Below are 72,089 nucleotides of genomic sequence, written 5' to 3'. Positions count from 1 at the left end.
CATTCCTGTGACACTAGTTATAGATTCCGATGCTTCACTCCAGGTTTACTGTATCCCTTGGACCTTCTTATTGACGATGAAACACAGATATAGCATCGCAAATAAATAGAAAAGGCACAATACCGACTAAAGTACAAGAAGACTGACTCTTCTTACTGTTTATCATTTGAACAATTCCTGTGACACTAGTTATAGAATCCGATGCTTCACTTCAGGTTTATTGTATCCCTCTGACCTTCCTATTGACTATGAAACACAGAAATTGCATCCGAAATAAATACCAAAGGCAGAATGCCGACTTAAGTGCAAGAAGACTCACTCTTCCTACTGTCTTTGTTGTGAACCATTCCTGTGACACTAGTTATAGATTCCGATGCTTCACTTCAGATTTACTGTATCCCTCTGACCTTCTTATTGACGATGAAACATAGAAATTGCATCGGAATTAAACACAAAAGCCGCAATGCCGACTTAAGTACAAGAAGACTTACACTTCTTACTGACTATGTTTTGAACCATTCTTCTGGCACCAGTTATAGATTCCGATGCTTCACTTCAGGTTTACTGTATCCCTTAAACCTTCTTATTGACGATGAAACACAGATATTGCATCGGAATTAAATACAAAATGCACAATGCCGACTTAAGTACAAGAAGACTGACTCTTCTTACTGTCTATGCTTTGAACCATTCCTGTGATTCTAATAATAGATTCCGATGCTTCACTTCATGTTTACTGTATCTTTCTGACCTTTTTATTGACGATGAAACAAAGAAATTGCATCGGAATTAAATACAAAAGGCACAATGCCGACTTAAGTAAAAGAAGTCTGACTCTTCTTACTGTCTATGTTTTGAACCTTTCCTGTGACACTAGTTATAGATTCCGATGCTTCACTCCTGGTTTACTGTATCCCTTGGACCTTCTTATTGACGATGAAACACAGAAATTGCATCAGAATTAAAGAGAAAATGCACAATGATGACTTAAATACAAGAAGACTGACTCTTCTGACTGACTATGATTTGAACCATTCCTGTGACACTTGCTATAGATTCCGGTGCTTCACTTCAGGTTTACTGTATCCCTTGGACCTTCTTATTGACGATGAAACACAGAAATTGCATCGGAATTAAATAGAAAAGGCACAATGCCGACTTAAGTACAAGAATACTGACTCATCTTACTGTCTATGTTTTGAACCACTCTGTGACACTAGTTATAGATTCCGATGCTTCACTCCAGGTTTCCTGTATCCCTTGGACCTTCTTATTCACGATGAGACACAGAAATTGCATCGGAACTAAATAGAAAAGGCACAATGCCGACTTAAGCACAAGAAGACTGACTCTTCTTAATGTCTATGTTTTGAACCATCCCTGTGACACTAGTTATAGATTCCGATGCTTCACTCCAGGTTTACTGTATCCCTTGGTCCTTCTTATTGACGATGAAACACAGAAATTGCATCGGAATTAAGTACAAAGGGCACAATGGCGACTTAAGTACACGAAGACTGACTCTTCAAACTGACTATGTTTTGAACCATACCTGTGACACTAGTTATAAATACCGATGATTCACTTCAGGTTTACTGTATCCCTTGGACCTTCTTATTCACGATGAAACACAGAAATTGCATCGGAATTAAATACAAAAGGCACAATGCATAATAAGTACAAGAAGACTGACTCTTCTTACTGTCTATGATTTGAACCATTATTGTGTCACTTGTTATAGATTCCGATGATTCACTCCAGGTTTACTGTATCCCTTGGACCTTCTTATTGACGATGAAACACATAAATTGCATCGGAATGAAATACAAAAGGCACAATGTCGACTAAAGTACAAGAAGACTGACTCTTCTTACAGTCTATGTTTTGAACCATTCCTGTGACACTAGTTATAGATTCCGGTGCTTCACTCCAGGTTTACAGCATCACTTGTACTTTCTTATTGACGATGAAACACAGAAATTGAATCAGAATTAAATAGAAAAGGCACAATGCCGACTTAAGTAAAAGAAGACTGACGCTTCTTACTGACTATCTTTTGAACCATTCCTGTGACACTAGTAATAGATTCCGATGCTTCACTTCAGGTTTACTGTATCCCTCCGACCTTCTTATTGACGATGAAACACAGAAATTACATCGGAATTAAACACAAAAGGCGCAATGCCGACTTAAGTACAAGAAGACTGACTCTTCTTACTGACTATGTTTTGAACCATTCTTGTCACACTAGTTATAGATTCCGATGCTTCACTTCAGGTTTACTGTATCCCTTAAACCTTCTTATTGACGATGAAACACAGATATTGCATCGGAATTAAATACAAAATGCAGAATGCCGACTTAAGTACAAGAAGACTGACTCTTCTTACTGACTATGTTTTGAACCGTTCTTGTGAGACTAGTTATAGATTTCGATGCTTCACTTCAGGTTTACTGTATCCCTTAAACCTTCTTATTGACGATGAAACACAGAAATTGCATCGGAATTTAATACAAAATGCACAATGCCGACTTAAGTACAAGAAGACTGACTCTTCTTACTGTCTATGTTTTGAACCATTCCTGTGACTCTAGTAATAGATTCCGATGCTTCACTTCATGTTTACTGTATCCCTCTGACCTTCGTATTCACGATGAAACACAGAAATTGCATCGGAATTAAATACAAAAGGCACAATGCCGACTTCAGTAAAGGAAGTCTGAATCTTCTTACTGTCTATGTTTTGAACCATTCCTGTGCCACTAGTTATAGATTCTGATGCTTCACTCCTGGTTTACTGTATCCCTTGGACCTTCTTATTGACGATGAAACACAGAAATTGCATCAGAATTAAAGAGAAAATGCACTATGATGACTCAAGTACAAGAAGACTGACTCTTCTTACTGACTATGATTTGAACCATTCCTGTGACACTAGTTATAGATTCCGGTGCTTCACTTCAGGTTTACTGTATCCCTCTGACCTTCTTATTGACGATAAAACACAGAAATTGCATCGGAATTAAATAAAAAAGGCACAATGCCGACTTAAGTACAAGAATACTGACTCATCTTATTGTCTATGTTTTGAACCACCCTGTGACACTAGTTATACATTCCGATGCTTCACTCCAGGTTTACTGTATCCCTTGGACCTTCTTATTCACGATGAAACACAGAAATTGCATTGGAACTAAATAGAAAAGGCACAATGCCGACTTATGCACAAGAGGACTGACTCTTCTTAGTGTCTATGTTTTGATCCATTCCTGTGACACTAGTTACAGATTCCGGTGCTTCACTCCAGGTTTACAGTATCCCTTGGACCCTCTTATTGACGATGAAACACAGAAATTGCATCAGAATTAAATAGAAAAGGCACAATGGCGACTTAAGTACAAGAAGACTGACGCTTCTTACTGACTATGTTTTGATCTATTCCTGTGACACTAGTTATAGATTCCGATGCTTCACTTCTGGTTTACTCTATCCCTTGGACATTCATATTCACGATGAAACACAGAAATTGCATCGGAATTAAATACAAAAGGCACAATGCAGAAATAAGTACAAGAAGACTGACTTTTCTGACTGTCTATGATTTGAACCATTCCTGTGACACTAGTTATAGATTCCGATGCTTCACTCCAGGTTTACTGTATCCCTTGGACCTTCTTATTGACGATGAAACACAGAAATTGCATCGGAATAAAATACAAAATGCACAATGTCGACTAAAGTACAAGAAGACTGACTCTTCTTACAGTCTATGTTTTGAACCATTCCTGTGACACTAGTTATAGATTCCGGTGCTTCACTCCAGGTTTACAGTATCCCTTGGACCCTCTTATTGACGTTGAAACACAGAAATTGCATCAGAATTAAATAGAAAAGGCACAATGCCGACTTAAGTACAAGAAGACTGACGCTTCTTACTGACTATGTTTTGATCTATTCCTGTGACACTAGTTATAGATTCCGATGCTTCACTTCAGATTTACTGCATCCCTCTGACCTTCCTATTGACGATGAAACACAGAAATTGCATCGGAATTAAATAGAAAAGGCACAATGCCGACTTAATTACAAGAATACTGACTCATCTTACTGTCTATGTTTTGAAACACCCTGTGACACTAGTTATAGATTCCGATGCTTCACTTCAGGTTTACTGTATCCCTTAAACCTTCTTATTGACGATGAAACACAGATATTGCATCGGAATTAAATACAAAATGCACAATGCCGACTTAAGTACAAGAAGACTGACTCTTCTTACTATCTATGCTTTGAACCATTCCTGTGATTCTAATAATAGATTCCGATGCTTCACTTCATGTTTACGGTATCCTTCTGACCTTTTTATTGACGATGAAACACAGAAATTGCATCGGAATTAAATACAAAAGGCACAATGCCGACTTAAGTAAAAGAAGTCTGACTCTTCTTACTGTCTATGTTTTGAACCTTTCCTGTGACACTAGTTATAGATTCCGGTGCTTCACTCCAGGTTTACAGTATCCCTTGGACCCTCTTATTGACGATGAAACACAGAAATTGCATCAGAATTAAATAGAAAAGGCACAATGGCGACTTAAGTACAAGAAGACTGACGCTTCTTACTGACTATGTTTTGATCTATTCCTGTGACACTAGTTATAGATTCCGATGCTTCACTTCAGGTTTACTGTATCCCTTGGACATTCATATTCACGATGAAACACAGAAATTGCATCGGAATTAAATACAAAAGGCACAATGCAGAAATAAGTACAAGAAGACTGACTCTTCTAACTGTCTATGATTTGAACCATTCATGTGACACTAGTTATATATTCCGATGCTTCACTCCAGGTTTACTGTATCCCTTGGACCTTCTTATTGACGATGAAACACAGAAATTGCATCCGAATTAAATACAAAAGTCACAATGCCGACTTAAGTACAAGAAGACTGACTCTTCCTACTGTCTATGATTTGAACCATTCCTGTGACACTAGTTATAGATTCCGATGCTTCACTTCAGATTTACTGTATCCCTCTGACCTTCTTATTGACGATGAAACACAGAAATTGCATCGGAATTTAATATAAAAGGCGCAATGCCGACTTAAGTACAAGAAGACTGACTCTTCTTACTGACTATGTTTTGAACCGTCCCTGTGACACTAGTTATAGATTCCGATGCTTCACTTTAGGTTTACTGTATCCCTTAAACCTTCTTATTGACGATGAAACACAGAAATTGCATCGGAATTAAATACAAAATGCACAATGCCGACTTAACTACAAGAAGACTGACTCTTCTTACTGTGTATGTTTAAAAGCATTCCTGTGACACTAGTTATAGATTCCGATGCTTCACTCTAGGTTTACTGTATCCCTTGGACCTTCTTATTAACGATGAAACACAGAAATTGCATCGGAATTAAATACAAATGGCACAATGCCAACTTAAGTACGAGAAGACTGACTCTTCTTACTGACTATGTTTTGAACCATTCCTGTGACACTAGTTATAGATTCTGATGCTTCGCTTCAGGTTTACTGTATCCCTTGGACCTTCTTGTTGAGGATGAAACACAGAAATTGCATCGGATTGAATTACAAAAGGCACAGTGCCGACTTAAGTACAAGAAGACTGACTCTTCTTACTGTCTATGTTTGAACAATTCCTGTGACACTAGTTATAGATTCCGATGCTTCACTTCAGGTTTACTGTATCCCTTGGACCTTCTTATAAACGATGAAACACAGAAATTGCATCGGAATTAAATACAAAATCACAATACCGACTTAGGTACAAGAAGACTGACTCTTCTTACTGACTATGTTTTGAACCATTCCTGTGACACTAGTTATAGATTCCGATGCTTCACTTCAGGTTTACTGTATCCCTTGGACCTTCTTATTGACGATGAAACACAGAAATTGCATCGGAATTAAATACAAAAGGCACAATGCCGACTTAAGTACAAGAAGACTGACTCTTCATACTGACTATGTTTTGAACCATTCCTGTGACACTAGTCATAGATCCCGATGCTTCACTTCATGTTTACTGAATCCCTCTGACCTTCTTATTGTCGAGGAAACACAGCAATTGCTTCGGAATTAAACACAAAAGGCACAATGCCGACTTAGGTACAAGACGACTGACTTTTCTTACTCTCTATGCTTTGAACCATTCCTGTGACACTAGTTATAGATTCCGATGCTTCACTCTAGGTTTACTGTATCCCTCGGACCTACTTATTGACGATGAAACACAGAAATTGCATCGGAATTATATAGAAAATGCACAATGATGACTTAAGTATAAGAAGACTGACTCTTCTTACTGACTATGATTTGAACCATTCCTGTGACACAAGTTATAGATTCCGATGCTTCACTTCAGGTTTACTGTATCTCTTGGACCTTCTTATTGACGATGAAACACAGAAATTGCATCGGAATTACATAGAAAAGGCACAATGCCGACTTAAGCACAAGAATACTGACTCGTCTTACTGTCTATGTTTTGAACCGTCCCTGTGACACTAGTTATAGATTCCGATGCTTCACTCCAGGTTTACAGTATCCCTTGGACCTTCTTATTGACGATGAAACACAGAAATTGCATCGGAATTAAATACAAAAGGCCCAATGCCGACAAGTACAAGAAGACTGACTCTTCTTACTGACTATGTTTTGAACCATCCCTGTGACACTATTTATAGATTCCGATACTTCACTTAAGGGTTACTTTATCCCTCTGACCTTCTTATTGACGATCTAACACATAAATTGCATCGGGATTAAATACAAAAGGCACAATGCCGAATTAAGTACAAGAAGACTGACTCTTCTTTGTGTCTATGTTTTGAAACATTCCTGTGACGCTAGTTATAGACTCCGATGCTTCACTCCAGATCTACTGTATCCCTTGGACCTTTTTATTGACGATGAAACACAGAAATTGCATCGGAATTAAATACAAAAGGCACAATGCCGACTTAAGTGCAAGAAGACTGACTCTTCTTACTGACTATGTTTTGAACCATTCCTGTGACACTAGTTATAGATTCGGATGCTTCACTTCAGGTTTACTGTATCCCTCTGCCCTTCTTATTGACGATGAAAAACGGAAATTGCATCGGAATTAAATAGAAAAGGCACAATGCCGACATAAGTACAAGACGACTGACTTTTCTTACTGTCTATGTTTTGAACCATTCCTGTGACACTAGTTATAGATTACGCTGCTTCACTTCAGGATTACTGTATCTCTCTGACCTTCATATTGACGACGAAACACAGAAACTGCATCGGAATTAAATAGAAGCGCCACAATGCCAACTTAAGTACAAGAAGACTGACACTTTTTACTGGCTATGTTTAGAACCATCCTGTGACACTAGTTATAGATTCCGATGCTTGACTTCAGTTTTACTGTATCCCTTGGACCTTCTTATTGACGAAGAAACACAGAAATTGCATCGGAATTAAATACAAAAAGCACAATGCCGACTTATGTGCAAGAAGACTGACTCTTCTTACTGACTATGTTTTGAACCATTCCTGTGACACTTGTTATAGTTTTTCATGCTTCACTTCAGGTTTACTGTTTCCCTCTGACCTTCTTAGTGACGATGAAACACAGAAATTGCTTCGGAATTAAACACAAAAGGCACAATGCCGACTTAAGTAATAGAAGTCTGACTCTTCTTACTGTCTATGTTTTGAACCATTCCTGTGACACTAGTTGTAGATTCCGATGCTTCACTTCAGGTTTACTGTATCCCTTGGACCTTCTTATTGACGATGAAACCCAGAAATTGCATCGGAATTAAATAGAAAATGCTTAATGCCGACTTAAGTACAAGAATACTGACTCATCTTACTGTCTCTGTTTTGGGCCGTACCTGTGACACTAGTTATAGATTCCGATGCTTCACTCCAGGTTTACTGTATCCCTTGGACCTTCTTATTGACGATGAAACACAGATATTGCATCGGAATGAAATAGAAAAGGCACAATGCCGACTTAAGTACAAGAAGACTAACTCTTCTTACTGTTTACGTTTTGAACGATTCCTGTGACACTAGTTATAGATTCCGATGCTTCACTGCAGGTTTATTGTATCCCTCTGACCTTCCAATTGACGATGAAACACAGAAATTGCATCCGAATTAAATACAAAAGGCACAATGCCGACTTAAGTGCAATAAGACTGACTCTTCTTACTGTCTATGTTTTGAACCTTTCCTGTGACTCTAGTAATAGATTCCGATGCTTCACTTCATGTTTACTGTATCCCTCTGACCTTCTTATTGACGAAGAAACACAGAAATTGCATCGGAATTAAATACAAAAGGCACAATGCCGACTTAAGTACAAGAAGACTGACTCTTCTTACTGTCTATGTTTAAGAGCATTTCTGTGACACTAGTTATAGATTCCGATGCTTCACTCCAGGTTTACTGTATCCCCTGGACCTTCTTATTGACGATGAAGCACAGAAATTGCATCGGAATTAAATACATAAGGCACAAGGCCGACTTAAGTACGAGAAGACTGACTCATCTTACTGACTATGAGTTGAACCATTCCTGTGACACTAGTTATAGATTCCGATGCTTCACTTCAGGTTTACTGTATCCCTTGGACCTTTTTAATGACGATGAAACACAGAAATTGCATCGGAATTAAATACAAAAAGCACAGTGCCGACTTAAGTACAAGAAGACTGACTCTTCTCTTGTCTCTCTTTTGAACCATTCCTGTGACACTAGTTATAGATTCAGATGCTTCACTTCAGGTTTACTGTATTCCTTGGACCTTCTCATAGACGATGAAACACAGAAATTGCATCGGAATTTAATACAAAATCACAATTCCGAATTAAGTACAAGTAGACTGACTCTTCTTACTGTCTATGTTTTGAACCATTCCTGTGACACTAGTTGTAGATTCCGATGCTTCACTTCAGGTTTACTGTATCCCTTGGACCTTCTTATTGACGATGAAACACAGAAATTGCATAGAAATTAAACACAAAAGGCACAATGCCGATTTAAGTACAAAATCACTGACTCTTCTTACTGATTATGTTTTGAAACATTCCTGTGACACTAGTTATAGATTCCGATGCTTCACTTCAGGTTTCCTGTATCCCACTGACCTTCGTATTGACGATGAAACACAGAAATTGCATCGGAATTAAATACAAAAGGCACAATGCCGACATAAGTACAAGAAGACTGACTCTTTTTACTGACTATGCTTTGAACCATTCCTGTGACACTAGTTATAGATTCGGATGCTTCAATTCAGGTTTACTGTATCCCTCTGACCTTCTTATTGAAGATGAAACACAAAAATTGCATCGGAATTAAATAGAAAAGGCACAATGCCGACTTAAGTACAAGACGATTGACTTTTCTTACTGTCTATGTTTTGAAACGTCCCTGTGACACTAGTTATAGATTCCGATGCTTCACTCCAGGTTTACAGTATCCCTCGGACCTTCTTAATGACGATGAAACACAGAAATTGCATCGGAATTAAATACAAAAGGCCCAATGCCGACAAGTACAAGAAGACTGACTCTTCTTAATGACTATGTTTTGAACCATCCCTGTGACACTATTTATAGATTCCGATACTTCACTTAAGGGTTACTTTATCCCTCTGACCTTCTTATTGACGATCTAACACATAAATTGCATCGGGATTAAATACAAAAGGCACAATGCCGAATTAAGTACAAGAAGACTGACTCTTCTTTGTGTCTATGTTTTGAACCATTCCTGTGACGCTAGTTATAGACTCCAATGCTTCACTCCAGGTTTACTGTATCCCTTGGACCTTTTTATTGACGATGAAACACAGAAATTGCATCGGAATTAAATACAAAAGGCACAATGCCGACTTAAGTGCAAGAAGACTGACTCTTCTTACTGACTATGTTTTGAACCATTCCTGTGACACTAGTTATAGATTCGGATGCTTCACTTCAGGTTTACTGTATCCCTCTGCCCTTCTTATTGACGATGAAAAACGGAAATTGCATCGGAATTAAATAGAAAAGGCACAATGCCGACATAAGTACAAGACGACTGACTTTTCTTACTGTCTATGTTTTGAACCATTCCTGTGACACTAGTTATAGATTACGCTGCTTCACTTCAGGATTACTGTATCCCTTGGACCTTCTTATTGACGACGAAACACAGATATTGCATCGGAATTAAATACAAAAGCACAATGCCGACTTAAGTAAAAGAAGACTGTCTCTTCTTACTGACTATGTTTTGAACCATTCCTGTGACACTAGTTATAGATCCCGATGCTTCAATTCAGGATTACTGTATCTCTCTGACCTTCATATTGTCGAGGAAACACAGAAACTGCATCGGAATTAAATAGAAGCGCCACAATGCCAACTTAAGTACAAGAAGACTGACTCTTTTTACTGGCTATGTTTAGAACCATCCTGTGACACTAGTTATAGATTCCGATGCTTGACTTCAGTTTTACTGTATCCCTTGGACCTTCTTATTGACGAAGAAACACAGAAATTGCATCGGAATTAAATACAAAAAGCACAATGCCGACTTATGTGCAAGAAGACTGACTCTTCTTACTGACTATGTTTTGAACCATTCCTGTGACACTTGTTATAGTTTTTCATGCTTCACTTCAGGTTTACTGTTTCCCTCTGACCTTCTTAGTGACGATGAAACACAGAAATTGCTTCGGAATTAAACACAAAAGGCACAATGCCGACTTAAGTAATAGAAGTCTGACTCTTCTTACTGTCTATGTTTAAAAGCATTTCTGTGACACTAGTTATAGATTCCGATGCTTCACTCCAGGTTTACTGTATCCCCTGGACCTTCTTATTGACGATGAAGCACAGAAATTGCATCGGAATTAAATACATAAGGCACAAGGCCGACTTAAGTACGAGAAGACTGACTCATCTTACTGACTATGAGTTGAACCATTCCTGTGACACTAGTTATAGATTCCGATGCTTCACTTCAGGTTTACTGTATCCCTTGGACCTTTTTATTGACGATGAAACACAGAAATTGCATCGGAATTAAATACAAAAAGCACAGTGCCGACTTAAGTACAAGAAGACTGACTCTTCTCTTGTCTCTCTTTTGAACCATTCCTGTGACACTAGTTATAGATTCAGATGCTTCGCTTCAGGTTTACTGTATTCCTTGGACCTTCTCATAGACGATGAAACACAGAAATTGCATCGGAATTAAATACAAAATCACAATTCCGAATTAAGTACAAGTAGACTGACTCTTCTTACTGTCTATGTTTTGAACCATTCCTGTGACACTAGTTGTAGATTCCGATGCTTCACTTCAGGTTTACTGTATCCCTTGGACCTTCTTATTGACGATGAAACACAGAAATTGCATAGAAATTAAACACAAAAGGCACAATGCCGATTTAAGTACAAAATCACTGACTCTTCTTACTGATTATGTTTTGAAACATTCCTGTGACACTAGTTATAGATTCCGATGCTTCACTTCAGGTTTCCTGTATCCCACTGACCTTCGTATTGACGATGAAACACAGAAATTGCATCGGAATTAAATACAAAAGGCACAATGCCGACTTAAGTACAAGAAGACTGACTCTTTTTACTGACTATGCTTTGAACCATTCCTGTGACACTAGTTATAGATTCGGATGCTTCAATTCAGGTTTACTGTATCCCTCTGACCTTCTTATTGAAGATGAAACACAAAAATTGCATCGGAATTAAATAGAAAAGGCACAATGCCGACTTAAGTACAAGACGATTGACTTTTCTTACTGTCTATGTTTTGAAACGTCCCTGTGACACTAGTTATAGATTCCGATGCTTCACTCCAGGTTTACAGTATCCCTTGGACCTTCTTATTGACGATGAAACACAGAAATTGCATCGGAATTAAATACAAAAGGCCCAATGCCGACAAGTACAAGAAGACTGACTCTTCTTACTGACTATGTTTTGAACCATCCCTGTGACACTATTTATACATTCCGATACTTCACGTAAGGTTTACTTTGTCCCTCTGACCTTCTTATTGACGATGTAACACTTAATATGCATCGGGATTAAATACAAAAGGCACAATGCCGAATTAAGTACAAGAAGACTGACTCTTCTTTGTGTCTATGTTTTGAACCATTCCTGTGACGCTAGTTATAGACTCCGATGCTTCACTCCAGATCTACTGTATCCCTTGGACCTTTTTATTGACGATGAAACACAGAAATTGCATCGGAATTAAATACAAAAGGCACAATGCCGACTTAAGTGCAAGAAGACTGACTCTTCTTACTGACTGTGTTTTGAACCATTCCTGGGACACTAGTTATAGATTCGGATGCTTCACTTCAGGTTTACTGTATCCCTCTGCCCTTCTTATTGACGATGAAAAACGGAAATTGCATCGGAATTAAATAGAAAAGGCACAATGCCGACTTAAGTACAAGACGACTGACTTTTCTTACTGTCTATGTTTTGAACCATTCCTGTGACACTAGTTATAGATTACGCTGCTTCACTTCAGGTTTACTGTATCCCTTGGACCTTCTTATTGACGACGAAACACAGATATTGCATCGGAATTAAATACAAAAGCACAATGACGACTTAAGTAAAAGAAGACTGCCTCTTCTTACTGACTATGTTTTGAACCATTCCTGTGACACTAGTTATAGATCCCGATGCTTCACTTCAAGATTACTGTATCTCTCTGACCTTCATATTGTCGAGGAAACACAGAAATTGCATCGGAATTAAATGGAAGCACCACAATGCCAACTTAAGTACAAGAAGACTGACTCTTTTTACTTGCTATGTTTAGAACCATCCTGTGACACTAGTTATAGATTCCGATGCTTGACTTCAGTTTTACTGTATCCCTTGGACCTTCTTATTGACGAAGAAACACAGAAATTGCATCGGAATTAAATACAAAAAGCACAATGCCGACTTATGTGCAAGAAGACTGACTCTTCTTACTGACTATGTTTTGAACCATTCCTGTGACACTTGTTATAGTTTTTGATGCTTCACTTCAGGTTTACTGTTTCCCTCTGACCTTCTTAGTGACGATGAAACACAGAAATTGCTTCGGAATTAAACACAAAAGGCACAATGCCGACTTAAGTAATAGAAGTCTGACTCTTCTTACTGTCTATGTTTTGAACCATTCCTGTGACACTAGTTGTAGATTCCGATGCTTCACTTCAGGTTTACTGTATCCCTTGGAACTTCTTATTGACGATGAAACCCAGAAATTGCATCGGAATTAAATAGAAAATGCTTAATGCCGACTTAAGTACAAGAATACTGACTCATCTTACGGTCTCTGTTTTGGACCGTACCTGTGACACTAGTTATAGATTCCGATGCTTCACTCCAGGTTTACTGTATCCCTTGGACCTTCTTATTGACGATGAAACACATATATTGCATCGGAATGAAATAGAAAAGGCACAATGCCGACTTAAGTACAAGAAGACTGACTCTTCTTACTGTTTATGTTTTGAACGATTCGTGTGACACTAGTTATAGATTCCGATGCTTCACTGCAGGTTTATTGTATCCCTCTGACCTTCCAATTGACGATGAAACACAGAAATTGCATCCGAATTAAATACAAAAGGCACAATGCCGACTTAAGTACAATAAGACTGACTCTTCTTACTGTCTATGTTTTGAACCTTTCCTGTGACTCTAGTAATAGATTCCGATGCTCACTTCATGTTTACTGTATCCCTCTGACCTTCTTATTGACGAAGAAACACAGAAATTGCATCGGAATTAAATACAAAAGGCACAATGCCGACTTAAGTAGAAAAAGACTGACTCTTCTTACTGTCTATGTTTAAAAGCATTTCTGTGACACTAGTTATAGATTCCGATGCTTCACTCCAGGTTTACTGTATCCCCTGGACCTTCTTATTGACGATGAAACACAGAAATTGCATCGGAATTAAATACATAAGGCACAAGGCCGACTTAAGTACGAGAAGACTGACTCATCTTACTGACTATGAGTTGAACCATTCCTGTGACACTAGTTATAGATTCCGATGCTTCACTTCAATTTTACTGTATCCCTTGGACCTTTTTATTGACGATGAAACACAGAAATTGCATCGGAATTAAATACAAAAAGCACAGTGCCGACTTAAGTACAAGAAGACTGACTCTTCTCTTGTCTCTCTTTTGAACCATTCCTGTGACACTAGTTATAGATTACGCTGCTTCACTTCAGGGTTACTGTATCCCTTGGACCTTCTTATTGACGACGAAACACAGATATTGCATCGGAATTTAATACAAAAGCACAATGCCGACTTAAGTAAAAGAAGACTGTCTCTTCTTACTGACTATGTTTTGAACCATTCCTGTGACACTAGTTATAGATCCCGATGCTTCACTTCAGGATTACTATATCTCTCTGACCTTCATATTGTCGAGGAAACACAGAAATTGCATCGGAATTAAATAGAAGCGAAACAATGCCAACTTAAGTACAAGAAGACTGACTCTTTTTACTGGCTATGTTTAGAACCATCCTGTGACACTAGTTATAGATTCCATTGCTTGACTTCAGTTTTACTGTATCCCTTGGAGCTTCTTATTGACGAAGAAACACAGAAATTGCATCGGAATTAAATACAAAAAGCACAACGCCGACTTACGTGCAAGAAGACTGACTCTTCTTACTGACTATGTTTTGAACCATTCCTGTGACACTTGTTATAGTTTTTCATGCTTCACTTCAGGTTTACTGTTTCCCTCTGACCTTCTTAATGACGATGAAACACAGAAATTGCTTCGGAATTAAACACAAAAGGCACAATGCCGACTTAAGTAATAGAAGTCTGACTCTTCTTACTGTCTATGTTTTGAACCATTCCTGTGACACTAGTTATAGATTCCGATGCTTCACTTCAGGTTTACTGTCTCCCTTGGACCTTATTATTGACGATGAAACACAGAAATTGCATCGGAATTAAATACAAAAGGCACAATGCTGACCTAAGCACAAGAATACTGACTCATCTTACTGTCTATGTTTTGAACCGTCCCTGTGACACTAGTTATAGATTCCGATGCTTCACTCCAGGTTTACAGTATCCCTTGGACCTTCTTATTGACGATGAAACACAGAAATTGCATCGGAATTAAATACAAAAGGCCCAATGCCGACAAGTACAAGAAGACTGACTCTTCTTACTGACTATGTTTTGAACCATCCCTGTGACACTATTTATAGATTCCGATACTTCACTTAAGGTTTACTTTATCCCTCTGACCTTCTTATTGACGATGTAACACATAAATTGCATCGGGATTAAATACAAAAGGCACAATGCCGAATTAAGTACAAGAAGACTGACTCTTCTTTGTGTCTATGTTTTGAACCATTCCTGTGACGCTAGTTATAGACTCCGATGCTTCACTCCAGATCTACTGTATCCCTTGGACCTTTTTATTGACGATGAAACACAGAAATTGCATCGGAATTAAATACAAAAGGCACAATGCCGACTTAAGTGCAAGAAGACTGACTCTTCTTACTGACTATGTTTTGAACCATTCCTGTGACACTAGTTATAGATTCGGATGCTTCACTTCAGGTTTACTGTATCCCTCTGTCCTTCTTATTGACGATGAAAAACGGAAATTGCATCGGAATTAAATAGAAAAGGCACAATGCCGACTTAAGTACAAGACGACTGACTTTTCTTACTGTCTATGTTTTGAACCATTCCTGTGACACTAGTTATAGATTACGCTGCTTCACTTCAGGTTTACTGTATCCCTTGGACCTTCTTATTGACGACGAAACACAGATATTGCATCGGAATTAAATACAAAAGCACAATGCCGACTTAAGTAAAAGAAGACTGTCTCTTCTTACTGACTATGTTTTGATCCATTCCTGTGACACTAGTTATAGATCCCGATGCTTCACTTCAGGATTACTGTATCTCTCTGACCTTCATATTGTCGTGGAAACACAGAAATTGCATCGGAATTAAATAGAAGCGCCACAATGCCAACTTAAGTACAAGAAGACTGACTCTTTTTACTGGCTATGTTTAGAACCATCCTGTGACACTAGTTATAGATTCCGATGCTTGACTTCAGTTTTACTGTATCCCTTGGACCTTCTTATTGACGAAGAAACACAGAAATTGCATCGGAATTAAATACAAAAAGCACAATGCCGACTTATGTGCAAGAAGACTGACTCTTCTTACTGACTATGTTTTGAACCATTCCTGTGACACTTTTTATAGTTTTTGATGCTTCACTTCAGGTTTACTGTTTCCCTCTGACCTTCTTAGTGACGATGAAACACAGAAATTGCTTCGGAATTAAACACAAAAGGCACAATGCCGACTTAAGTAATAGAAGTCTGACTCTTCTTACTGTCTATGTTTTGAACCATTCCTGTGACACTAGTTGTAGATTCCGATGCTTCACTTCAGGTTTACTGTATCCCTTGGACCTTCTTATTGACGATGAAACCCAGAAATTGCATCGGAATTAAATAGAAAATGCTTAATGCCGACTTAAGTACAAGAATACTGACTCATCTTACTGTCTCTGTTTTGGACCGTACCTGTGACACTAGTTATAGATTCCGACGCTTCACTCCAGGTTTACTGTATCCCTTGGACCTTCTTATTGACGATGAAACACAGATATTGCATCGGAATGAAATAGAAAAGGCACAATGCCGACTTAAGTACAAGAAACCTGACTCTTCTTACTGTTTATGTTTTGAACGATTCCTGTGACACTAGTTATAGATTCCGATGCTTCACTGCAGGTTTATTGTATCCCTCTGACCTTCCAATTGACGATGAAACACAGAAATTGCATCCGAATTAAATACAAAAGGCACAATGCCGACTTAAGTACAATAAGACTGACTCTTCTTACTGTCTATGTTTTGAACCTTTCCTGTGACTCTAGTAATAGATTCCGATGCTTCACTTCATGTTTACTGTATCCCTCTGACCTTCGTATTGACGAAGAAACACAGAAATTGCATCGGAATTAAATACAAAAGGCACAATGCCTACTTAAGTACAAGAAGACTGACTCTTCTTACTTTCTATGTTTAAAAGCATTTCTGTGACACTAGTTATAGATTCCGATGCTTCACTCCAGGTTTACTGTATCCCCTGGACCTTCTTATTGACGATGAAACACAGAAATTGCATCGGAATTATATACATAAGGCACAAGGCCGACTTAAGTACGAGAAGACTGACTCATCTTAGTGACTATGAGTTGAACCATTCCTGTGACACTAGTTATAGATTCCGATGCTTCACTTCAGGTTTTACTGTATCCCTTGGACCTTTTTATTGACGATGAAACACAGAAATTGCATCGGAATTAAATACAAAAAGCACAGTGCCGACTTAAGTACAAGAAGACTGACTCTTCTCTTGTCTCTCTTTTGAACCATTCCTGTGACACTAGTTATAGATTCAGATGCTTCACTTCAGGTTTACTGTATTCCTTGGACCTTCTCATAGACGATGAAACACAGAAATTGCATCGGAATTAAATACAAAATCACAATTCCGAATTAAGTACAAGTAGACTGACTCTTCTTACTGTCTATGTTTTGAACCATTCCTGTGACACTAGTTGTAGATTCCGATGCTTCACTTCAGGTTTACTGTATCCCTTGGACCTTCTTATTGACGATGAAACACAGAAATTGCATAGAAATTAAACACAAAAGGCACAATGCCGATTTAAGTACAAAAACACTGACTCTTTTTACTGACTATGCTTTGAACCATTCCTGTGACACTAGTTATAGATTCGGATGCTTCAATTCAGGTTTACTGTATCCCTCTGACCTTCTTATTGAAGATGAAACACAAAAATTGCATCGGAATTAAATAGAAAAGGCACAATGCCGACTTAAGTACAAGACGATTGACTTTTCTTACTGTCTATGCTTTGAACCATTCCTGTGACACTAGTTATAGATTCCGATGCTTCACTTCAGGTTTACTGTATCCCTTGGACCTTATTATTGACGATGAAACACAGAAATTGCATCGGAATTAAATACAAAAGGCACAATGCCGACTTAAGTACAAGAAGACTGACTCTTCATACTGACTATGTTTTGAACCATTCCTGTGACACTGGTTATAGATCCCGATGCTTCACTTCAGGTTTACGGAATCCCTCTGACCTTCTTATTGTCGAGGAAACACAGAAATTCCATCGGAATTAAATAGAAACGCCAAAATGCCTACTTAAGTACAAGAAGACTGACGCTTCTTACTGGCTATGTTTTGAACCATCCTGTGACACTAGTTATAGATTCCGATGCTTGACTTCAGTTTTACTGTATCCCTTGGACCTTCTTATTGGCGATGAGACACAGAAATTGCATCGGAAATAAATACAAAAGGCACAATGCCGACATAAGTACAAGAAGACTGTCTCTTCTTACTCACTATGTTTTGAACCATTCCTGTGACACTAGTTATAGATTCCGATGCTTCACTCTAGGTTTTCTGTATCTGTTGGACCTTCTTATTGACGATGAAACACAGAAATTGCATCGGAATTAAATAGAAAATGCACAATGATGACTAAGTATAAGAAGACTGACTCTTCTTACTGACTATGATTTGAACCATTCCTGTGACACAAGTTATAGAATCCGATGCTTCACTTCAGGTTTACTGTATCCCTTGGACCTTCTTGTTTACGACGAAACACAGAAATTGCATCGGAATTAAATAGAAAAGGCACAATGCCGACTTAAGCACACGAATACTGACTCATCTTACTGTCTATAGTTTGAACCGTCCCTGTGACACTGGTTATAGATTCCGATGCTTCACTCCAGGTTAACAGTATCCCTTGGACCTTCTTATTGACGATGAAACACAGAAATTGCATCGGAATTAAATACAAAAGCCCATTGCTGACAAGTACAAGAAGACTGACTCTTCTTACTGACTATGTTTTGAACCTTCCCTGTGACACTATTTATAGATTCCGGTACTTCACTTCAGGTTTGCTGTATTTCTCTGACCTTCTTATTGACGATGTAACACATAAATTGCATCGGGATTAAATACAAAAGGCACAATGCCGAATTAAGTACAAGAAGACTGACTCTTCTTTGTGTCTATGTTTTGAACCATTCCTCTGACGCTAGTTATAGACTCCGATGCTTCACTCCAGGTTTACTGTATCCCTTGGACCTTTTTATTGACGGTGAAACACAGAAATTGCATCGGAATTAAATACAAAAGGCACAATTGTGACTTAAGTAAAAGAAGTGTGACTCTTCTCACTGTCTAATTTTTGAACCATTCCTGTGACACTAGTTATAGATTCCGATGCTTCACTCCTGGTTTACTATATCCCTTGGACCTTCTTATTGATGATGAAACACAGAAATTGCATCAGAATTAAATAGAAAATGCACAATAATGACTTAAGTACAAGAAGACTGACTCTTCTTACTGACTATGGTTTGAACCATTCCTGTGACACTAGTTTTGGATTCCGATGCTTCACTTCAGGTTTACTGTATCCCTTGGACCTTCTTATTGACGATGAAACACAGAAATTGCATCGGACTTAAATAGAAAAGGCACAATGCCGACTTAAGTACAAGAATACTGACTCATCTCACTGTCTATGTTTTGAACCATCCCTGTGACACTAGTTATAGATTCCGATGCTTCACTCCAGGTTTACTGTACCCCTTGGACCTTCTTATTGATGATGAAACACAGAAATTGCATCGCAATTAAATACAAAAGGCAAAATGCCGAATTAAGTACAAGAAGACTGACTCTTCTTACAGACTATGATTTGAACGATTCCTGTGACACTAGTTATAGATTCCGATACTTCACTTCAGGTTTACAGTATCCCTTGGAAGTTCTTATTGACCATGAAACACAGAAATTGCATCGGAATTAAATACAAAAGGCACAATGCCGAATTAAGTACAAGAGGACTGACTCTTCTTACTGTCTATGTTTTGAACCATTCCTGTGACACTAGTTATACACTCCGATGCTTCACTGCAGGATTACTGTATCCCTTGGACCTTCTTATTGACGTGGAAACACAGAAATTGCATCGGAATTAAATACAAAAGGCACAATGCCGACTAAAGTACAAGAAGACTGACTCTTCTTACAGTCTATGTTTTGAACCATTCCTGTGACACTAGTTATAGAATGCGGTGCTTCACTCCAGGTTTACAGTATCCCTTGGACGTTCTTATTGACGATGAAACACAGAAATTGCATCGGAATTAAATACAAAAAAAACAATGCCGACTTAAGTACATGAAGACTGACTCTTCTTACTGACTATGATTTGAACCATTCCTGTTACACTAGTTATAGATTCCGATACTTCACTTCAGGTTTACTGTATCCCTCTGACCTTCTTATTGACGATGAAACACAGAAATTGCATCGGAATTAAATACAAATATCACAATGCCGAATTAACTACAAGAAGACTGACACTTCTTACTGTCTATGTTTTGATCCATTTCTGTGACACTAGTTATAGACTCCGATGCTTCACTCCAGGTTTACTGTATCCCTTGGACCTTCTTATTGACGATGAAACACAGAAATTGCATCGGAACTAAATACAAGAGGCACAATGCCGACTTGAGTACAAGAAGACTGACTCTTCTTACTGTCTATGTTTCGAACCATTCCTGTGACACTAGTTATAGATTCCGCTGCTTCACTCCAGGTTTACTGTATCCCTTGGACCTTCTTATTGACGATGAAACACAGAAATTGCATTGGGTTTAAATACAAAAGGCACAATGCCGACTTAAGTACAAGAAGACTGACTCTTCCTACTGTCAATGCTTTGAACCATTCCTGTGACACTAGTAATAGATTCCGATGCTTCACTTCAGGTTTACTGTATCCCTCTGATCTTCTTATTGACGATGAAACACAGAAATTGCATTGGAAATAAATACAAAAGGCACAATGCCGACTTAAGTACAAAAAGACTGACTCTTCTTACTGACTATGTTTGAACCATTCCTGTGACACTAGTTATAGATTCCGATGCTTCACTCCAAGTTTACTGTATCCCTTGGACCTTCTTATTGACGATGAAACACAGAAATTGCAACGGAATTAAATACAAATGGCACAATGCCGACTAAAGTACAGAAGACTGACTCTTCTTACAGTTTATGTTTCGAACCAATCCTGTGACACTAGTTATAGATTCCGGTGCTTCACTCCAGGTTTACAGTATCCCTTGGACCTTCTTATTGACTATGAAACACAGCAATTGCATCATAATTAAATAGAAAAGGCACAATGCCGAATTAAGTACAAGAAGACTGACGCTGCTTACTGACTATGTTTTGAACCATTCCTGTGACACTAGTTATAGATTCCGATGCTTCACTTCAGGTTTACTGTATCCCTTGGACCTTCTTATTGACGATGAAACACAGATATTGCATCGGAATTAAATAGAAAAGGCCCAATACCGTCTTACGTACAAGAAGACTGACTCTTCTTACTGTTTATGTTTTGAACCATTCCTGTGACACTAGTTATAGATTCCGATGCTTCACTTCAGGTTTATTGTATCCCTCTGACCTTCCTATTGACGATGAAACACAGAAATTGCATACGAATTAAATACAAAAGGCACAATGCCGACTAAAATACAAGAAGACTGACTTTTCTCACTGTTTATGTTTTAAACCATTCCTGTGACACTAGTTATAGATTAGGATGCTTCACTTCAGGTTTATTGTATCCCTCTGGCGTTCCTATTTCCGATGAAACACAGAATTTGCATCCGAATTAAATACAAAAGGCACAATGCCGACTTAAGTACAAGAAGACTGACACTTCTTACTGACTGTATTTTGAACCATTCTTGTGACACTACTTATAGATTCCATTGCTTCACTTCAGGTTTACTGTATCCCTTAAACCTTCTTATTGACGATGAAACACAGAAATTGCATCGGAATTAAATACAAGAGGCACAATGCCGACTTACGACTAAGAAGACTGACTCTTTTTACTGTCTATTATTTGAACCATTCCTGTGACTCTAGTAATAGATTCCGATGCTTCACTTCAGGTTTACTGTATCCCTCTGACCTTCTTATTGACGATGAAACACAGAAATTGCATTGGAATTAAATACAAAAGGCACAATGCCGACTTAAGTACAAGAATACAGTTTCTTCTTACTGTCTATGTTTTGAACCATTCCTGTGACACTAGTGATAGATTCCGATGCTTCAATTCAGGTCTACTATATCCCTTGGACCTTCTTATTGACGCTGAAACACAGAAATTGCATCGGAATTAAATACAAAAGGCACAATGCCGACATAAGTACAAGAAGACTGACTCTTTTTACTGACTATGCTTTGAACCATTCCTGTGACACTAGTTATAGATTCGGATGCTTCACTTCAGGTTTACTGTATCCCTCTGACCTTCTTATTCAAGATGAAACACAAAAATTGCATCGGAATTAAATAGAAAAGGCACAATGCCGACTTAAGTACAAGACGATTGACTTTTCTTACTGTCTATGCTTTGAACCATTCCTGTGACACTAATTATAGATTCCGATGCTTCACTTCAGGTTTACTGTATCCCTTGGACCTTCTTATTGACGATGAAACACAGAAATTGCATCGCAATTAAATACAAAAGGCACAATGCCGACTTAAGTACAAGAAAACTGACTCTTCATACTGACTATGTTTTGAACCATTCCTGTGACACTGGTTATAGATCCCGATGCTTCACTTCAGGTTTACGGAATCCCTCTGACCTTCTTATTGTCGAGGAAACACAGAAATTGCATCGGAATTAAATAGAAACGCCAAAATGCCTACTTAAGTACAAGAAGACTGACGCTTCTTACTGGCTATGTTTTGAACCATCCTGTGACACTAGTTATAGATTCCGATGCTTGACTTCAGTTTTACTGTATCCCTTGGACCTTCTTATTGGCGATGAAACACAGAAATTGCATCGGAAATAAATACAAAAAGCACAATGCCGACATAAGTACAAGAAGACTGTCTCTTCTTACTCACTATGTTTTGAACCATTCCTGTGACACTAGTTATAGATTCCGATGCTTCACTCTAGGTTTACTGTATCCCTTGGACCTTCTTATTGACGATGAAACACAGAAATTGCATCGGAATTAAATAGAAAATGCACAATGATGACTAAGTATAAGAAGACTGACTCTTCTTACTGACTAAGTTTTGAACCATCCCTGTGACACTATTTATAGATTCCAGTACTTCACTTCAGGTTTGCTGTATTTCTCTGACCTTCTTATTGACGATGTAACACATAAATTGCATCGGGATTAAATACAAAAGGCTCAATGCCGAATTAAGTACAAGAAGACTGACTCTTCTTTGTGTCTATGTTTTGAACCATTCCTGTGACGCTAGTTATAGACTCCGATGCTTCACTCCAGGTTTACTGTATCCCATGGACCTTTTTATTGACGATGAAACACAGAAATTGCATCGGAATTAAATACAAAAAGCACAATGCCGAATTAAGTACAAGAATACTGACTCATCTTACTGTCTATGTTTTGAACCATCCCTGTGACACTAGTTATAGATTCCGATGCTTCACTCCAGGTTTACTGTACCCCTTGGACCTTCTTATTGAAGATGAAACACAGAAATTGCATCGCAATTAAATACAAAAGGCACAATGCCGAATTAAGTACAAGAAGACTGACTCTTCTTACTGACTATGATTTGAACGATTCCTGTGACACTAGTTATAGATTCCGATACTTCACTTCAGGTTTACTGTATTCCTCTGACCTTCTTATTGACGATGAAACACAGAAAATGCATCGGAATTAAATACAAATATCACAATGCCGAATTAACTACAAGAAGACTGACACTTCTTACTGTCTATGTTTTGATCCATTCCTGTGACACTAGTTATAGACTCCGATGCTTCACTCCAGGTTTACTGTATCCCTTGGACCTTCTTATTGACGATGAAACACAGAAATTGCATCGGAACTAAATACAAGAGGCACAATGCCGACTTAAGTACAAGAAGACTGACTCTTCTTACTGTCTATGTTTTGAACCATCCCTGTGACACTAGTTATAGATTCCGATGCTTCAGTCCAGGTTTACTGTATCCCTTGGTCCTTCTTATTGACGATGAAACACAGAAATTGCATCGGAATTAAATACAAAAGGCACAATGCCGACATAAGTACAAGAAGACTGACTCTTCTTGCTGACTATATTTTGAACCATTCCTGTTACACTAGTTATAAATACCGATGCCTCACTTCAGGTTTACTGTATCCCTTGAACCTTCTTATTGACGATGAAACACAGAAATTGCAACGGAATTAAATACAAAAGGCACAATGCAGAATTAAGAACAAGAAGACTGACTCTTCTTACTGTCTATGTTTCGAACCATTCCTGTGACACTAGTTATAGATTCCGATGCTTCACTCCAGGTTTACTGTATCCCTTGGACCTTCTTATTGACGATGAAACACAGAAATTGCATTGGGTTTAAATACAAAAGGCACAATGCCGACTTAAGTACAAGAAGACTGACTCTTCCTACTGTCAATGCTTTGAACCATTCCTGTGACACTAGTAATAGATTCCGATGCTTCACTTCAGGTTTACTGTATCCCTCTGATCTTCTTATTGACGATGAAACACAGAAATTGCATTGGAAATAAATACAAAAGGCACAATGCCGACTTAAGTAAAAAGACTGACTCTTCTTACTGACTATGTTTGAACCATTCCTGTGACACTAGTTACAGATTCCGATGCTTCACTCCAAGTTTACTGTATCCCTTGGACCTTCTTATTGACGATGAAACACAGAAATTGCAACGGAATTAAATACAAATGGCACAATGCCGACAAAAGTACAAGAAGACTGACTCTTCTTACAGTTTATGTTTCGAACCAATCCTGTGACACTAGTTATAGATTCCGGTGCTTCACTCCAGGTTTACAGTATCCCTTGGACCTTCTTATTGACTATGAAACACAGCAATTGCGTCATAATTAAATAGAAAAGGCACAATGCCGACTTAAGTACAAGAAGACTGACGCTGCTTACTGACTATGTTTGAACCATTCCTGAGACACTAGTTATAGATTCCGATGCTTCACTTCAGGTTTACTGTATCCCTTGGACCTTCTTATTGACGATGAAACACAGATATTGCATCGGAATTAAATAGAAAAGGCCCAATACCGTCTTACGTACAAGAAGACTGACTCTTCTTACTGTTTATGTTTTGAACCATTCCTGTGACACTAGTTATAGATTCCGATGCTTCACTTCAGGTTTATTGTATCCCTCTGACCTTCCTATTGACGATGAAACACAGAAATTGCATACGAATTAAATACAAAAGGCACAATGCCGACTAAAATACAAGAAGACTGTTTTTTCTCACTGTTTATGTTTTAAACCATTCCTGTGACACTAGTTATAGATTAGGATGCTTCACTTCAGGTTTATTGTATCCCTCTGACGTTCCTATTTCCGATGAAACACAGAATTTGCATCCGAATTAAATACAAAAGGCACAATGCCGACTTAAGTACAAGAAGACTGACACTTCTTACTGACTATATTTTGAACCATTCTTGTGACACTACTTATAGATTCCATTGCTTCACTTCAGGTTTACTGTATCCCTTAAACCTTCTTATTGACGATGAAACACAGAAATTGCATCGGAATGAAATACAAGAGGCACAATGCCGACTTACGACTAAGAAGACTGACTCTTTTTACTGTCAATGTTTTGAACCATTCCTGTGACACTAGTAATAGATTCCGATGCTTCACTTCAGGATTACTGTATCCCTTGGACCTTCTTATAGTCGATGAAACACAGAAATTGCATCGGAATTAAATACAAAATCACAATATCGACTTATGTACAAGAAGACTGGCTCTCCTTACTGTCTATGTTTTGAACCATTCCTGTGACACTAGTTATAGATTCCGATGCTTCAATTCAGGTTTACTGTATCCCTCTGACCTTCTTATTGACGATCAAACACAGAAATTGCATCGGAATAAAATACAAAAGGCACAACGCCGACTTAAGTACAAGAAGACTGACTGTTCCTACTGTCAATGTTTTGAACCATTCCTGTGACACTAGTTATAGTTTCCGATGCTTCACTTCAGGTTTACTGTATCCCTTGGACCTTCTTATTGACGATGAAACACAGAAATTGCATCGAAATTAAACACAAAAGGCACAATATCGACTTAAGTACAAAAAGACTGACCCTTCTTACTGACTATGTTTTGAACCATTCCTGTGACACTAGTTATAGATTCCGATGCTTCACTTCGGGTTTCCTGTATCCCTTGGACCTTCTTATTGACGATGAAACACAGAAATTACATCGGAATTAAATCCAAAGGCACAATGCCGACTTAAGTGCAAGAAGACTGACTCTTCTTACTTACTATATTTTGAACCATCCCTGTGACACAAGTTATAGATGCCGATGCTTCACTTCAGGTTTACTGTATCCCTCTGACCTTCTTATTGACGATGAAACACAGAAATTGCATCGGAATTAAATACAAAAGGCACAATGCCGAATTAATTCCAAGAAGACTGACTCTTCTTACTGTCTATGTTTTGAACCATTCCTGTGACACTAGTTATAGACTCCGATGCTTCACTCCAGGTTTACTGTATCCCTTGGACCTTCTTATTGACGATGAAGCTCAGAAATTGCATCGGAATTAAATACAAAACGCACAATGCCGACTTAAGAACAAGAAGACTGACTCTTCTTACTGACTATGTTTTGAACGATTCCTGTGACACTAGTTAAAGATTCCGATACTTCACTTCAGGTTTACTGTATTCCTCTGACCTTCTTATTGACGATGAAACACAGAAAATGCATCGGAATTAAATACAAAAGGCACAATGCCGAATTAAGTACAAGAAGACTGACTCTTCTTACTGTCTATGTTTTGAACCGTCCCTGTGACACTAGTTATAGATTCCGATGCTTCACTCCAGGTTTACTGTATCCTTTGGACCTTCTTATTGACGATGAAGCTCAGAAATTGCATCGGAATTAAATACAAAAGGCACAATGCCGACTTAAGAACAAGAAGACTGACTCTTCTTACTGACTATGTTTTGAACGATTCCTGTGACACTAGTTAAAGATTCCGATACTTCACTTCAGGTTTACTGTATTCCTCTGACCTTCTTATTGACGATGAAACACAGAAAATGCATCGGAATTAAATACAAAAGGCACAATGCCGAATTAAGTACAAGAAGACTGACCCTTCTTAATGTCTATGTTTTGAACCATTCCTGTGACACTAGTTATACACTCCGATGCTTCACTCCAGTATTACTGTATCCCTTGGACCTTCTTATTGACGATGAAACACAGTAATTGCATCGGAATTAAATACAAAAGGCACAATGCCGACTAAAGTACAAGAAGACTGACTCTTCTTACAGTCTATGTTTTGAACCATTCCTTTGACACTAGTTATAGATTCCGGTGCTTCACTCCAGGATTACAGTATCCCTTGGACGTTCTTATTGACGATGAAACACAGAAATTGCATCGGAATTAAATACAAAAACCAAAATGCCGACTTAAGTACAAGAAGACTGACTCTTCTTACTGACTATGTTTTGAACCATTCCTGTGACACTAGTTATAGATTCCGACACTTCACTTCAGGTTTACTGTATCCCTCTGACCTTCTTATTGACGATGAAACACAGAAATTGCATCGGAATATCATACAAAAATCACAATGCCGAATTAACAACAAGAAGACTGACACTTCTTACTGTCTATGTTTCGATCCATTCCTGTGACACTAGTTATAGACTCCGATGCTTCACTCCCTTTTTACTGTATCCATTGGACCTTCTTATTGACGATGAAACACAGAAATTGCATCGGAACTAAATACAAGAGGCACAATGCCGACTTAAGTACAAGAAGACTGACTCTTCTTACTGTCTATGTTTTGAACCATCCCTGTGACACTAGTTATAGATTCCGATGCTTCAGTCCAGGCTTACTGTATCCCTTGGTCCTTCTTATTGACGATGAAACACAGAAATTGCATCGGAATTAAGTCCAAAATTCACAATGCCGACTTAAGTGCAAGAAGACTGACTCTTCTTGCTGACTTTATTTTGAACCATTCCTGTTACACTAGTTATAAATACCGATGCTTCCCTTCAGGTTTACTGTATCTCTTGGACCTTCTTATTGACGATGAAACACTGAAATTGCAACGGAATTAAATACAAAAGGCACAATGCAGAATTAAGAACAGGAAGACTGACTCTTCTTACTGTCTATGTTTCGAACCATTCCTGTGACACTAGTTATAGATTCCGATGCTTCACTCCAGGCTTACTGTATCCCTTGGACCTTCTTATTGACGATGAGACAAAGAAATTGCATCGGAATTAAATACAAAAGGCACAATGCCGACTTAAGTACAAGAAGACCGACTCTTCCTACTGTCAATGTTTTGAACCATTCCTGTGACACTAGTAATAGATTCCGATGCTTCACTTCAGGTTTACTGTATCCCTCTGATCTTCTTATTGACGTTGAAACACAGAAATTGCATTGGAATTAAATACAAAATTCACAATGCCGACTTAAGTACAAAAAGACTGACTCTTCTTACTGACTATGTTTAAACCATTCCTGTGACACTAGTTATAGATTCCGGTGCTTCACTCCAGGTTTACAGTATCCCTTGGACCTTCTTATTGACTATGAAACACAGCAATTGCATCATAATTAAATAGAAAAGGCACAATGCCGACTTAAGTACAAGAAGACTGACGCTGCTTACTGACTATGTTTTGAACCATTCCTGTGACACTAGTTATAGATTCCGATGCTTCACTTCAGGTTTACTGTATCCCTTGGACCTTCTTATTGACGATGAAACACAGATATTGCATCGGAATTAAATAGAAAAGTCCCAATACCGTCTTACGTACAAGAAAACTGACTCTTCTTACTGTTTATGTTTTGAACCATTCCTGTGACACTAGTTATAGATTCCGATGCTTCACTTCAGGTTTATTGTATCCCTCTGACCTTCCTATTGACGATGAAACACAGAAATTGCATACGAATTAAATACAAAAGGCACAATGCCGACTTAAATACAAGAAGACTGACTTTTCTCACTGTTTATGTTTTAAACCATTCCTGTGACACTAGTTATAGACTCCGATGCTTCACTTCAGGTTTATTGTATCCCTCTGACCTTCCTATTGACGATGAAACACAGAATTTGCATCCGAATTAAATACAAAAGGCACAATGCCGACTTAAGTACAAGAAGACTGTCACTTCTTACTGACTATGTTTTGAACCATTCTTGTGACGCTAGTTATAGATTCCATTGCTTCACTTCAGGTTTACTGTATCCCTTAAACCTTCTTATTGACGATGAAACACAGAAATTGCATCGGAATTAAATACAAGAGGCACAGTGCCGACTTAAGTACAAGAAGACTGACTCTTTTTACTGTCTATGTTTTGAACCATTCCTGTGACTCTAGTAATAGATTCCGATGCTTCACTTCAGGTTTACTGTATCCCTCTGACCTTCTTATTGACGATGAAACACAGAAATAGCATTGGAATTAAATACAAAAGGCACAATGCCGACTTAAGTACAAGTATACAGCTTCTTCTTACTGTCTATGTTTTGAACCATTCCTGTGACACTAGTGATAGATTCCGATGCTTCAATTCAGGTCTACTATATCCCTTGGACCTTCTTATTGACGCTGAAACACAGAAATTGCATCGGAATTAAACACAAAAGGCACAATGCCGACATAAGTACAAGAAGACTGACTCTTCCTACTGTCAATGTTTTGAACCATTCCTGTGACACTAGAAATAGATTCCGATGCTTCACTTCAGGTTTACTGTATCCCTCTGATCTTCTTATTGACGTTGAAACACAGAAATTGCATTGGAATTAAATACAAAAGGCGCAATGCCGACTTAAGTACAAAAAGACTGACTCTTCTTACTGACTATGTTTGAACCATTCCTGTGACACTAGTTATAGATTCCGGTGCTTCACTCCAAGTTTACAGTATCCCTTGGACCTTCTTATTGACTATGAAACACAGCAATTGCATCATAATTAAATAGAAAAGGCACATTGCCGACTTCAGTACAAGAAGACTGACGCTGCTTACTGACTATGTTTTGAACCATTCCTGTGACACTAGTTATAGATTCCGATGCTTCACTTCAGGTTTACTGTATCCCTTGGACCTTCTTATTGACGATGAAACACAGATATTGCATCGGAATTAAATAGAAATGTCCCAATACCGTCTTACGTACAAGAAGACTGACTCTTCTTACTGTTTATGTTTTGAACCATTCCTGTGACACTAGTCATAGATTCCGATGCTTCACTTCAGGTTCATTGTATCCCTCTGACCTTCCTATTGACGATGAAACACAGAAATTGCATACGAATTAAATACAAAAGGCACAATGCCGACTTAAATACAAGAAGACTGACTTTTCTCACTGTTTATGCTTTAAACCATTCCTGTGACACTAGTTATAGATTAGGATGCTTCACTTCAGGTTTATTGTATCCCTCTGACCTTCCTATTGACGATGAAACATAGAATTTGCATCCGAATTAAATACAAAAGGCACAATGCCGACTTAAGTACAAGAAGACTGACCCTTCTTACTGACTATGTTTTGAACCATTCTTCTGACGCTAGTTATAGATTCCATTGCTTCACTTCAGGTTTACTGTATCCCTTAAACCTTCTTATTGACGATGAAACACAGAAATTGCATCGGAATTAAATACAAGAGGCACAATGCCGACTTAAGTACAAGAAGACTGACTCTTTTTACTGTCTATGTTTTGAACCATTCCTGTGACTCTAGTAATAGATTTCGATGCTTCACTTCAGGTTTACTGTATCCCTCTGACCTTCTTATTGACGATGAAACACAGAAATAGCATTGGAATTAAATACAAAAGGCACAATGCCGACTTAAGTACAAGTATACAGTTTCTTCTTACTGTCTATGTTTTGAACCATTCCTGTGACACTAATGATAGATTCCGATGCTTCAATTCAGGTCTACTATATCCCTTGGACCTTCTTATTGACGATGAAACACAGAAATTGCATCGGAATTAAACACAAAAGGCACAATGCCGACATAAGTACAAGAAGACTGACTCTTCTTACTGTCTATGTTGAAAACCATTCTTGTGACACTAGTTATAGATTCCGATGATTCACTCCAGGTTTTGCTGTATCCCTTGGACCTTCTTATTGACGATGAAACACAGAAATTGCATCGGAATTAAACACAAAAGGCACAATGCCGACTAAAGTACAAGAAGACTGACTCTTCTAACAGTCTATGTTTTGAACCATCCCTGTCACACTAGTTATAGATTCCGGTGCTTCACTCCAGGATTACAGTATCCCTTGGACGTTCTTATTGACGATGAAACACAGAAATTGCATCGGAATTAAATACAAAAACCACAATGCCGACTTAAGTACAAGAAGACTGACTCTTCTTACTGACTATGGTTTGAACCATTCCTGTGACACTAGTTATAGGTTCCGATACTTCACTTCAGGTTTACTGTATCTCTCTGACCTTCTTATTGACGATGAAACACAGAAATTGCATCGGAATTACATTCAAAAATCACAATGCCGAATTAACTACAAGAAGACTGACACTTCTTACTGTCTATGTTTCGATCCATTCCTGTGACACTAGTTATAGACTCCGATGCTTCACTCCCGGTTTACTGTATCCCTTGGACCTTCTTATTGACGATGAAACACAGAAATTGCATGGGAACTAAATACAAGAGGCACAATGCCGACTTAAGTACAAGAAGACTGACTCTTCTTACTGTCTATGTTTTGAACCATCCCTGTGACACTAGTTATAGATTTCGATGCTTCAGTCCAGGCTTACTGTATCCCTTGGTCCTTCTTATTGACGATGAAACACAGAAATTGCATCGGAATTAAATCCAAAATTCACAATGCCGACATAAGTGCAAGAAGACTGACTCACCTTGCTGACTATATTTTGAACCATTCCTGTTACACTAGTAATAAATACCGATGCTTCACTTCAGGTATCCTGTATCCCTTGGACCTTCTTATTGACGATGAAACACAGAAATTACATCGGAATTAAATCCAAAAGGCACAATGCCGACTTAAGTGCAAGAAGACTGACTCTTCTTACCTATTATGTTTTGAACCATCCCTGTGACACTAGTTATAGATTCCGATGCTTCACTTCAGGTTTACTGTATCCCTGTGACCTTCTTATTGACGATGAAACACAGAAATTGCATCGGAATTAAATACAAAGGGCACAATGCCGAATTAAGTTCAAGAAGACTGACTCTCCTTACTGTCTATGTTTTGAACCATTCCTGTGACACTAGTTATAGACTCCGATGCTTCACTCCAGGTTTACTGTATCTCTTGGACATTCTTGTTGACGATGAAACACGGAAATTGCATCAGAATTAAATAGAAAATGCACAATGAAGACTTAAGTACAAGAAGAGTGACTCTTCTTACTGTCTATGCTTTGTACCGTCCCTGTGACACTAGTTATAGATTCCGTTGCTTCACTCCAGGTTTACTGTATCCTTTGGACCTTCTTATTGACGATGAAGCACAGAAATTGCATCGGAATTAAATACAAAAGGCACATAGCCGACTTAAGAACAAGAAGACTGACTCTTCTTACTGACTATGTTCTGAACCATTCCTGTGACACTAGTTATAGATTCCGATGCTACACTCCAGGTTTTGTTGTATCCCTTGGACCTTCTTATTGACGATGAAACACAGAAATTGCATCGGAATTATATATAAAACGCACAATGCCGACTTAAGTACAAGAAGACTGACTCTTTTTACTGTCTATGTTTTGAACCATTCCTGTGACTCTAGTAAGAGACTCCGATGCTTCACTTCAGGTTTACTGTATCCCTTGGACCTTCGTATAGACGATGAAACACAGATATTGCATCGGAATTAAATACAAAATCACAATACCGACTTAAGTACAAGAAGACTTACTCTTCTTACTGTCTATGATTTGAACCATTCCTGTGACACTAGTTACAGATTCCGATGCTTCACTTCAGGTTTACTGTATCCCTCTGACCTTCTTATTGACGATCAAACACAGAAATTGCATCGGAATAAAATACAAAAGGCCCAATGCCGACTTACGTACAAGAAGACTAACTCTTATTACTGTCAATGTTTTGAACCATTCCTGTGACACTAGTTACAGATTCCGATGCTTCACTTCAGGTTTAATGTATCCCTCTGACCTTCTTATTGGGGATGAAACACAGAAATTGCATCGGAATTAAATACAAAAGGCACAATGCCGAATTAAGTACAAGAAGACTGACTCTTCTTGCTGTCTATGTTTTGAACCATTCCTGTGACACTAGTTATAGACTCCGATGCTTCACTCCAGGTTTACAGTATCCCTTGGACCTTCTTATTGACGATGAAACACGGAAATTGCATCAGAATTAAATAGAAAATGCACAATGATGACTTAAGTACAAGAAGACTGACTCTTCTTACTGACTATGATTTTAACCATTCCTGTGACACAAGTTTAGATTCCGATTCTTCACTTCAGGTTTACTGTATACCTTGGACCTTCTTATTGACGATGAAACACAGAAATTGCATCGGAATTAAATAGAAAACGCACAATGCCGACTTAAGTACAAGAAGACTGACTCACCTTACTGTCTATCTTTTGAACCGTCCCTGTGACACTAGTTATAGATTCCGATGCTTCACCCCAGGTTTACTGTATCCCTTGGACCTTCTTATTGACGATGAAACACAGAAATTGCATCGGAATTAAATACAAAAGGCACAATGCCGACTTAAATACAAGAAGACTGACTCTTCTTACTGACAATGTTTTGAACCATTCCTGTGACACTAGTTATAGATTCCGATACTTCACTTCACGTTTACTATGTCCCCCTGACCTTCTTATTGACGATGAAACACAGAAATTTCATGGGGGTTAAATACAAAAGGCACAATGCCGAATTAAGTACAAGAAGACTGACTCTTCTTACTGTCTATGCTTTGAACCATTTCTGTGACACTAGTTATAGACTCCGATGCTTCACTCCAGGTCTACTGAATCTCTTGCTCCTTGTTATTGACGATGAAACGCAGAAATTGCATCGGAATTAAATACAAAAGGCACAATGCCAACTTAATTACAAGAAGACTGACTCTTCTTGCTGACTATGCTTTGAACCATTCCTGTGACACTAGTTATAGATTCCGGTGCTTCACTCCAGGTTTACAGTATCCCTTGGACCTTCTTATTGACGATGAAACACAGAAATTGCATCAGAATTAAATAGAAAAGGCACAATGCCGACTTAAGTACAAGAAGACTGACGCTTCTTACTGTTTATGTTTTGAACCATTCCTGTGACACTAGTTATAGATTCCGGTGCTTCACTCCAGGTTTACTGTATCCCTTGGCCCTTCTTATTGACGATGAAACACAGAAATTGCATTAGCATTGAATAGAAAAGGCACAATGCCGACTTAAGTACAAGAAGACTGACTCTTCTTACTGTTTATGTTTTGAACCATTCCTGTGACACTAGTTATAGTTTACGATGCTTCACATCAGGTTTACTGTATCCCTCTCATCTTCCTAAAGACGATGAAACACAGAAATTGCATCGGAATTAAATAGAAAAGGCACAATCCCGACATAAGTACAAGAAGACTGACTCTTCTTACTGCCTTTGCTTTGATCCATTCCTGTGAAACTAGTTATAGATTCCGATGCTTCACTTCAGGTTTACTGTATCCCTCTGACCTGCTTATTGATGATGGAACACAGAAATTGCATCGGAATTAAATACAATTGGCGCAATGCGGACTTAAGTACAAGAAGACTGACTCTTCTTATTGACTACGTTTTAACCATTCTTGTGACACTAGTTATAGATTCCGATGCTTCACTTCAGGTTTACTGTATCTCTTCAACCTTCTTATTGACGATGAACCACAGATATTGCATCGGAATTAAATACAAAAGGCACAATGCCGACTTACGCACAAGAAGAGCAACTCTTCCTACTGTCAATGTTTTGAACCATTCCTGTGACACTAGTAATAGATTCCGATGCTTCACTTCAGGTTTACTGTATCCCTCTGATCTTCTTATTGACGATGAAACACAGAAAAATCATTCGAATTAAATAAAAAATGCACAATGCCGAAATAAGCACAAGAAGACTGACTCTTCTTACTGTCTATGTTTTGAACCATTCCTGTGACACTAGTTATAGATTCCGATGCTTCACTTCAGGTTTACTGTATCCCTTGGACCTTCTTATTGACGATGAAACACACAAATTACATCGGAATTATATAGAAAAGGCACAATGCCGACTTAAGTACCAGAAGACTGACTCTTCTTACTGTCTATGTTTTCAACCATTCCTGTGACTCTAGTAATAGATTCCGATGCTTCACTTCAGGTTACTGTATCCCTTGGACCTTCTTGTAGACGATGAAACACAGAAATTCCATCGGAATTAAATACAAAATCACAGTACCGACCTAAGTACTAGAAGACTGACTCTTCTTACTGTCTATGTTTTGAACCGTCCCTGTTACACTAGTTATAGATTCCGATGCTTCACTCCAGGTTTACTGTATCCCTTGGACATTCTTATTGACGATGAAACACAGAAATTGCATCGGAATTAAACACAAAATCACAATACCGACTTAAGTACAAGAAGACTGACTCTTCTTACTGTCTATGTTTTGAACCATTCCTGTGACACTAGTTATAGACTCCGATGCTTCACTCCAGGTTTACTGTATCCCTTGGACCTTCTTATCGACGATGAAACACAGAAATTGCATCGAAATTAGACACAAAAGGCACAATGCCGACTTAAGTACAAAAAGACTGACTCTTCTTACTGAATATGTTTTGAACCTTTCCTGTGACACTAGTTATAGATTTCGATGCTTCAGTTCAGGTTTCCTGTATCCCTTGGACCTTCTTATGGACGATGAAACACAGAAATTACATCGGAATTAAATCCAAAAGGCACAATGCCGACTTAAGTGCAAGAGGACTGACTCTTCTTACTGACTATGATTTGAACCATACCTGTGACACTAGTTATAGATTCCGATGCTTCACTTCAGCTTTAATGTTTCCCTCTGACCCTCTTATTGACGATGAAACACAGAAATTGCATCGGAATTAAATACAAAAGGCACAATGCCGAATTAAGTACAAGAAGACGGACTCTTCTTACTGTCTATGTTTTGAACCATTCCTGTGACACTAGTTATAGACTCCGATGCTTCACTCCAGGTTTACAGTATCCCTTGGACCTTCTTATTGACGATGAAACACGGAAATTGCATCAGAATTAAATAGGAAATGCACAATGATGACTTGAGTACAAGAAGACTGACTCTTCTTACTGACTATGATTTTAACCATTCCTGTGACACAAGTTATAGATTCCGATTCTTCACTTCAGGTTTACTGTATACCTTGGACCTTCTTTTTGACGATGAAACACAGAAATCGCATCGGAATTAAATAGAAAACGCACAATGCCGACTTAAGTACAAGGAGACTGACTCACCTTACTGTCTATCTTTTGAACCTTCCCTGTGACACTAGTTATAAATTCCGATGCTTCACTCCAGGTTTACTGTATCCCTTGGACCTTCTTATTGACGATGAAACACAGAAATTGCATCGGATTTAAATACAAAAGGCACAATGCCGACTTAAGTACAAGAAGACTGACTCTTCTTACTGACTATGTTTTGAACCATTCCTGTGACACTAGTTATAAATTCCGATACTTCACTTCAGGTTTACTGTATCCCTCTGACCCTCTTATTGACGATGGAACACAGATATTTCATCGGGATTAAATACAAAAGGCACAATGCCGTATTAATTACAAGAAGACTGACTCTTCTTACTGTCTATGCTTTGAACCATTTCTGTGACACTAGTTATAGACTCCGATGCTTCACTCCAGGTCTACTGAATCTCTTGGACCTTCTTATTGACGATGAAACACAGAAATTGCATTGGAATTAAATACAAAAGGCACAATGCCGACTTAAGAACAAGAAGACTGACTCTTCTTACTGACTATGTTTTGAACGATTCCTGTGACACTAGTTAAAGATTCCGATACTTCACTTCAGGTTTACTGTATTCCTCTGACCTTCTTATTGACGATGAAACACAGAAATTGCATCGGAATTAAATACAAAAGGCACAATGCCGACTTAAATACAAGAAGACTGACGCTTCTTACTGACAATGATTTGAACCATTCCTGTGACACTGGTTATAGATTCCGATACTTCACTTCAGGTTTACTATGTCCCCCTGACCTTCTTATTGACGATGAAACACAGAAATTTCATGGGGGTTAAATACAAAAGGCACAATGCCAACTTAATTACAAGAAGACTGACTCTTCTTGCTGACTATGCTTTGAACCATTCCTGTGACACTAGTTATAGATTCCGGTGCTTCACTCCAGGTTTACAGTATCCCTTGGACCTTCTTATTGACGATGAAACACAGAAATTGCATCAGAATTAAATAGAAAAGGCACAATGCCGACTTAAGTACAAGAAGACTGACGCTTCTTACTGTTTATGTTTTGAACCATTCCTGTGACACTAGTTATAGATTCCTACGCTTCACTTCAGGTTTACTGTCTCCCTTGGACCTTCTTATTGACGATGAAACACAGATATTGCATCGGAATTAAATAGAAAAGGCACAATGCCGACTTAAGTACAAGAGGACTGACTCTTCTTACTGTTTATGTTTTGAACCATTCCTGTGACAATAGTTATAGATTCCGGTGCTTCACTCCAGGTTTACTGTATCCCTTGGACCTTCTTATTGACGATGAAACACAGAAATTGCATTAGAATTGAATAGAAAAGGCACAATGCCGACTTAAGTACAAGAAGACTGACTCTTCTTACTGTTTATGTTTTGAACCATTCCTGTGACACTAGTTATAGTTTACGATGCTTCACATCAGGTTTACTGTATCCCTCTCATCTTCCTAAAGACGATGAAACACAGAAATTGCATCGGAATTAAATAGAAAAGGCACAATCCCGACATAAGTACAAGAAGACTGACTCTTCTTACTGCCTTTGCTTTGATCCATTCCTGTGAATCTAGTTATAGATTCCGATGCTTCACTTCAGGTTTACTGTATCCCTCTGACCTGCTTATTGATGATGGCACACAGAAATTGCATCGGAATTAAATACAAATGGCGCAATGCGGACTTAAGTACAAGAAGACTGACTCTTCTTATTGACTAAGTTTTAACCATTCTTGTGACACTAGTTATAGATTCCGATGCTTCACTTCAGGTTTACTGTATCTCTTCAACCTTCTTATTGACGATGAACCACAGATATTGCATCGGAATTAAATACAAAAGGCACAATGCCGACTTACGTACAAGAAGACCAACTCTTCCTACTGTCAATGTTTTGAACCATTCCTGTGACACTAGTAATAGATTCCGATGCTTCACTTCAGGTTTACTGTATCCCTCTGATCTTCTTATTGACGATGAAACACAGAAAAATCATTGGAATTAAATAAAAAATGCACAATGCCGACATAAGCCCAAGAAGACTGACTCTTCTTACTGTCTATGTTTTGAACCATTCCTGTGACACTAGTTATAGATTCCGATGCTTCACTTCAGGTTTACTGTATCCCTTGGACCTTCTTATTGACGATGAAACACACAAATTACATCGGAATTATATAGAAAAGGCACAATGCCGACTTAAGTACCAGAAGACTGACTCTTCTTACTGTCTATGTTTTCAACCATTCCTGTGACTCTAGTAATAGATTCCGATGCTTCACTTCAGGTTTACTGTATCCCTTGGACCTTCTTGTAGACGATGAAACACAGAAATTGCATCGGAATTAAAAACAAAATCACAGTACCGACCTAAGTACTAGAAGACTGACTCTTCTTACTGTCTATGTTTTGAACCGTCCCTGTTACACTAGTTATAGATTCCGATGCTTCACTCCAGGTTTACTGTATCCCTTGGACATTCTTATTGACGATGAAACACAGAAATTGCATCGGAATTAAACACAAAATCACAATACCGACTTAAGTACAAGAAGACTGACTCTTCTTACTGTCTATGTTATGAACCATTCCTGTGACACTAGTTATAGACTCCGATGCTTCACTCCAGGTTTACAGTATCCCTTGGACCTTCTTATTGACGATGAAACACGGAAATTGCATCAGAATTAAATAGGAAATGCACAATGATGACTTGAGTACAAGAAGACTGACTCTTCTTACTGACTATGATTTTAACCATTCCTGTGACACAAGTTATAGATTCCGATTCTTCACTTCAGGTTTACTGTATACCTTGGACCTTCTTTTTGACGATGAAACACAGAAATCGCATCGGAATTAAATAGAAAACGCACAATGCCGACTTAAGTACAAGGACACTGACTCACCTTACTGTCTATCTTTTGAACCTTCCCTGTGACACTAGTTATAAATTTCGATGCTTCACTCCAGGTTTACTGTATCCCTTGGACCTTCTTATTGACGATGAAACACAGAAATTGCATCGGAATTAAATACAAAAGGCACAATGCCGACTTAAGTACAAGAAGACTGACTCTTCTTACTGACTATGTTTTGAACCATTCCTGTGACACTAGTTAAAAATTCCGATACTTCACTTCAGGTTTACTGTATCCCTCTGACCCTCTTATTGACGATGGAACACAGATATTTCATCGGGATTAAATACAAAAGGCACAATGCCGAATTAAGTACAAGAAGACTGACTCTTCTTACTGTCTATGCTTTGAACCATTTCTGTGACACTAGTTATAGACTCCGATGCTTCACTCCAGGTCTACTGAATCTCTTGGACCTTCTTATTGACGATGAAACACAGAAATTGCATCGGAATTAAATAGAAAACGCACAATGCCGACTTAAGTACAAGAAGACTGACTCACCTTACTGTCTATCTTTTGAACCGTCCCTGTGGCACTAGTTATAGATTCCGATGCTTCACTCCAGGTTTACTGTATCCCTTGGACCTTCTTATTGACGATGAAACACAGAAATTGCATCGGAATTAAATACAAAAGGCACAATGCCGACTTAAATACAAGAAGACTGACGCTTCTTACTGACAATGATTTGAACCATTCCTGTGACACTAGTTATAGATTCCGATACTTCACTTCAGGTTTACTATATCCCCCTGACCTTCTTATTGACGATGAAACACAGAAATATCATGGGGGTTAAATACAAAAGGCACAATGCCGAATTAAGTACAAGAAGACTGACTCTTCTTACTGTCTATGCTTTGAACCATTTCTTTGACACTAGTTATAGACTCCGATGCTTCACTCCAGGTCTACTGAATCTCTTGGTCCTTCTTATTGACGATGAAACGCAGAAATTGCATTGGAATTAAATACAAAAGGCACAATGCCAACTTAATTACAAGAAGACTGACGCTTCTTGCTGACTATGCTTTGAACCATTCCTGTGACACTAGTTATAGATTCCGGTGCTTCACTCCAGGTTTACAGTATCCCTTGGACCTTCTTATTGACGATGAAACACAGAAATTGCATCAGATTAAATAGAAAAGGCACAATGCCGACTTAAGTACAAGAAGACTGACGCTTCGTACTGACTATGTTTTGAACCATTCCTGTGACACTAGTTATAGATTCCTATGCTTCACTTCAGGTTTACTGTATCCCTTGGACCTTCTTATTGACGATGAAACACAGATATTGCATCGGAATTAAATAGAAAAGGCACAATGCCGACTTAAGTACAAGAGGACTGACTCTTCTTACTGTTTATGTTTTGAACCCTTCCTGTGACAATAGTTATAGATTCCGGTGCTTCACTCCAGGTTTACTGTATCCCTTGGACCTTCTTATTGACGATGAAACACAGAAATTGCATTAGAATTGAATAGAAAAGGCACAATGCCGACTTAAGTACAAGAAGACTGACGCTTCTTACTGACTATGTTTTGAACCATTCCTGTGACACTAGTTATAGATTCCTATGCTTCACTTCAGGTTTACTGTATCCCTTGGACCTTCTTATTGACGATGAAACACAGATATTGCATCGGAATTAAATAGAAAAGGCACAATGCCGACTTAAGTACAAGAGGACTGACTCTTCTTACTGTTTATGTTTTGAACTATTCCTGTGACAATAGTTATAGATACCGGTGCTTCACTCCAGGTTTACTGTATCCCTTGGACCTTCTTATTGACGATGAAACACAGAAATTGCAACAGAATTAAATAGAAAAGGCACAATGCCGACTTAAGTACAAGAAGACTGACGCTTCTTACTGACTATGTTTTGAACCATTCCTGTGACACTAGTTATAGATTCCTATGCTTCACTTCAGGTTTACTGTATCCCTTGGACCCTCTTATTGACGATGAAACACAGATATTGCATCGGAATTAAATAGAAAAGGCACAATGCCGACTTAAGTACAAGAAGACTGACTCTTCTTACTGTTTATGTTTTGAACCATTCCTGTGACACTAGTTATAGTTTACGATGCTTCACATCAGGTTTACTGTATCCCTCTCATCTTCCTAAAAACGATGAAACACAGAAATTGCATCGGAATTAAATAGAAAAGGCACAATCCCGACATAAGTACAAGAAGACTGGCTCTTCTTACTGCCTTTGCTTTGATCCATTCCTGTGACACTAGTTATAGATTCCGATGCTTCACTTCAGGTTTACTGTATCCCTCTGACCTGCTTATTGATGATGGAACACAAAAATTGCATCGGAATTAAATACAAATGGCGCAATGCGGACTTAAGTACAAGAAGACTGACTCTTCTTATTGACTTTGTTTTAACCATTTTTGTGACACTAGTTATAGATTCCGATGCTTCACTTCAGGTTTACTGTATCTCTTCAACCTTCCTATTGACGATGAACCACAGATATTGCATCGGAATTAAATACAAAAGGCACAATGCCGACTTACGTACAAGAAGACTAACTCTTCCTACTGTCAATGTTTTGAACCATTCCTGTGACACTAGTAATAGATTCCGATGCTTCACTTCAGGTTTACTGTATCCCTCTGATCTTCTTATTGACGATGAAACACAGAAAAATCATTGGAATTAAATAAAAAATGCACAATGCCGACATAAGCACAAGAAGACTGACTCTTCTTACTGTCTATGTTTTGAACCATTCCTGTGACACTAGTTATAGATTCCGATGCTTCACTTCAGGTTTACTGTATCCCTTGGACCTTCTTATTGACGATGAAACACAGAAATTGCATCGGAATTATATAGAAAAGGCACAATGCCGACTTAAGTACAAGAAGACTGACTCTTCTTACTGTCTATGTTTTCAACCATTCCTGTGAATCTAGTAATAGATTCCGATGCTTCACTTCAGGTTTACTGTATCCCTTGGACCTTCTTCTAGACGATGAAACACAGAAATTGCATCGGAATTAAATACAAAATCACAGTACCGACCTAAGTACTAGAAGACTGACTCTTCTTACTGTCTATGTTTTGAACCGTCCCTGTTACACTAGTTATAGATTCCGATGCTTCACTCCAGGTTTACTGTATCCCTTGGACATTCTTATTGACGATGAAACACAGAAATTGCATCATAATTAAACACAAAATCACAATACCGACTTAAGTACAAGAAGACTGACTCTTCTTACTGTCTATGTTTTGAACCATTCCTGTGACACTAGTTATAGACTCCGATGCTTCACTCCAGGTTTACTGTATCCCTTGGACCTTCTTATTGACGACGAAACACAGAAATTGCGTCGAAATTAAACACAAAAGGCACAATGCCGACTTAAGTACAAAAAGACTGACTCTTCTTACTGAATATGTTTTGAACCATTTGTGTGACACTAGTTATAGATTTCGATGCTTCACTTCAGGTTTCCTGTATCCCTTGGACCTTCTTATGGACGATGAAACACAGAAATTACATCGGAATTAAATCCAAAAGGCACAATGCCGACTTAAGTGCAAGAGGACTGACTCTTCTTACTGACTATGTTTTAAACCATTCCTGTGACACTAGTTATAGATTCCGATGCTTCACTTCAGCTTTAATGTTTGCCTCTGACCTTCTTATTGACGATGAAACACAGAAATTGCATCGGAATTAAATACAAAAGGCACAATGCCGAATTAAGTACAAGAAGACGGACTCTTCTTACTGTCTATGTTTTGAACCATTCCTGTGACACTAGTTATAGACTCCCATGCTTCGCTCAAGGTTTACAGTATCCCTTGGACCTTCTTATTGACGATGAAACACGGAAATTGCATCAGAATTAAATAGAAAATGCACAATGATGACTTGAGTACAAGAAGACTGACTCTTCTTACTGACTATGGATTTAACCATTCCTGTGACACAAGTTATAGATTTCGATTCTTCACTTCAGGTTTACTGTATACCTTGGACCTTCTTTTTGACGATGAAACACAGAAATCGCATCGGAATTAAATAGAAAACGCACAATGCCGACTTAAGTACAAGGAGACTGACTAACCTTACTGTCTATCTTTTGAACCGTCCCTGTGACACTAGTTATAGATTCCGATGCTTCACTCCAGGTTTACTGTATCCCTTGGACCTTCTTATTGACGATGAAACACAGAAATTGCATCGGAATTAAATACAAAAGGCACAATGCCGACTTAATTACAAGAAGACTGACTCTTCTTGCTGACTATGCTTTGAACCATTCCTGTGACACTAGTAATAGAATCCGGTGCTTCACTATAGGTTTGCAGTATCCCTTGGACCTTCTTATTGACGATGAAACACAGAAACTGCATCACAATTAAATAGAAATGGCACAATGCCGACTTAAGTACAAGAAGACTGACGCTTCTTACTGACTATGTTTTGAACCATTCTTGTGACGCTAGTTATAGATTCCTACGCTTCACTTTAGGTTTACTGTATCCCTTGGACCTTCTTATTGACGATGAAACACAGATATTGCATCGGAATTAAATAGAAAAGGCACAATGCCGACTTAAGTACAAGAGGACTGACTCTTCTTATTGACTACGTTTGAACCATTCCTGTGACACTAATAATAGTTTACGATGCTTCACTTCAGGTTTACTGTATCCCTGTCACCTTCCTATTGACGATGAAACACAGAAATTGCATCGGAATTAAATAGAAAAGGCACAATCCCGACTTAAGTACAAGGAGACTGACTCTTCTTACTGCCCTTGTTTTGATCCATTCCTGTGACACTAGTTATAGATTCCGATGCTTCACTTCAGGTTTACTGTATCCCTCTGACCTGCTTATTGATGATGGAACACAGAAATTGCATCGGAATTAAATACAAAAGGCGCAATGCCTACTTAAGTACAAGAAGACTGACGCTTCTTACTGACTATGTTTTGAACCATTCCTGTGACACTAGTTATAGATTCCTATGCTTCACTTCAGGTTTACTGTATCCCTTGGACCCTCTTATTGACGATGAAACACAGATATTGCATCGGAATTAAATAGAAAAGGCACAATGCCGACTTAAGTACAAGAAGACTGACTCTTCTTACTGTTTATGTTTTGAACCATTCCTGTGACACTAGTTATAGTTTACGATGCTTCACATCAGGTTTACTGTATCCCTCTCATCTTCCTAAAAACGATGAAACACAGAAATTGCATCGGAATTAAATAGAAAAGGCACAATCCCGACATAAGTACAAGAAGACTGGCTCTTCTTACTGCCTTTGCTTTGATCCATTCCTGTGACACTAGTTATAGATTCCGATGCTTCACTTCAGGTTTACTGTATCCCTCTGACCTGCTTATTGATGATGGAACACAAAAATTGCATCGGAATTAAATACAAATGGCGCAATGCGGACTTAAGTACAAGAAGACTGACTCTTCTTATTGACTTTGTTTTAACCATTTTTGTGACACTAGTTATAGATTCCGATGCTTCACTTCAGGTTTACTGTATCTCTTCAACCTTCCTATTGACGATGAACCACAGATATTGCATCGGAATTAAATACAAAAGGCACAATGCCGACTTACGTACAAGAAGACTAACTCTTCCTACTGTCAATGTTTTGAACCATTCCTGTGACACTAGTAATAGATTCCGATGCTTCACTTCAGGTTTACTGTATCCCTCTGATCTTCTTATTGACGATGAAACACAGAAAAATCATTGGAATTAAATAAAAAATGCACAATGCCGACATAAGCACAAGAAGACTGACTCTTCTTACTGTCTATGTTTTGAACCATTCCTGTGACACTAGTTATAGATTCCGATGCTTCACTTCAGGTTTACTGTATCCCTTGGACCTTCTTATTGACGATGAAACACAGAAATTGCATCGGAATTATATAGAAAAGGCACAATGCCGACTTAAGTACAAGAAGACTGACTCTTCTTACTGTCTATGTTTTCAACCATTCCTGTGAATCTAGTAATAGATTCCGATGCTTCACTTCAGGTTTACTGTATCCCTTGGACCTTCTTCTAGACGATGAAACACAGAAATTGCATCGGAATTAAATACAAAATCACAGTACCGACCTAAGTACTAGAAGACTGACTCTTCTTACTGTCTATGTTTTGAACCGTCCCTGTTACACTAGTTATAGATTCCGATGCTTCACTCCAGGTTTACTGTATCCCTTGGACATTCTTATTGACGATGAAACACAGAAATTGCATCATAATTAAACACAAAATCACAATACCGACTTAAGTACAAGAAGACTGACTCTTCTTACTGTCTATGTTTTGAACCATTCCTGTGACACTAGTTATAGACTCCGATGCTTCACTCCAGGTTTACTGTATCCCTTGGACCTTCTTATTGACGACGAAACACAGAAATTGCGTCGAAATTAAACACAAAAGGCACAATGCCGACTTAAGTACAAAAAGACTGACTCTTCTTACTGAATATGTTTTGAACCATTCCTGTGACACTAGTTATAGATTTCGATGCTTCACTTCAGGTTTCCTGTATCCCTTGGACCTTCTTATGGACGATGAAACACAGAAATTACATCGGAATTAAATCCAAAAGGCACAATGCCGACTTAAGTGCAAGAGGACTGACTCTTCTTACTGACTATGTTTTAAACCATTCCTGTGACACTAGTTATAGATTCCGATGCTTCACTTCAGCTTTAATGTTTGCCTCTGACCTTCTTATTGACGATGAAACACAGAAATTGCATCGGAATTAAATACAAAAGGCACAATGCCGAATTAAGTACAAGAAGACGGACTCTTCTTACTGTCTATGTTTTGAACCATTCCTGTGACACTAGTTATAGACTCCCATGCTTCGCTCAAGGTTTACAGTATCCCTTGGACCTTCTTATTGACGATGAAACACGGAAATTGCATCAGAATTAAATAGAAAATGCACAATGATGACTTGAGTACAAGAAGACTGACTCTTCTTACTGACTATGGATTTAACCATTCCTGTGACACAAGTTATAGATTTCGATTCTTCACTTCAGGTTTACTGTATACCTTGGACCTTCTTTTTGACGATGAAACACAGAAATCGCATCGGAATTAAATAGAAAACGCACAATGCCGACTTAAGTACAAGGAGACTGACTAACCTTACTGTCTATCTTTTGAACCGTCCCTGTGACACTAGTTATAGATTCCGATGCTTCACTCCAGGTTTACTGTATCCCTTGGACCTTCTTATTGACGATGAAACACAGAAATTGCATCGGAATTAAATACAAAAGGCACAATGCCGACTTAATTACAAGAAGACTGACTCTTCTTGCTGACTATGCTTTGAACCATTCCTGTGACACTAGTAATAGAATCCGGTGCTTCACTATAGGTTTGCAGTATCCCTTGGACCTTCTTATTGACGATGAAACACAGAAACTGCATCACAATTAAATAGAAATGGCACAATGCCGACTTAAGTACAAGAAGACTGACGCTTCTTACTGACTATGTTTTGAACCATTCTTGTGACGCTAGTTATAGATTCCTACGCTTCACTTTAGGTTTACTGTATCCCTTGGACCTTCTTATTGACGATGAAACACAGATATTGCATCGGAATTAAATAGAAAAGGCACAATGCCGACTTAAGTACAAGAGGACTGACTCTTCTTATTGACTACGTTTGAACCATTCCTGTGACACTAATAATAGTTTACGATGCTTCACTTCAGGTTTACTGTATCCCTGTCACCTTCCTATTGACGATGAAACACAGAAATTGCATCGGAATTAAATAGAAAAGGCACAATCCCGACTTAAGTACAAGGAGACTGACTCTTCTTACTGCCCTTGTTTTGATCCATTCCTGTGACACTAGTTATAGATTCCGATGCTTCACTTCAGGTTTACTGTATCCCTCTGACCTGCTTATTGATGATGGAACACAGAAATTGCATCGGAATTAAATACAAAAGGCGCAATGCCTACTTAAGTACAAGAAGACTGACTCTTCTTATTGACTACGTTTGAACCATTCTTGTGACACTAGTTATAGATTCCGATGCTTCACTTCAGGTTTACTGTATCCCTTAAACCTTTTTATTGACGATGAAACACAGATATTTTATCGGAATTAAATACAAAAGGCACAATGCCGAATTAAGTACAAGAAGACGGACTCTTCTTACTGTCTATGTTTTGAACCATTCCTGTGACACTAGTTATAGACTCCGATGCTTCGCTCAAGGTTTACAGTATCCCTTGGACCTTCTTATTGACGATGAAACACGGAAATTGCATCAGAATTAAATAGAAAATGCACAATGATGACTTGAGTACAAGAAGACTGACTCTTCTTACTGACTATGGATTTAACCATTCCTGTGACACAAGTTATAGATTTCGATTCTTCACTTCAGGTTTACTGTATACCTTGGACCTTCTTTTTGACGATGAAACACAGAAATCGCATCGGAATTAAATAGAAAACGCACAATGCCGACTTAAGTACAAGGAGACTGACTCACCTTACTGTCTATCTTTTGAACCGTCCCTGTGACACTAGTTATAGATTCCGATGCTTCAGTCCAGGTTTACTGTATCCCTTGGACCTTCTTATTGACGATGAAACACAGAAATTGCATCGGAATTAAATACAAAAGGCACAATGCCGACTTAATTACAAGAAGACTGACTCTTCTTGCTGACTATGCTTTGAACCATTCCTGTGACACTAGTAATAGAATCCGGTGCTTCACTCCAGTTTGCAGTATCCCTTGGACCTTCTTATTGACGATGAAACACAGAAATTGCATCAGAATTAAATAGAAATGGCACAATGCCGACTTAAGTACAAGAAGACTGACGCTTCTTACTGACTATGTTTTGAACCATTCTTGTGACGCTAGTTATGGATTCCTACGCTTCACTTCAGGTTTACTGTATCCCTTGGACCTTCTTATTGACGATGAAACACAGATATTGCATCGGAATTAAATAGAAAAGGCACAATGCCGACTTAAGTACAAGAGGACTGACTCTTCTTATTGACTACGTTTGAACCATTCCTGTGACACTAATAATAGTTTACGATGCTTCACTTCAGGTTTACTGTATCCCTCTCACCTTCCTATTGACGATGAAACACAGAAATTGCATCGGAATTAAATAGAAAAGGCACAATCGCGACTTAAGTACAAGGAGACTGACTCTTCTTACTGCCCTTGTTTTGATCCATTCCTGTGACACTAGTTATAGATTCCGATGCTTCACTTCAGGTTTACTGTATCCCTCTGACCTGCTTATTGATGATGGAACACAGAAATTGCATCGGAATTAAATACAAAAGGCGCAATGCCTACTTAAGTACAAGAAGACTGACTCTTCTTATTGACTACGTTTGAACCATTCTTGTGACACTAGTTATAGATTCCGATGCTTCACTTCAGGTTTACTGTATCCCTTAAACCTTTTTATTGACGATGAAACACAGATATTTTATCGGAATTAAATACAAAAGGCACAATGCCGACTTAAGTACAAGAAGACTGACTCTTCTTACTGTCTATGTTTTGAACCATTCCTTTGACACTAGTTATAGATTCCGATGCTTCACTTCAGGTTTCCTGTATCCCTCTGACCTTCTTATTGACGATGAAACACAGATATTGCATCGGAAATTAATACAAAAGTCACAATGCCGACTTTAGTACAAGAAGACTGACCCTTCTTTCTGTCTACGTTTTGAACCATTCCTTTGACACTAGTTATAGATTCCGATGCTTCTCTTCAAGTTTACTGTATCCCTTGGACCTTCTTATTGACGATGAAACACAGAAATTGCATCGGAATTAAATAGAAAAGGCACAATCCCGACTTAAGTACAAGAAGGCTGACTCTTCCTACTGCCTTTGTTTTTATCCATTCCTGTGACACTAGTTATAGATTCCGATGCTTCTCTTCAGGTTTACTGTATCCCTTGGACCTTCTTATTGACGATGAAACACTGAAATTGCATCGGAATTAAATACAAAAGGCACAATACCGACGTAAGTACAAGATGACTGACTCTCCTTACTGTTTATGTTTTGAACCATTCCTGTGACCCTAGGTATAGATTCCGATGCTTCACTTCAGGTTTACTGTATCCCTTGGACCTTCTTATTTACGATGAAACACAGAAATTGCATCGGAATTAAACACAAAAGGCACAATGCCGACTTAGGTACAAAAAGACTGACTCTTCTTACTGACTATGTTTTGAACCATTCCTGTGACACTAGTTATAGATTCCGATGCTTCACTTCCGGTTAACTGTATCCCTTGGACCTTCTAATTGACGATGAAACACAGAAACTGCATTAGAATTAAATAGAAAAGGCACAATGCCGACTTAAGTACCATAAGACTGACTCTTCTTACTGTTTATGTTTTCAACCATTCCTGTGACACTAGTTATAGATTACAATGCTTCACTTCAGGTTTATTGAATCCCTCTCACCTTCCTATTGACGATGAAACACAGGAATTGCATCGGAATTAAATAGAAAAGGCACATTCCCGACTTAAGTACAAGATGACTGACTCTTCTTACAGCCTTTGTTTTGATCCATTCCTGTGACACTAGTTATAGATTACGACGCTTCACTTCAGGTTTACTGTATCCCTTGGACCTTCTAATTGACGATGAAACACAGAAATTGCATTAGAATTAAATAGAAAAGGCACAATGCCGACTTAAGTACCATAAGACTGACTCTTCTTACTGTTTATGTTTTCAACCACTCCTGTGACACTAGTTATAGATTACGATGCTTCACTTCAGGTTTATTGAATCCCTCTCACCTTCCTATTGACGATGAAACACAGGAATTTCATCGGAATTAAATAGAAAAGGCACATTCCCGACTTAAGTACAAGAAGACTGACTCTTCTTACAGCCTTTGTTTTGATCCATTCCTGTGACACTAGTTATAGATTCCGATGCTTCACTTCGGGTTACTGTATCCCTCTGACCTGCTTATTGATGATGAAACACAGAAATTGTATCGGAATTAAATACAAAAGGCGCAATGCCGACTTAAGTACAAGAAGACTGACTCTTCTTCCTGACTACGTTTGAACCATTCTTGTGACACTAGTTATAGATTCCGATGCTTCACGTCAGGTTTACTGTATCCCTTATACCTTCTTATTGACGATGAAACACAGATATTGCATCGGAATTAAATACAAAAGGCACAATGCCGACTTAAGTACAAGAAGACTGACTCTTGTTACTGTATATGTTTTGAACCATTCCTGTGACACTATTTATAGATTCCGATGCTTCACTTCAGGTTTCCTGTATCCCTCTGACCTTCTTATTGACGATGAAACACAGATATTGCATCGGAATTAAATACAAAGGGCACAATGCTGACTTAAGTACAAGAAGACTGACTCTTCTTACTGACTATGTTTTGAACCATTCCTGTGACACTAGTTACAGATCCCGATGCTTCACTTCAGGTTTACTGTATCCCTTGGACCATCTTATTGACGATGAAACACAGAAATTGCTTCGGAATTAAATACAAAAGTCACAATGCCGACTTAGGTACAAGAAGGCTGTCCCTTCTTTCTGTCTACGATTTGAACCATTCCTGTGGCACCAGTTATAGATTCCGATGCTTCTTTTCAGGTTTACTGTATCCCTTGGACCTTCTTATTCACGACGAAACACAGAAATTGCATCGGAATTAAATAGAAAAGGCACAATCCCGACTTAAGTACAAGAAGGCTGACTCTTCCTACTGCCTCTGTTTTTATCCATTCCTGTGACACTAGTTATAGATTCCGATGCTTCTCTTCAGGTTTACTGCATCCCTTGGACCTTCTTATTGACGATGAAACACTGAAATTGCATCGGAATTAAATACAAAAGGCACAATACCGACGTAAGTACAAGATGACTGACTCTCCTTACTGTTTATGTTTTGAAACATTCCTGTGACACTAGTTGTAGATTCCGATGCTTCACTTCAGGTTTACTGTATCCCTTTGATCTTCTTATTGACGATGAAACACAGAAATTGAATCGGAATTAAATACAAAAGGCACAATGCCGACTTAAGTACAAGTAGACTAAATTGTCTTACTCTCTATGTTTTGAACCATTCCTGTGACCCTAGGTATAGATTCCGATGCTTCACTTCAGGTTTACTGTATCCCTTGGACCTTCTTATTTACGATGAAACACAGAAATTGCATCGGAATTAAACACAAAAGGCACAATGCCGACTTAAGTACCATAAGACTGACTCTTCTTAATGACTATATTTTGAACCATTCCTGTGACACTAGTTATAGATCCCGATGCTTCACTTCAGGTTTACTGTATCCCTCTGACCTTCTTATTGACGAGGAAACACAGAAATTGCATCGGAATTAAATAGAAACGCCACAATGCCTACTTAAGTACAAGAAGACTGACTCTTCTTACTGGCTATGTTTTGAAACATTCCTGTGACACTAGTTATTTATTCCGATGCTTGACTTCAGTTTTACTTTATCACTTGGACCTTCATATTGACGACGAAACACAGAAATTGCATCGGAATTAAGTACAAAAGGCACAATGCCGACTTAAGTACAAGAAGACTGACCCTTCTTACTGTCTATGTTTTGAACCATTCCTGTGACACTAGTTATTGATTCCGATACTTCACTCCCGGTTTACTGTATCCCTTGGACCATCTTATTGACGATGACACACAGAAATTGCATCGGAATTAAATACAAAAGGCACAATGCCGACTTAAGTAAAAGAAGTCTGACTTTTCTTACTGTCTATGTTTTGAACCATTCCTGTGACACTAGTTATAGATTCCGATGCGTCACTTCAGGTTTACTGTATCCCTTGGACCTTCGTATTGACGATGAAATACAGAAATTGCATCAGAATTAAATAGAACATGCACAATGATGACTTAAGTACAAGAAGACTGACTCTTCTTACTGACTATGATTTCAACCATTCCTGTGACACTAGATATAGATTCCGATGCTTCACTTCAGGTTTACTGTATACCTTGGACCTTCTTATTGACGATGAAACACAGAAATTACATCGGAACTAAATACAAAAGGCACAATGCCGACTTAAGTACAAGAAGACTGACTCTTCTTACTGTCTATGTTTTGAACCATCCCTGTGACACTAGTTATAGTTTCCGATGCTTCACTCCTGGTTTACTGTATCCCTTTGACCTTCTTATTGACCATGAAACTCAGAAATTGCATCGGAATTAAATACAAAAGGCACAATCCCGACTTAAGTACAAGAAGGCTTACTCTTCTTACTGACTATGTTTGAACCATTCCTGTGACACTAGTTATAGATTCCGATACTTCACTTCAGGTTTACTGTATCCCTCTGACTTTCTTATTGACGATGATACACAGAAATTGCATCGGAATTAAATACAAAAGGCACAATGCCGAGTTAAGTACAAGAAGACTGACTCTTCTTACTGTCTATGTTTTGAACCATTCCTGCGACACCAGTTATAGACTCCGATGCTTCACTCCAGGTTTACTGTATCCCTTGGACCGTCTTATTGACGATGACACACAGAAATTGCATCGGAATTAAATAGAAAAGGCACAACGCCGACTTAAGTACAAGAAGAGTGACTCTTCTTACTGTCTATGTTTTGAACCTTTCCTGTAACACTAGTTATAGATTCCGATGCTTCACTTCAGGTTTCCTGTATCCCTCTAACCTTCTTATTGATGATGAAACACAGAAATTGCATCGGAATTAAATACAAAAGGCACAATGCCGACTTAAGTACAAGAAGACTGACACTTCTTACTATCTACGTTTGAAACCATTCCTGTGACACTAGTTATAGATTCCGATGCTTCACTCCAGGTTAACTGTATCCCTTGGACCATCTTATTGAAGTTGCAACACAGAAATTGCATCGGAATTAAATACAAAAGGCACAATGCCGACATAAGTACAAGGAGACTGACTCTTCTTACTGACTATGTTTTGAACCATTCCTGTGACACTAGTTATAGATTCCGATGCTTCACTTCAGGTTTACTGTATCCCTTGGACCTTCTTATTGACGATGAAACACAGAAATTGCATCGGAATTAAATAGAAAAGGCACAACGCCGACTTAAGTACAAGAAGAGTGACTCTTCTTACTGTCTATGTTTTGAACCTTTCCTGTAACACTAGTTATAGATTCCGATGCTTCACTTCAGGTTTACTGTATCCCTTGGACCTTCATATTGACGATGAAACACAGAAATTGCATCGGAATTAAATAGAAAAGGCACAATGCCGACTTAAGTACAAGACGACTGACTTTTCTTACTGTCTATGTTTTGAACCATTCCTGTGACACTAGTTATAGATTCCGATGCTTCACTTCAGTTTTACTGTATCCCTTGGACCTTCGTATTGACGACGAAACACAGAAATTGCATCGGAATTAAATACAAAAGGCACAATACCGACTTAAATACAAGAAGACTGACTCTTCTTACTGACTATGTTTTGAACTATTCCTGTGACACTAGTTATAGATCGCGATGCTTCACTTCAGGTTTACTGTATCCCTCTGACCTTCTTATTGACGTGGAAACACAGAAAATACATCGGAATTAAATAGGAACGCCACAATGCCTACTTAAGTACAAGAAGACTGACTCTTCTTACTGGCTATGTTTTGAACCATCCTGTGACACTAGTTATAGATTCCGATGCTTGACTTCAGTTTTACTGTATCCCTTGGAAATTGTTATTGACGATGAAACACAGAAATTGCGTCGGAAATAAATACAAAAGGCACAATGCCGACTTAAGTACTAGAAGACTGACCCTCATTACTGTCTATGTTTTGAACCATTCCTGTGACACTAGTTATAGATTCCGATGCTTCACTTCAGGTTTACTGTATCCCTTGGACCTTCTTATTGACGATGAGAAACAGAAATTGCATCGGAATTAAATAGAAAAGGCACAGTGTCGACTTAAGTACAAGAAGACTGACTCTTCTTACTGTCTATGTTTTGAACCATTCCTGTGACACTAGTTATAGATTTCGATGCTTAACTTCAGGTTTACTGCATCCCTTGGACCTTCGTATTGACGATGAAACACAGAAATTGCATCGGAATTAAATACAAGAGGCACAATACCGACTTAAGTACAAGAAGACTGACTCTTCATCCTGTCTATGAGTTGAACCATTCCTGTGACACTAGTTATAGATTCCGATGCTTCACTTCAGGTTTACTGTATCCCTTGGACCTTCTTATTGACGATGAAACACAGAAATAGCATCGGAATTAGATACAAAACTCATAATGCCGACTTAAGTACAAGAAGACTGACTCTTCCTACTGTCAATGTTTTGAACCATTCCTGTGACACTAGTCATAGATTCCGATTCTTCACTTCAGGTTTACTGTAACCCTTGGACCTTCTTATTGACGATGAAACACAGAAATTGCATCGGAATTAAATACAAAAGGCACAATGCCGACTTAAGTACAAGAAGACTGACTCTTCTTACTGTCTATGTTTTGAACCATTCCTGTGACACTAGTTACAGATTCCGATGCTTCACTTCAGGTTTACTGTATCCCTCTGACCTTCTTGTTGACGATGAAACACAGAAATTGCATCGGAATAAAATACAAAAGGCACATTGCCGACTTAGGTACAAGAAGACTGACTCTTCTTACTGACTATGTTTTGAACCATTCCTGTGACACTAGTTATAGATCCCGATGCTTCACTTCAGGTTTACTGTATCCCTCTGACCTTCTTATTGACGATGAAACACAGAAATTGCATCGGAATAAAATACAAAAGGCACAATGCCGACATAAGTACAAGAAGACTGACCATTCTTACTGTCTAAGTTTTGAACCATTCCTGTGACACATGTTATAGATTCCGATGCTTCACTTTAGGTTTACTGTATCCCTTGGACTTCTTATTGACGATGAAACACAGAAATTGCATCGGAATTAAACACAAAAGGCACAATGCCGACTTAAGTACAAAAAGACTTACTCTTCTTACTGACTATGTTTTGAACCATTCCTGTGACACTAGTTATAGATTCCGATGCGTCACTTCAGGTTTACTGTATCCCTTGGACCTTCTTATTGACGATGAAACACAGAAAATGCATTGGAATTATATAGAAAAGGCACAATGCCGACTTAAGTACAAGAAGACTGACTCTTCTTACTGTCTATGTTTTGAACCATTCCTGTGACACTAGATATAGATTTCGCTGCTTCACTTCAGGTTTACTGTATTCCTTGGACCTTCTTGTTGACGATGAAACACAGAAATTGCATCGGAATTAAATACAAAAGGCACAATGCCGACTTAAGTACAAGAAGACTGACTCTTCTTACTGTCTATGTTTTGAACCATTCCTGTGACACTAGATATAGATTTCGCTGCTTCACTTCAGGTTTACTGTATCCCTTGGACCATCTTATTGACGATGAAACACAGAAATTGCTTCGGAATTAAATACAAAAGTCACAATGCCGACTTAGGTACAAGAAGGCTGTCCCTTCTTTCTGTCTACGATTTGAGCCATTCCTGTGGCACTAGTTATAGATTCCGATGCTTCTCTTCAGGTTTACTGTATCCCTTGGACCTTCTTATTCACGATGAAACACAGAAATTGCATCGGAATTAAATAGAAAAGCCACAATCCCGACTTAAGTACAAGAAGACTGACTCTTCTTACTGCGTTTGTTTTGATCCATTCCTGTGACACTAGTTATAGATTCCGATGCTTCTCTTCAGGTTTATTGTATCCCTTGGCCCTTCTTATTGACGTTGAAACACTGAAAGTGCATCGGAATTAAATACAAAAAACACAATACCGAATTAAGTACAAGATGACTGACTCTTCTTACTGTTTATGTTTTGAAACATTCCTGTGACACTAGTTATAGATTCCGATGCTTCACTTCAGGTTTCCTGTATCGCTTGGACCTTCTTATTGACGATGAAACACAGAAATTGCATCGGAATTAAATACAAAAGGCACAATGCCGACTTAAGAACAAGAAGACTGACTCTTCCTACTGTCAATGTTATGAACCATTCCTGCGTCACTAGTTATAGATTCCGATGCTTCACATCAGGTTTACTGTATCCCTCTGATCTTCTTATTGACGATGAAACACAGAAACTGAATCGGAATTAAATACAAAAGGCACAATGCCGACTTAAGTACAAGTAGACTGACTCGTCTTACTCTCTATGTTTTGAACCATTCCTGTGACCCTAGGTATAGATTCCGATGCTTCACTTCAGGTTTACTGTATCCCTTGGACCTTATTATTGACGATGAAACACAGAAATTGCATCGGAATTAAACACAAAAGGCACAATGCCGACTTAGGTACAAAAACACTGACTCTTCTTAATGACTATATTTTGAACCATTCCTGTGACACTAGTTATAGATCCCGATGCTTCACTTCAGGTTTACTGTATCCCTCTGACCTTCTTATTGACGAGGAAACACAGAAATTGCATCGGAATTAAATAGAAACGCCACAATGCCTACTTAAGTACAAGAAGACTGACTCTTCTTACTGGCTATGTTTTGAAACATTCCTGTGACACTAGTTATGGATTCCGATGCTTGACTTCAGTTTTACTTTATCACTTGGACCTTCATATTGACGACGAAACACAGAAATTGCATCGGAATTAAATACAAAAGGCACAATGCCGACTTAAGTACAAGAAGACTGACCCTTCTTACTGTCTATGATTTGAACCATTCCTGTGACACTAGTTATAGATTCCGATACTTCACTCCCGGTTTACTGTATCCCTTGGACCATCTTATTGACGATGACACACAGAAATTGCATCGGAATTAAATACAAAAGGCACAATGCCGACTTAAGTAAAAGAAGTCTGACTTTTCTTATTGTCTATGTTTTGAACCATTCCTGTGACACTAGTTATAGATTCCGATCCGTCACTTCAGGTTTACTGTATCCTTTGGACCTTCGTATTGACGATGAAATACAGAAATTGCATCAGAATTAAATAGAACATGCACAATGATGACTTAAGTACAAGAAGACTGACTCTTCTTACTGACTATGATTTCAACCATTCCTGTGACCCTAGATATAGATTCCGATGCTTCACTTCAGGTTTACTGTATCCCTTGGACCTTCTTATTGACGATGAAACACAGAAATTACATCGGAACTAAATACGAAAGGCACAATGCCGACTTAAGTACAAGAAGACTGACTCTTCTTACTGTCTATGTTTTGAACCATCCCTGTGACACTAGTTATAGTTTCCGATGCTTCACTCCTGGTTTACTGTATCCCTTTGACCTTCTTATTGACCATGAAACTCAGAAATTGCATCGGAATTAAATACAAAAGGCACAACCCCGACTTAAGTACAAGAAGGCTTACTCTTCTTACTGACTATGTTTGAACCATTCCTGTGACACTAGTTATAGATTCCGATACTTCACCTCAGGTTTACTGTATCCCTCTGACTTTCTTATTGACGATGATACACAGAAATTGCATCGGAATTAAATACAAAAGGCACAATGCCGAGTTAAGTACAAGAAGACTGACTCTTCTTACTGTCTATGTTTTGAACCATTCCTGCGACACTAGTTATAGACTCCGATGCTTCACTCCAGGTTTACTGTATCCCTTGGACCGTCTTATTGACGATGACACACAGAAATTGCATCGGAACTAAATACAAAAGGCACAATGCCGACTTAAGTACAAGAAGACTGACTCTTCTTTCTGACTATGTTTGAACCATTCTTGTGACACTAGTTATAGATTCCGATGCTTCATTTCAGGTTTTCTGCATCCCTTAAACCTTCTTATTGACGATGAAACACAGAAATTGCGTCGGAATTAAATACAAAAGGCACAATGCCGACTTAAGTACAAGAAGACTGCCTCTTCTTACTTTCTATGCTTTGAACCATTCCTGTGACTCTAGTTATAGATTCCGATGCTTCACTTCAGGTTTCCTGTATCCCTCTAACCTTCTTATTGATGATGAAACACAGAAATTGCATCGGAATTAAATACAAAAGGCACAATGCCGACTTAAGTACAAGAAGACTGACACTTCTTACTATCTACGTTTGAAACCATTCCTGTGACACTAGTTATAGATTCCGATGCTTCACTCCAGGTTAACTGTATCCCTTGGACCTTCTTATTGAAGTTGCAACACAGAAATTGCATCGGAATTAAATACAAAAGGCACAATGCCGACATAAGTACAAGGAGACTGACTCTTCTTACTGACTATGTTTTGAACCATTCCTGTGACACTAGTTATAGATTCCGATGCTTCACTTCAGGTTTACTGTATCCCTTGGACCTTCTTATTGACGATGAAACACAGAAATTGCATCGGAATTAAATAGAAAAGGCACAATGCCGACTTAAGTACAAGAAGAGTGACTCTTCTTACTGTCTATGTTTTGATCCTTTCCTGTGACACTAGTTATAGATTCCGATGCTTCACTTCGGGTTTACTGTATCCCTTCGACCTTCTTATTGACGATGAAACACAGAAATTGCATCGGAATTAAATACTAAATCACAATACCGGCTTAAGTACAAGAAGACTGACTCTTCTTACTGTCTATGTTTGAACCATTCCTGTGACACTAGTTATAGATTCCAATGCTTCACTTCAGGTTTACTGTATCCCTTGGCCCTTCTTGTTGACGATCAAACACAGAAATTGCATCGGAATAAAATTCAAAAGGCATAATGCCGTCTTAAGTACAAGAAGACTGACGCTTGTTACTGACTATTATTTGAACCGTTCCTGTGACACTAGTTATAGATTCGGATGCTTCACTTCAGGTTTACTGTATCCCTCTGACCTTCATATTGACGATGAAACACAGAAATTGCATCGGAATTAAATAGAAAAGGCACAATGCCGACTTAAGTACAAGAAGACTGACTCTTCTTACTGTCTATGTTTTGAACCATTCCTGTGACACTAGTTACAGATTCCGATGCTTCACTTCAGGTTTACTGTATCCCTCTGACCTTCTTGTTGACGATGAAACACAGAAATTGCATCGGAATAAAATACAAAAGGCACAATGCCGACTTAAGTACAAGAAGACTGACTCTTCTTACTGACTTTGTTTTGAACCATTCCTGTAACACTAGTTATAGATCCCGATGCTTCACTTCAGGTTTACTGCATCCCTTGGACCTTCGTATTGACGATGAAACACAGAAATTGCATCGGAATTAAATACAAGAGGCACAATACCGACTTAAGTACAAGAAGACTGACTCTTCATCCTGTCTATGAGTTGAACCATTCCTGTGACACTAGTTATGGATTCCGATGCTTCACTTCAGGTTTACTGTATCCCTTGGACCTTCTTATTGACGATGAAACACAGAAATAGCATCGGAATTAGATACAAAACTCATAGTGCCGACTTAAGTACAAGAAGACTGACTCTTCCTACTGTCAATGTTTTGAACCATTCCTGTGACACTAGTCATAGATTCCGATGCTTCACTTCAGGTTTACTGTAACCCTTGGACCTTCTTATTGACGATGAAACACAGAAATTGCATCGGAATTAAATACAAAAGGCACAATGCCGACTTAAGTACAAGAAGACTGACTCTTCTTACTGTCTATGTTTTGAACCATTCCTGTGACACTAGTTACAGATTCCGATGCTTCACTTCAGGTTTACTGTATCCCTCTGACCTTCTTGTTGACGATGAAACACAGAAATTGCATCGGAATAAAATACAAAAGGCACAATGCCGACTTAAGTACAAGAAGACTGACTCTTCTTACTGACTTTGTTTTGAACCATTCCTGTAACACTAGTTATAGATCCCGATGCTTCACTTCAGGTTTACTGTATCCCTCTGACCTTCTTATTGACGATGAAACACAGAAATTGCATCGGAATAAAATACAAAAGGCACAATGCCGACATAAGTACAAGAAGACTGACCATTCTTACTGTCTAAGTTTTGAACCATTCCTGTGACACATGTTATAGATTCCGATGCTTCACTTTAGGTTTACTGTATCCCTTGGACTTCTTATTGACGATGAAACACAGAAATTGCATCGGAATTAAACACAAAAGGCACAATGCCGACTTAAGTACAAAAAGACTTACTCTTCTTACTGACTATGTTTTGAACCATTCCTGTGACACTAGTTATAGATCCCGATGCGTCACTTCAGGTTTACTGTATCCCTTGGACCTTCTTATTGACGATGAAACACAGAAAATGCATTGGAATTATATAGAAAAGGCACAATGCCGACTTAAGTACAAGAAGACTGACTCTTCTTACTGTCTATGTTTTGAACCATTCCTGTGACACTAGATATAGATTTCGCTGCTTCACTTCAGGTTTACTGTATTCCTTGGACCTTCTTGTTGACGATGAAACACAGAAAATGCATCGGAATTAAATACAAAAGGCACAATGCCGACTTAAGTACAAGAAGACTGACTCATCTTACTGTCTATGATTTGAACCATTCCTGTGACACTAGTTATAGATTCCGATGCTTCACTTCAGGTTTACTGTATCCCTTGGACCTTCTTATTGACGATGAAACACAGAAATTGCATCGGAATTAAATAGGAAAGACATAATGCCGACTTAGGTACTAGAAAACTGACTCTTCTTACTGTCTATATTTTGAACCATTACTGTGACACTAGTAATAGATTCCGATGCTTCACTTCAGGTTCACTGTATACCTCTGACCTTCTTATTGCCGGTGAAATACAGAAATTGCATCGGAATTAAATACGAAAGGCACAATGCCAACTTAAGTACAAGAAGACTGACTCTTCTTACTGACTATGATTTGAACCATTCCTGTGACACTAGTTATAGATTCCGATGCTTCACTTCAGGTTTACTGTATCCGTGTGACCTTCTTATTGACGATGAAACACAGAAATGGCATCGGAATTAAATAGAAAGGCACAATGCCGACTTACGTACAAGAAGACTGACTCTTCTTACTCTCAATGTTTTGAACCATTCCTGTGACACTAGTTGTAGATTCCGATGCTTCACTTCAGGTTTACTGCATCCCTTGGACCTTCTTATTGACGATGAAACAGAGAAATTGCATCGGAATTAAATACAAAAGACACAACGCCGACTTAAGTAAAAGAAGACCGACTCTTCTTACTGTCTATGTTTTGAACCATTCCTATGACACTAGTTATAGATTCCGATGATTCACTTCAGGTTCACTGTATTCCTCTGACCGTCGTATTGAGGATGAAACACAGAAATTGCATCGGAATTAAATAGAAAAGGCACAATGCCAACTTAAGTACTAGAAGACTGACTCTTCCTTATGTCTATGTTTTGAACCATTCCTGTGATACTAGTTTTAGATTCCGATGCTTCACTTCAGATTTACTGTATCCCTTGGACCTTTTTATTGACGATGAAACACAGAAAATGCATCGGAATTCAATACAAAAGGCACAATGGCGACTTAACTACAAGAAGACTGACTCTTCTTACTGTCTATGTTTTGAACCATTCCTGTGACACTAGTTATAGATTTCGATGCTTAACTTCAGGTTTACTGCATCCCTTGGACCTTCGTATTGACGATGAAACACAGAAATTGCATCGGAATTAAATGCAAGAGGCACAATACCGACTTAAGTACAAGAAGACTGATTCTTCTCACTGTCTATGAGTTGAACCATTCCTGTGACACTAGTTATAGATTCCGATGCTTCACTTCAGGTTTACTGTATCCCTTGGACCTTCTTATTGACGGTGAAACACAGAAATAGCATCGGAATTAAATACAAAAGGCATAATGCCGACTTAAGTACAAGAAGACTGACTCTTCTTACTGTCAATGTTTTGAACCATTCCTGTGACACTAGTCATAGATTCCGATGCTTCACTTCAGGTTTACTGTATCCCTCTGATCTTCGTATTGACGATGAAACACAGAAATTGCATCGGAATTGAATACAAAAGGCACAACGCCGACTTAAGTACAAGAAGACTGACTCATCTTACTGTCTGTGATTTAAACCATTCCTGTGACACTAGTTATAGATTCTGATGCTTCACTTCAGGTTTTCTGTATCCCTCTGAACTTCTTATTGACGATGAAACACAGAAATTGCATCGGAATTAAATACAAAAGGAACAATGCCGTCTTAAGTACAAGAAGACTGACTCTTCTTACTGTCTATGTTTTGAACCATTCCTGTGACACTAGTTATAGATTCCGATGCTTCACTTCAGGTTTACTGTATCCCTCTGACCTTCTTATTGACGATGAAACACAGAAATTGCATCGGAATAAAATACAAAAGGCACAATGCCTACTTAAGTACAAGAAAACTGACTCTTCTTACTGACTATGTTTTGAACCATTCCTGTGACACTAGTTATAGATCCCGATGCTTCACTTCAGGTTTACTGTATCCCTCTGACCTTCTTATTGACGAGGAAACACAGAAATTGCATCGGAATTAAATAGAAACGCCACAATGCCTACCTAAGTACAAAAAGACTGACTCTTCTTACTGTCTATGTTTTGAACCATTCCTGTGACATTAGATATAGATTCCGCTGCTTCACTTCAGGTTTACTGTATCCCTTTTACCTTCTTATTGACGATGAAACACAGAAATTGCATCGGAATTAAATACAAAAGGCACAATACCGACTTAAGTACAAGAAGACTGACTCTTCTTACTGTCTATGTTTTGAACCTTTCCTGTGACACTAGTTATAGATTCCGTTGCTTCACTTCAGGTTTACTGTATCCCTTGGACCTTCTTATTGACGATGAAACACAGAAATTGCATCGGAATTAAATACAAAATGCACAATGCCGACTTATGTACAAGCAGACTGACTCTTCCAACTGTCAATGTTTTGAACCATTCCTGTGACACTAGTTATAGTTTCTGATGCTTCACTTCAGGTTTACTGTATCCCTCTGATCTTCTTATTGACGATGAAACACAGAAATTGCATCGGAATTAAATACAAAAGGCACAATGCCGACTTGAGTACAAGAAGACTGACTCATCTTACTGTCTATGATTTGAACCATTCCTGTGACACTAGTTATAGATTCCGATGCTTCACTTCAGGTTTACTGTATCCCTTGGACCTTCTTATTGACGATGAAACACAGAAATTATATTGGAATTAAATACAAAAGACACAACGCCGACTTAAGTAAAAGAAGACTGACTCTTCTTACTGTCTATGTTTTGAACCATTCCTGTGACACTAGTTATAGATTCCGATGATTCACTTCAGGTTCACTGTATCCCTCTGACCGTCTTATTGAGAATGAAACACAGAAATTGCATCGGAATTAAATAGAAAAGGCACAATGCCAACTTAAGTACTAGAAGACTGACTCTTCCTACTGTCTATGTTTTGAACCATTCCTGTGACACTAGTTTTAGATTCCGATGCTTCACTTCAGGTTTACTGTATCCCTTGGACCTTTTTATTGACGATGAAACACAGAAAATGCATCGGAATTCAATACAAAAGGCACAATGGCGACTTAACTACAAGAAGACTGACTCTTCTTACTGACCATGCTTTGAACCATTTTTGTGACACTAGTTATGGATTCCGATGCTTAACTTCTGGATTACTGTATCCCTCTGACCTTCTTAGTGACGATGAAATACAGAAATTGCATCGGAATTAGATACAAAAAGCACAATGCCGACTTAAGTGTTGTGTCGGTATCTGGCCGACACCGTGAAGTTGAGATGGCTGAAAAGGCAAGCTAGACTAACGCAGACGGGCGTGAAGTACTGGAACAGGATACGTAATTAATGTTAGGAAGAAAAGTACGGAGCAGGTTTAATACTTAACTTTACTCATTCCTTGTGGTACATCGATCTTGACGATACACAGAAGACTTTAAGTACAATCACTGTATGGCTAATGGCGCCTTGCTAGTTCGTAGCCATTAACTTAGCTGATGGCTATTCTGTCTCTCGGCTAATGAGAGAGAAAGGCTTCGTACATCTGGTCGGTAGCTAGGTTCTCGTACAACTGGGGCGAGTGCTCTCTCGTATCACGAGACCTGCCTTGGTGGTGGCGCTAGGTCTGCGATTACACAGTGGCGACACGCGGGTACGACATGTACTAAATGGACCGCGGCCGATTTAAGCTACCACCTAGCAAGTGTGGTGTCTGGCGGTGACACCACATTCCTCCCCCGCAAATCGGCGAACGGTCGTGTGATTAGGCTTCCGCCCGCCGTGGGGAGGACCACATGTTGACGTATGCGATGAGGTGGGGAGCCTAACAACAGGCGAGTCTGTGCCACCCGCACCCGGCCATTCGGTCCGAGGGGAGCTAGGAAACGCCTGAAAAACTAGTCCAGGGTGCACGTCAACATGTGGTGTATGCGCCCGTAAAGAGACAGGAGGGACCGAAGGATCAACCTCCATTGCGTCGGGGTAGCCGACGCGCGATGACGTCATGTGGTCCGGAGCGGGCGGGAGTTCCATGGCGGAGGACAGCTGGTCACGGGAAGCGATCGGCGGCGCGTGACCCTGGGAGGCGCGTGGCGGCTGCAACGAAGCGTCGAATGCGGGCGGCGCCGGCGGGAGAACAAGCGGCGGCGGCGGCGGCTGCTGCTGCTGCGGCGGCGGCGGCGCGTCGCCATGGGGCAAAATGGAAGGCATCGTCGGTAACACCTGGGGATTAGGCGAGCCAGTAGATGGGTCCCCAGGGCGCTGACCGGACGGCACCGTCGCTGAAAGCAGACGGGGAGCGGCAGAACCCGAGCGACGACAGAGGCGCAGCTGATTGAGATGCCGACGCACCTCACCAGAGGCCCCCAAAACCAAATACATCGCGCGGCCGAGGCAGCGAAGAATGCGCCCTGCGAGCCAACGCCGTGAACCTCGATAGTTGCGATAAAATACAACGTCGCCTGGAGCAAAAGCAGGAGTCTGCCGCTGCACAGGAACCTGATGCGGCGGATGCAGCAAAGACATCAAGGTGCGATGAGGACGACCGTGGAGCAACTCAGCCGGCGAGCGACCATCTCGGGGCGGAGAGCGATACGAAGACAAAAAGAGCAACAATGCGTCCTCCCGAGAATGCGACTCGTTCAATTTCAACATCTGTGACTTGAAAGTCCGGACCAATCGTTCAGCGGCACCGTTGGACTGAGGCGAAAACGGCGCGGATGTCAGATGTTGAATACCATTGGCCTGGCAGAATGACTGAAATTCTGCGGACATGAATTGTGGGCCATTGTCGGAAACAATAGTCTGCGGAAGACCTTCAATGCAAAAGATAGCAGACAACGCTTGGATGGTGGCGGAGGACGTCGTGGAAGACATCCGGACAACAAAAGGAAAATTACTGAAGGCATCGACCAGAACCAACCATCGAGCATTCCAGAATGGACCAGCAAAATCAATGTGCAAGCGTTGCCAAGGGGAAGTGGCTTTTGGCCACGCAAAGACTTTCCGCGGCGGTGCGGATTGTTGTTCGGCACACGCCATGCAAGAAGAACACATTTTCGTAATCGCAGCATCGATTCCGAACCAAGTACAGTGCTGACGAGCAAGTTGTTTCGTTCGCACTATACCCCAATGTCCTTGGTGAAGAAGCCGTAAAACAGAGGACTGTAACGAACGTGGGACCACGACTCTGGACTGATCATTATCAGAACGCAACAACAAAACACCACGTCGAACAAAAAGTCTCTCCTTGTGAGCAAAAAATCGGCGTTTCCGTGCTTAGCAGTGGACCGATACAAGATATCGTAGCGGTACTGCGAGAGGAAAATAGACCAGCGAATGAATTTCTGCGCTGTACGTGGAGGTACAGGCTTGGTCGGATGAAAAAGCGATGTCAAAGGTTTGTGGTCTGTGATGATGGTAAAGTGACGACCATACAAGAACTCATGGAACTTAGTAACACCAAACACGAGAGCCAAAGCTTCTTTCTCTATCTGTGAATAATTTCTTTGCGCAGACGAGAGCAATTTGGACGCAAAGGCAATAGGGCGATCATGGGAGCCACTTTTGTGCGCAAGCACAGCACCGATCCCGAAATCCGATGCATCTACCATCAACAAAAGGGGTTTCTGGGGATCGAATGGCGTAAGGCAAGTATTAGAAAGCAACGCCGATTTCAACTGGCGAAAGGCGCGTTCGCATTCCGTCGTCCAGAGAAACGGAACACCTGTACGGCGTACGCGATGAAGCGGAGCTGAAAGAGAAGAGGCATTGCGCACATTCACTCACACCTTGTGATTCTACATTGTGCAATGTTCTTGCGACCTCCAGACGCAATGCGTGGGGAACATTGCGCGGTCTGAAAAATTTCGGTTGAGCGTTTCCTTCCAGTTCCAAATGTGCTTCATAGGTTTTAGCGCAACCTAAGCCCGGTGCAAAAATGTCTGCAAATTCGTCACACAGCCGAGAAACACTGTCTGTAGGCACAGTCTGATTCACTGATAGCACCTGATTTACAATAGACATGTTAAACAACTGAAATAAATCTAGACCAAACAAATTCACTGCAGAAGAAGAACGAAGAACGTAAAATGACACAAGTTTTGTTTGTCCCTTGTATGTTGCAAGAAGGCTGCACTGTCCTAACACAGGAATTTTCTGTCCGGAATATGTAGTTAGCTTAACATTTGCGGAACGCAACAGAGGTTTGCCCAGTTGTTTGTACGTGTCATGATTGAGCAATGAAACTGCAGCTCCGGTATCGAGCTGGAATGGTATCACTTTGCCGTCAAAGTCTAAGTGCACAAAAAGTTTATTGTCCTGCTGACGACAAAAGCGACTGTTTTGTGCAATTTGAATAGACACTGGTACAGAATCACTTGCTAATTGACGTGATTTCCGGCGACGTCGACGCACTGTTTTTGTGGGACGAACACAGTTACTGTTAGAGAAAGTGTCACTGGACGAAGTGGAATTAACGACATGAATGTCCATAGGCGAAGGTCCACGAGCCTGAGTGTCCTTGGTTCGATTCCGGCGCAAAGCAAAGGGCCTGGAATGATTGTGATTGTCTGATCTGAGCTGTTTCTGGCAAACCCTTTGAACATGTCCTTTCTTATTGCAGAAAAAGCAAATAGCTTGGCGTGACGGGCAATGTTCACACGAATGTCTAGTAGCACACCGCGGGCACGATTTCACTACATTTGTGGGCTGGCGCGGCACACGTGGCTTAGCGCGCGGCGGCAGCTGTGCGGACGTGCGCGAGGCCCGGTTACCGGGCCGCGCAGCGCGTCCAGCGGGCCGGTTAATGTTACACACGGCTGGCGAAGTTTCAAAAGATTCCTGAGCACAGTCAAGTGTGTCCTGTCTATCCAATATGTCTATTACTTGTTGAAGGGAGGGATTATTTGGTTTCAAAATTTGCTCCCGTATGCGAACATCAGAAATGTTCTGTGCAATTGCATCACGCACCATTGTATCTGAATAAGAAAGACCACAGTCACATTCAAAGGCACAGTCCCTAGTAAGTCCTTGCAATGTTGCTACCCACTCCCTATTAGTTTGACCGGCCGTACGTTTTGTACGAAAGAACGTATACCGTTTTGCAACCACATTAACTGTTTCTTTGAAATAGGCATCTAATGCAGACAAAATTTCCTCGTAGGACAGAGTTGCCACGTCGCGTCGGGGAAACAATTTCACTATCACACGGTATGTGGACACACCGACACAAGAAAACAAAAACGGCTGCCGCTCTTTACCTTGAATTCTGTAGGCTGCTAGATGAAAGTTGAACTGGCGAGACCACTCGTGCCAGGTCTCATCGGCTGCCACGTATGGTCGAAAGGGAGGTGCAACAGCGTTTAGTGGCAGCGGTAGCGAAGAAGCGGCGGCGGCCGCATCGGTGTGCACCTCACGTTGACCCTGGACGAGCTGTCCAAGGGCATCCAGTAACGCCTGCGTCTGCTGATTCTGCAAGCGATAAAATTCGGACAGTACATCTGGAGAATGTGGCGCAGCCATGACACAATTAAATGTAAGCAATCAGAAAGAACTCTTTTCCCTCGTCGCCAATGTTGTGTCGGTATCTGGCCGACACCGTGAAGTTGAGATGGCTGAAAAGGCAAGCTAGACTAACGCAGACGGGCGTGAAGTACTGGAACAGGATACGTAATTAATGTTAGGAAGAAAAGTACGGAGCAGGTTTAATACTTAACTTTACTCATTCCTTGTGGTACATCGATCTTGACGATACACAGAAGACTTTAAGTACAATCACTGTATGGCTAATGGCGCCTTGCTAGTTCGTAGCCATTAACTTAGCTGATGGCTATTCTGTCTCTCGGCTAATGAGAGAGAAAGGCTTCGTACATCTGGTCGGTAGCTAGGTTCTCGTACAACTGGGGCGAGTGCTCTCTCGTATCACGAGACCTGCCTTGGTGGTGGCGCTAGGTCTGCGATTACACAGTGGCGACACGCGGGTCCGACATGTACTAAATGGACCGCGGCCGATTTAAGCTACCACCTAGCAAGTGTGGTGTCTGGCGGTAACACCACATTAAGTAAAAGAATACTGACTCAACTGACTGTCTATGTTTTGAACCGTCCCTGTGACACTAGTTATAGATACCGATGCTTCACTCCAGGTTTACTGTATCCCTTGGACCTTCTTATAAACGATGAAACACAGAAATTGCATCGGAATTAAATGCAAAAGGCACAATGCCGGCTTAAGTACTAGAAGACTGACTCTTCTTACTGACTATGTTTTGAACCATTCCTGTGACACTAGTTATGGATTATGATGCTTCACTTCAGGTTTACTGTAACCCTCTGACCTTCTTATTGACGATGAAACACAGAAATTGCATGGGAATTAAATACAAAAGGCACAATGCCGAATTAAGTACAAGAAGACTGACTCTTCTTACTGTCTATTTTTAACCAGTCCTGTGACACTAGTTATAGACTCTGATGCTTTACTCCAGGTTTACTGTATCCCTTGGACCATCTTATTGACGATGAAACACAGAAATTGCATCGGAATTAAATACAAAAGGCACAATGCCGACGTAAGTAAAAGAAGTCTGACTCTTCTTACTGTCTATGATTTGAACCATTCCTGTGACACTAGTTATAGATTCCGATGCTTCACTCCAGGTTTACTGTATCCCATGGACCTTCTCATTGACGATGAAACACAGAAATTGCGTCGGAATTAAATACAAAAGGCACAACGCCGACTTAAGTACAAGAAGACTGACTCCTCTTACAGTCTATGTCTTGAACCATTCCTGTGACTCTAGTTATAGTTTCCGGTGCTTCACTATAGGTTTACTGTTTCCCTTGGAATTCGTATTGACGATGAAACACAGGTATTGCATCAGAATTAAATAGAAAAGGCACAATGCCGACTTAAGTACTAGAAGACTGACGCTTCTTACTGACTATGTTTTGAACCATTCCTGAGACACTAGTTAAAGATTCCGATGCTTCACTTGAGGTTTACTGTATCCCTTGGACCTTCTTATTGACGATGAAACACAGAAATTGCATCGGAATTAAATACATAAGGCACAATGCCGACTTAAGTACAAGAAGACTGACTCTTCTTACTGTCTATGTTTTAACCATTCCTGTGAAACTAGTTATAGATTCCGATGCTTCACTTGAGGTTTACTATATGCTTTGGACCTTCGTATTGACGATGAAACACAGAAATTGCATCGGAATTAAAAACAAAAGGCACAATGCCTGCCTAAGTACAAGAAGACTGACTCTTCTTACTGTCTATGATATGAACCATTCCATTGTCAATAGTTATAGATTATGATGCTTCACTCCAGGTTTACTGTATCCCTTGGACCTTCTTATTGACGATGAAACACAGAAACTGCATCGGAATTAAATAGAAAAGGCACAATGCCGACATAAGTACAAGAAGAGTGACTCTTCTTACTGTATTTGTTTTGAACCTTTCCTGTGACACTAGTTATAGATTCCGATGCTTCACTTCAGGTTTACTGTATCCCTTGGACCATCTTATTGACGATGAAACACAGAAATTGCATCGGAATTAAATACTAAATCACAATGCCGACTTAAGTACAAGAAGACTGACTCTTCTTACTGTCTATGCTTTGAACCATTCCTGTGACACTAGTTATAGATTCCGATGCTTCACTTCAGGTTTACTGTATCCCTTGGACCTTCTTATTGACGATCAAACACAGAAATTGCATCGGAATTAAATTCAAAAGGCACAATGCCGTCTGAAGTACAAGAAGACTGACGCTTTTTACTGACTATCATTTGAACCATTCCTGTGACACTAGTTATAGATTCGGATGCTTCACTTCAGGTTTACTGTATCCCTCTGACCTTCATATTGACGATGAAACACAGAAATTGCATCGGAATTAAATAGAAAAGGCACAATGCCGACTTAAGTACAAGACAACTGACTTTTCTTACTGTCTATGTTTTGAACCATTCCTGTGACACTAGTTATGGATTCCGATGCTTCACTTCAGTTTTACTGTATCCCTTGGTCCTTCGTATTGACGATGAAACACAGAAATTGCATCGGAATTAAATACAAAAGGCACAATGCCGACTTAAATACAAGAAGACTGACTCTTCTTACTGACTATGCTTTGAACCATTCCTGTGACACTAGTTATAGATCCCGATGCTTCACTTCAGGTTTACTGTATCCCTCTGACCTTCTTATTGACGAGGAAACACAGAAAATACATCGGAATTAAATAGGAACGCCACAATGCCTACTTAAGTACAAGAAGACTGACTCTTCTTACTGGCTACGTTTTGAACCATCCTGTGACACTAGTTATAGATTCCGATGCTTGACTTCAGTTTCACTGTATCCCTTGGAAATTGTTATTGACGATGAAACACAGAAATTGCATCGGAATTAAATACAAAAGGCACAATGCCGACTTAAGTACTGGAAGACTGACCCTCATTACTGTCTATGTTTTGAACCATTCCTGTGACACTAGTTATAGGTTCCGATGCTTCACTGCAGGTTTACTGTATCCCTTGGACCTTCTTATTGACGATGAGACACAGAAATTGCATCGGAATTAA

This window comes from Schistocerca americana, unplaced genomic scaffold, assembly GCF_021461395.2.
Source record: "Schistocerca americana isolate TAMUIC-IGC-003095 unplaced genomic scaffold, iqSchAmer2.1 HiC_scaffold_13, whole genome shotgun sequence".
NCBI classification, from domain to species: domain Eukaryota; kingdom Metazoa; phylum Arthropoda; class Insecta; order Orthoptera; family Acrididae; genus Schistocerca; species Schistocerca americana.
Note: the sequence above shows the minus strand (reverse complement) of the source record.